This window comes from Tasmannia lanceolata, unplaced genomic scaffold, assembly GCF_043159265.1.
Source record: "Tasmannia lanceolata isolate RefF3 unplaced genomic scaffold, GAP_Taslan_0.1 ptg000003l, whole genome shotgun sequence".
Taxonomy (NCBI): Eukaryota; Viridiplantae; Streptophyta; class Magnoliopsida; order Canellales; family Winteraceae; genus Tasmannia; species Tasmannia lanceolata.
Window position 1 is genome coordinate 49360045 of NW_027518680.1, and position 60948 is coordinate 49420992.

The 60948-nt window shown below is 39.7% G+C and overlaps 2 protein-coding genes across 3 annotated transcripts; one reads left to right on the forward strand and one right to left on the reverse strand.

Moving 5' to 3' along the window:
* Positions 1 to 20770: 20770 nt before the first annotated feature.
* LOC143855531 (uncharacterized) lies at positions 20771 to 22933 on the forward strand. The gene is made up of 2 exons (XM_077365685.1): positions 20771 to 20926; positions 22134 to 22933. The coding sequence occupies exons 1-2, from the start codon at positions 20855 to 20857 to the stop codon at positions 22578 to 22580; spliced, it is 519 nt and encodes a 172-aa protein (XP_077221800.1). The 5' UTR covers positions 20771 to 20854; the 3' UTR covers positions 22581 to 22933.
* Positions 22934 to 24264: 1331 nt separating this feature from the next.
* On the reverse strand, positions 24265 to 60691 carry UPL5 (ubiquitin protein ligase 5). Of its 2 annotated transcripts, none has more exons than XM_077365686.1 (4): positions 60574 to 60691; positions 58540 to 60431; positions 49617 to 50206; positions 24265 to 24790 (listed from the first exon to the last, which is right to left on the reverse strand). In XM_077365686.1, the coding sequence occupies exons 1-4, from the start codon at positions 60603 to 60605 to the stop codon at positions 24527 to 24529; spliced, it is 2778 nt and encodes a 925-aa protein (XP_077221801.1). In that variant the 5' UTR covers positions 60606 to 60691; the 3' UTR covers positions 24265 to 24526. The 2 variants fall into 2 exon arrangements, with proteins under 2 accessions (XP_077221801.1, XP_077221806.1); XM_077365691.1 differs by having other exon boundaries at positions 58540 to 60413; positions 60574 to 60689.
* Positions 60692 to 60948: the final 257 nt, after the last annotated feature.

Here is a 60948-nt window from a genome sequence, read left to right on the forward strand (position 1 = left end):
TTCCTAAGGAAAACAAAGGGTGTACTAGCGTATCCTGCTCTAGTCATCACTCGGCGATGTGGATCTCCGACTGACCGGACGGAGGCGCTCCTATAACTCTAGGACAGACCCCTAACTCTAAAACAAGCACACAACAAGCAAGTAAACAAACAACCTATCAAAAGACACAACCTAACCCTAAAGGTTTTAAAGGTTGCTTATTCAAAAAGATTTAAAATACTATCTACAAAAAGTTTGGCTGGACTTGAGATATAAATCCCAAGCTGCACTACGTACCTCGGAAGAGGATCAAGCCAACGTAGTTCGAAACGAACTCTCCTAATAGTACCTAACAATCCAAAAGATTTAAGGTTTTTAAAGTTTTTCAAATGTTTTTGACATTTTTAAAGTTTTCAATGTTTTTGACATTTTTAACGTTTTCAAATGTTTTTGAGATTTTTAACGTTTTCAAATATTTTTGAGTTTCGAATTTCTGATGTTTTTTTGGATTTTAAAATATTCCAATGCTTTTTTATTCTTAAATGTTTTCACCCTTCAAGGGGACACGCCAGCATAACCACAAACTAGGGCAAAGCCCTAAATCAAAAGGGGAAACCCCGAACAAACAACAAGCGTCTCAAAGAGGCGAACCACAACACATAAAGAAGTGCCCCAAGAACAGAGAAAACGAATCTAAGATCTCAAACAAGCAAAGCTCTAATAAGACTGAGTTAGTCTCTAATCAAAGTATTCAATGACAACTCTAAAGGAGAAACTCCTAACTAATAACACTAAAGAGGAAATACAACTGAGACAGAGGCTCTCGAATAATACCAAGAAAAGATGAAGGAATCGAAGACTCTCCGATAATATCGCTAAAGAGACGAAAGCGTCAAAGACGAATGAGTCAAAGACTCTCTAATAATACCAACTAAAAGACGAAAGCGTCAAAAGACGAATGAGTCAAAGACTCTCTAATAATACCAACTAAAACAACTGAGCCAAAGACTTTCTAATAACACTATCTAAAAGACGAGTGAGTCAACGACTCTCTAAAAAAAAAAACCACTAACGAAAATCAATGAGCCAAAGGCTCTCTAATACTACAACTCAAAGGAGGAATGAATCAAAGACTCTCTAAAAGGAGCCGCTCTAAACAACGAGGCTTGCTACCAGAGGGGAGCTGCCTAGCAAGACAACCAATGTCTCTAAAAAGGAAAACACTAATGAGACCACTAGGGTCTTCTAAATAAGGGAAAAGATCTATCTAAGGGTGTCTAAAAGACTTGGCAAGCTTACTAAATAGCGAGGGGAACACTATTTGGACTAAGCAAATCCCACGAGGCTGGGTTAGCTCTATAGAGACCCAAATTGTCTCTCTAAAGGGGAGGCTCCGACTATCGCCAACATTGCCCTTTCCAGAGAAAGGGTCACCTAAGATTTAAAGGCTCCCGAGAGGAGAAGAAGAGAGAAGAGGGCATTACCACAACCAGGTAAGTCCCTCCAATGATGGGCTTGGGCTAACACCTTCATCGCCCCGAACAAAAAAATTTGCGGATCAGCTTCCTTGTCTAAAAGTCCTGAGGGAAAATAGAGTTTTCCTTGCCTCCCCGAAGAGCAACTTCTAACCTCAAAGGTTCTAGCGCCATCCATAGGCTGCTGACTGATTTCCGATTTCAAGCTAACATAAAGATCACATCTTCATAAATGCAAAGGTGATAAAATCCTTCTAGCCTCCTGGCCATTCTGGCAAATTCTAACGTCCCTTAATTGCTCCACTTCAACCTCCTTTCTCTCCAATGCTATTTCAAGTTTGAGATCTTATCTTTAAGCTCATTGATTTCATATGCTTCTCATTAAAGTAAGCTGCCCCAATCTCTATTGTGGCCACTCGCTCGACAAACTTAAGCATTAATAATCTTTCCAATAGAACAAATTTCAGGGTTTATAAGTATAAACATCAAGGCTTTAACTTGACCCTTTAATGAGTCCTGCAACACCCGAGTGAATTTACTGCTTCCATAAAGAATATATGCATTCTTCCGAGCAAGGCAGTAATAACATCTCCCAGTGCAGAAAGCGATCTGCTTATGTGCTATGCCTCCTTCAATCTTTCTCCAACAACTTCAAATTTATCTACTCTCCTACTTTCAGCTAGGTTCACCAGATGAAGGTATCTACAGAGGATAGACCCAGAGACTAATTCTCTTCCCTGCACCTAAACTGTTAACACACTATGAGAGCGGCTACTCAATTTGCTTAGCACAGTAGCTTCAACAGCATGATTTGTTTTTTAGTAGAGCCATCAGTGACTAAAAAAATCCCTTACTCGATCATTGAATACTTTCATCATCTGGACACTGATTTTATATGATATACCATCCATCCTTCATCTTAATAATGGGAACAGATCTCTCAAACCTCTGTAGTTCACACCCCACATTTCTTCTGCCATCAGATCCGAGCCAAACATTGCATGTCTTCCCAGGGCCTATTTGTCCAGATGCAAAAATGCAGACAATATAACCATTTAAAACAAATCCGATCCACGACTGTGTGTTGGAAAACACTTGAAACTTACAATTATAATGAAATGGAAACCAATTCAATGACAACTAGAAACAGGTAGTAGCTCAATGAGCTCAACTTTCTTAATTATTCCAACAGTGATAAAGCCTTCTCAAGCTGAATTTATTCGCAAGTATTAATCGTGATGCAATCTCAGAATATCTAAGCACAATCACAGCCATGACCGAAGACAATCGACTATCACAATACTACTTATAAACCTCATTGAAACCAATTCAGACAATAACACCATTCAATCTCAGAAAAATTGTAGCAAAGATCAACAATGAAAATGGATAAAAACAAAATTACCTGACCTTGCTTGATAACTCCTCATTTCCTCTATCTTTCATCTTCTTCTTTCTCCTTTTTTTAAAAAAATCCTGGGATGTTGAATCTGTGAGCTCCCCTTTCTTTCACCACTCGCTGGAATCCTCTGATGCTGTACTCAGAGAACGGATCAGATTCCAGAAAAATCAATTGGAGAAGATGGAATGCGGCTGGAGCTTTGCCGGAGCTCCGACGAAAATAACCGGAATTAGAGACGGCGATAAGAGGTAGATGATGATGATCTCGGTGTTGGATCTGATCTCAGGCGGGATCAATCGGAGAAAAGGAGAAAAGGAATTTGGGGATTTAGGGTTTAGGTGACGGGAAAGGGGTATAAGAAGATGTGAATCGAGGCAATAGATGAAGAAATAAAGGTGAAGAAGAAGGTGGAGTCGGCGGCGATGGGGTTACCGGAATTTTGAGCTGGACGGAGACGGAACTACTCTTTTCTTCCTCCCTCTCTCTCTCTCAAAATTTTTCCAACGAAAATGAATCCTCTAGCTGGAGATTGGCCGGAATCCGGTAAGAATCCCACCGGAGAAGATGACCGGCTGGATCTCTCTCTCTTTTTCTCTTTCTCTCGGATTTTTTTTTTTAAAGAAAAAATGAGCTCTCTTTCTCAATGCCTCTCTGCAAATCCTCTTTTCCCTCTCACTTCTCAGATCTGAGATATCAGATCTGAGATTTCTCCTTGGCGTAGCGATGATCTGTCGGAGCCTTGAGGTGGGAGAGATGGCGGTGCGGTCGGAGCTTGGGTCACCGGAATCAATGGTGTTTGCCGGGGTTAGGGTTTGGATCAAAAGAAAAATGGGTTTGCCAAACAGAGCCAGTAGATAAGGATCAAAAAAGGAGAAGTTTTAACAGAGTAATGGAGGCCGCGACGGTGGAAATCGGGGTTGGAACCGAGCTCTGGCAATGTTGCCGAAGAAATAGATCCAAAATCCCCAACTCTCTTTCTCTTTTACGTTCTCAATGTGCAGAAACCCTAAAAATCAAATCTCTCCCCCTTTCACGAGCTCTCTATCTGTTCAATATATAGGAAAATGAAAATTTTCGAACCTCTTTTCTCCTTTGGACCACCTTATTTCAGATGTTTCACCCCCCATTCGCATCACAAATGCTCATGATGAGCTTGTCTACTTCCAGACTTCGGAATCACCCCTCAACTCGGCTAACCTACCCCTCTTTCAGCATTAGACAAGGGAAATGATATCAGTTCAACCCAGCTTTGATAACGACACAAACTCGGCTTGCCTTTTCTGCCCATTTACGCTCATTTCACTTAAAATTTTGCGGGTACACTCTTGAGACCCCAACCCATCCTATGGCACAAATAGGGACTCTAAAACACTCATTGGATAAGATTTTTAACCACATAACCCTATTAAGGGTACGGTCAAAATGGGGTGTTTACAGATGCCCCTCTTTGGCAGAGCGTGTGTAACACACGAATTGCAAAGCTGAACAGACGACACATTTTGACTGACCCGAAAGTAAAACAAAGCAATTTTTTTTTCTAAGAACAGTATTTAAAAGGGTAAGACTTCACTAACAATAAGGAGATAGCCTCTCACCGACTCTTAACTCGGCAACTAAGACATCTCAAAGAGATAGTCTCTCTCTAACGCTCACGACTCAATTATCTAAACTAGCTAACAAAAAACGAACGAACGATTACAAAAACACAAACACTTTTTTTTTTATCAGGCTAAGTCAAAGTAAACATAACAATTGCTCAAAGAGCACAAACCAAACAAACAAACCAATCACTTCAATTACTCAAAGAGCTTTCATTTTTTTTTTAAACAACGTTGCAATTTGTCTAAGACAAGCACAAACTCAAGCACTCAAAGAGTTTTTCCTTTTTAGAAACCTGCAAAAATAGGCCAAAGACCAATGTATTGAAACTCGTCCAAAACAAGTTCAAAACCAAACACTCAAAGAGTTTTTTTTTTATATCATGCGGATCAGTCTAAGACTTGACCAATTATTAGGGTATTCGAATATTTGAGCTAAACTCAAACATCTAATACCAAAGGCGAGACTAAGTCTCAAGCCTAGCGATAGTTATACAGATCATTGCTGAAAATAAATCTGTTTAACTATCCGAGTAACTCTGACTCCTCTCTTTCAAGGTAGCGAATCACTCCGGGTCATGCGGTTCTGTTAAACAGTTCCACATAAACCCAAATTCGTATGTCCTGCTAAACAGTCCCATACAAACCTCTTCGCAGATACACATGACTCCTAACATGTTAGGAAGCTGCACATTGCGGAACTATGATTAGGTAAGTCACTACTTGACATTACAATACTAATCATCAGATCGGAAGAAGGAAGAAAAGACTAATCCGTGTAACACAGATCGGAAACTTCTATCTCTATTAAAATCTTTCAAAAAAAGACCAAACCATGTAACACGGGTTCGGTAATTTCCATCTCTATTAAAATCTTTCAAAAAGACCAAACCGTGTAACACAGGTTCGGTAATTTCTGTCTCTGTTAAAATCTTTCAAAAATGACCAAACCGTGTAACACAGGTTCGGTAATTTCTATCTCTGTTAAAACCTTTCAAAAAGACCAAATCGTGTAACACAGGTTCGGTAATTTCTAATTCTGTTAAAATCTTTCAAAAATGACCAAACCGTGCAACACAGGTTCGGTAATTTTCAATTCTGTTAAAATCTTTCAAAACGACCAAACCGTGTAACACAGGTTCGGTAATTTTCATCTCCATTAAAATCTTTCAAAAAAGACCAAACCGTGTAACACAGGTTCGGGAATTTCTAATTATGTTAAAATCTTTCAAAACGACCAAACCGTGTAACACAGGTTCGGTAATTTATCTTGTCAATCAGTCTAAAACTTACTCAACCACTTATTAGGGTACTCGAATATTCGAGCTAAACTCAAACTTCTAATACCCGAGGCGAGACTAAGTCTCAAGCCTAGCGATAGTTATACAGATCATTGCTGAAAATAAATCTGTTTAACTATCAGAGTAATTCTGACTCCTCTCTTTCAAGGTAGCGAATCACTCCGGATCACGCGGTTCTGCTAAACAGTTCCACATAAACCCAAATTCGTATGTCTTGCTAAACAGTCCCATACAAACCTCTTCGCAGATACGCATGACTCCTAACACGTTAGGAAGCTGCACATTACGGAACGATGATTAGGTAAGTCACTACTTGACATTACATTACTAATCATCTAGGTACTAAATACCCGGGAGAAAGAAGAAAAGACCAATCCGTGTAACACAGGATCGGCGATTTTTCCCCAATTAAAACCTTTCAAAAATGAACGAAGAAAAGACCAAACCGTGTAACACAGGTTCAGTGATTCCCCCTATTAAAACTTTTCAAAATGAACGAAGAAAAAGATCAAACCGTGTAACACAGGTTTGATGAATTTTCTTTATTAAAAACCCCCTTCAAAGCGAAGATCAAATAAACAACCAGATAGTGCAACACTAGATCCGGCGATTTCTTATCCTTATTAAAACCTTCAAAAAAATGAAGAGTTTACCATCTTTGATCAACTTCACTAATGGGTCAGTCATCTCTTACCGAGAATAACTAGGAGCGCATGATCTTTGCTGAAAACAAAACTCAAATAGATTGATGAAATTTTCATGTGCTGACTCTCTTTAACAGGTGAGAAGCATTCTGATGAGGTTTAAAGGATGCATGAGTAGATTCTATTCTCCACTGGGAATTGAAGTTTCTGAAACTGACTCCAAAAGAAACAATTTGATCAAGGAATTCAACTCAAAGAGTATGTTCAAGCTTCTCTGGTTTCTATTTGCTAAGAATAGATATCCCAGTTATCATTGTGCAATATCTTTTATGACGCAAGTCATAAAAGATGCCCCTAGTATGATGTGCTTCCATGACAAGGTCTTAAGAAAGCAGAACCAAGGTAAGTAGGAAAAATTTGAGTTTGTATGGGTTCTTTCTTGGGTATAGTGGTAAAACCAACTCTACAAAGGCTGAACATAAAAATTCTTCATTTTGCTCAGTGCTTGAGGCTTTGATGTTTCAGGCAGGTTTGAATCAAATGTTTCTTGCCCTTCTTTGATTCTTAAACCAGGATCTACTTTAGATTTTTCTTTACATTTCGGAAGAAGTACACCCATTCTCTCCAGTGCCAAACACTTTTGATTCTAAAAGAAAACAATGATAAACAAGGAACAGACTCCTGAGGACTCTTTCAAAGAAGACACAGATTATTCAAGGGACCTGACTCACTTTTGATTCACCCTTAGATAAAATGTATTATTTTGTTATGGTAAGGTTAAAAAATCATGTCAAGAGGCTCTAGTTTCCTCCATCGGGATTTCCGTCATGGTTATTACTCCCTTCAGATTGCTCAGTCTTAATGCCCCTAGTTTAAAATGATATCAAAGTAAGTCTTGTCGACACTACTCGGATTCCAGGATCCTGCCCTGTATAGAGGTTGCTTCTCCATCTCCTTAATTTCTCTTTTCGGAAGAAGTCAAAAATAATGTCTTCCAAGTTTTTCAGTCTAAAAGACCACTTATCTCAACTCTTGCTTTCCAAGCTTTCAGTCTAAAAGACTACCTATCTCAACTTTTGCTTTCCAAGCTTTCAGTCTAAAAGACTACTTATCTCAACTTTTGCTTTCCAAGCTTTCAGTCTAAAAGACTACCTATCTCAACTTTTACTTGCACTCAAACTTGGGAATTCTACGTAACTGAGGAACTCCTTCTGCTTCTATTCAACTCAACTTTTCATGGGAAGTCTTTGCCTCTGACTAGATTGCATCTTCAAGTTTTCAATCCAGCAGACCGTTACCCTTACTTTACATAAGCCAATCTCTTTGGTTATTGACTTAGCAAGAGAATGTCTTTATCTAGGCCGCCCTTTCGGGTTTTCAACCTAGTGGGTCTTCAGATTCTCGTTCTTTTTTCTGTTTTTCTTTTCATTCGCCTCGAACCTTTGCTTGTTTCACCAGAAGGACTTTCTAGGTGGGCTCGGGTTCAAAAGGGTTGAATACCTAAGGTTCTAAGGATTTGGACCGAATCTAGTCTAGCCAGACTACCTACGTACCCCAAAAATGGAGGATCAGATCCGCGTAGTTCGCTTAGGGATTTTTCAAAGAATGGTTTAGCATTTAGCTTCAAAATTTTGAAAAGGGATTTTATCCCAAGGTTTGACCGAACCTGAATTAATCAAGTTGCCTACGTACCCCTGAAGAAATGGGGATCAGGTCCGACGTAGTTCGGGTGCATAAATGCCCCGGGTTTATAATGTGTTTGAAAAGAAGTTGTTTTAATTTTGCTTTTGGCCCAAAGGGTTTACAAATGGATTTTAAAACATCAGGATTTTGGCTATAAAAGCTCAAACGATCAAGGATGGCCTCCTGATGTATTTGATGTACAAGCTCGTTTGCTTAAGATTCAAAGACTTAGAATTTATTTTTTTATCGAGGAGTCTGGCGGTTTTCTGGCAAAACTTCAACCACTGTGCTCCACTCCCTCTGAAAATCTTCTTTCAATATTTCATCAGCTCCACAGGATGTCTGATGTTTCCACTTTTTAAAATCTTCACTTTCAACTAAATGTTTAAATCCAATGGAGTCTTGCTCTGCTCAACGACAGGGTATTCTCCTGGTTTATCCTTATAGGATCAAGCAAGACTACCTCAAACCCCTCTAAACAGGTTTATCAATTCTTTGCGCTCCTCGGGAGATAAAGTTTTGCCACTCCATCTTTCCCGAGTTTCGGATTTCGATACCACTATCAATGGTTTCGATTTCTTCTTTAAGTGGCTATGCTCGACGCTCTTCCTTTCGTTTGACCATCTTTCAGGTCTCGAGGTGAATTTCGTCTGCATTCTCATCCGAGAAGGGGGGCTTTAGTTATTTAAACATAAGCTCTAAGAGTGAATCATAGAGTATCAAAGATTCGAAATCAACCATTTTATTGAATTGAAGACTGTAAGTACATTGATGATTTTTGACAAGTACATTGATGATTTTTGACACACCTCAATGGGCTCTTCATCAGTTCTGATAGAAAACAGAACGCTGACTCTATATAAGAAAGACTGACAGATATGACACTTCTCTCTTCTTCTTCTTTTTTACATCTACATAACTGAACTTTTTCAACTTAGAGAGAAGAAAGTTGATGTACACTCAATGAAAGACAAATCTAAAAACACAGGACACTTCTTCAAAGGTAGTAGATTGGCACTGAAAGTTTATAGATGATACACCTTTCCTTATGATAATAATAACTATAAAGTTCAATCCCGGAGTAGGAATCCCAGAAAACGCAACTCCACAATGTCTGGGTAAAATGGGGCAACAAAGGCTTATGCTGACAATGTGGGTAAAATAATAGACTACCTGGATCAAGTATGATGGGAAATGGTCAGTCTTTAGAAAGAATGGTCTTTCGCTAAACATAGACTCTTGACTTGGAAGCACACACACTAGATCAATAGTCATGGGATAAAGATTCTAAACAAATAGAGAAAAGAGTAATCTTGAAACACACCAAAGAGTATTTTATTCTGAAAATCAAAGAAATACTGTCTATGAAGGTTAAAGAAAAATAGACAGTGATAATACGACCTACATCAACAGGGTTTCAATGAATTCTCAATCCACACCTTTAAGTTTCATTTGAGTATAACTGCTCTTCTTTTGGGAATGAAAGAGTCAGGAACGATAAACATCCCTAATCAAAATAAGTTTTGATCTCAGCAATGATCATGCACTCAAAGAATACAGGTAAGATCAAACTTTCCCATCAATGATTTCGATATGATCCAAGGGTAAAAGATATATGATAGGTAAACATGGATCAATGAAAAATCAATAGTTCAGATAATAGACCACGGCCATAAGAATGACAGAAGTAGGGTCAAGGACCAGATCTAAAATTTGAATGATGGATATCAACAACTATACGATCAATATGATCAAAATGGTAGACCATGGTCATAAGGACAGCGAATGAGCTATCAGCCAGATCTCAAGACAAAACAGGTAGACTATATGGGAATCAAGACAAAGTAGACTGACTCCAAAGGATAGCAATCATGCTTAACATGTTTTGGATAAAATCCAGCAGCACAACGGCTATACATGGAGGTCAAGGTAAGGCAAACTCATGGTTTTCCTAATTCTAAGAAATAGCGGTTATGCTCAAAATGCTCTAGACCAAATCCGGCAGCATAACGGCGCTAAACAAGGAAGTAAGGTAAGGTAAACTCATGGTTCTCCTAACTCTAAGAGATAGCGGTCATGCTCAAAATATTCTGGATAAAATCCGGCAGCATAACAGCTATACAAGGGATACCCATAGCTCAATCGAAGGTATATGAATAATGGTTACCAGAGAAAGGTAATCAATTGATGAACTAACCAAAGGTGAGAATATACAACAACGGGTCAAACCCTATAATCTACAGATCAAGGACTAAACCTAGCCAAGGTAATGGCGGTCAAAAGTCACTGACTAGATCTAGATCTGAACAGAAAATGGATATAACCAAATGAAATGAATAAGGAACTCTAACTAAGAGGAGAACCGTAATATACATAATCAGTATATACACATACACACAAATCCTAACCAGGGGTACCAGCCCTAATTCTAATCTAGCTGAGTCAAGAAAATCTCGACTCAAGACAGACTGATAAGTGTAATAGGACCGTGCTGTAGCCATATAAAACGAGCTACTCTAGTCTACAAATGGGTCAAAGATCCTAACTCTAGGCTCCACATGTGTGAGCAACACATGTTCGACCCTATATGGATGCAATATACTTATATAAACACGGGTACTTCCTAGTTGGGTTTCACTAGGACAGTAAGTATATACATAATATATAAACAAAGTAGGGCCCCGGACTCAATCTATCGGGTACTATGCGTATGGAACATACTTAACATGTATAACACAAGTACACCTAGTGTTATACATAGTATGCTTCATTGCTCATCGGCTGCTGTAAACACAAGTACACCTAGTGTTTACGGCTGCAGCACTGGCGCATAGCTTGGAAATAGATACAACAACGCCATCAAGGTAATGACATCCCAGTCGGGCGCGCATTGTATCTATCCCGTGGAGCCAATAATAAAAAACAATGAAAGAAATAACAAATATGATAATGCATGATGTGTAGTGTGTAGTGTGTGAATCCCTTGTTTTAATTATGCACCAATCTGGTGCCCCTGGATTCTAACGATAGAGTTCCCATTTAAAATGATTTAATCCTAAATTTCTCCAAAGTTAGTAAAAATGGCATTTTTATAGAGTTAGGCAATGTTTTAAGAAGTCCCCAGCAGAGTCGCCAGCCTGTGGACCCCGATCCGAGATAGGCGGCGTGAGGGAAACTAGTCCCTACACCATCCTCTGGATCATCCACGTGTGTGGAGAGCCCTACCAAGGAACTCTCAAAACGGATGCCACCCTCATAGCATAGCACGAGTGGCGATATAAAAAGAAAGAGATATGTCTTGATCCGGAACCAGTGCTCGAAACCGAGACATACCTAAAATAAACTCAGAGTTGCCATCCATGGATATGCCATGGAATCCTAAAATCAAATCATCTGTGCAATAGATAACCAGAAATATATATGGGTTCGTGCCAGGTTACGAATGGGGAAGGTCTGAGAGCACCCCCGATTCGACCGAGTGCAAGCACTTGGTCTCTTATGCCATTTTTAGTAACTCCAAAGAAGTTTGAATAAAAATCATGTGAAATGGGAACAATCCTTAGGAGTCGTCTACCTAAGCATGCATTTCCTGAAGATAAAGATAATAAGCACACATAAAATAAAATGAAAGATGTGTCACCTAAGCATAGCTACAATATGAGTGACATGCCTAATGGGTGTCTAAGTTCTGATGTGCAAACACATGCAAGTTATAGCTAAAGGTATAGGATCAGTACAATAAAGTAAGAAAACACATCAAATCCTACAATAACAGCACAACAAATCCTAAGACTCTAAATGATTAGCCCGAGTCCTCGGATGGTCTGGTATTCATCCAAAGAAGCCTACGTATCACCGCCTCCATGAGAATCAAGGCAACGTAGTTCTTCGCGCCTATTCTAAGCTATGATGCCTAAGACACCTAGCCCCCTATCCTAGACTCGATCTAAAAGACCGGACTAGTTATTAAAGTTTCTTGTACGATTATTTAAATTCCAGTGAATTGTGGATTTTAGGACACTCTATATGCCCTAACTAAATGTAGATTAGCCCTAAGCTAATGCAGGTGGTTCCTACAACCTATGTGTAACTAGGCTGTATTTCCTAAGGAAAACAAAGGGTGTACTAGCGTATCCTGCTCTAGTCATCACTCGGCGATGTGGATCGCCGACTGACCGGACGGAGGCGCTCCTATAACTCTAGGACAGACCCCTAACTCTAAAACAAGCACACAACAAGCAAGCAAACAAACAACCTATCAAAAGACACAACCTAACCCTAAAACTCTCTATCTAGGAGAAACTCCTAACTCTAGAGGAAGATCTTTTGAAAATGAAGGTTTTAAAGGTTGCTTATTCGAAAAGATTTAAAATACTATCTACAACATATTTGGCTGGACTTGGGATATAAATCCCAAGCTGCACTACGTACCTCGGAAGAGGATCAACCCAACGTAGGTCGAAACGAACTCTCCTAATAGTACCTAACAATCCAAAAGATTTAAGGTTTTTAAAGTTTTTCAAATGTTTTTGACATTTTTAAAGTTTTCAATGTTTTTGACATTTTTAACGTTTTCAAATGTTTTTTAGATTTTTAACGTTTTCAAATATTTTTGAGTTTCGAATTTCTGATGTTTTTTTGGATTTTAAAATATTCCAATGCCTTTTTATTCTTAAATGTTTTCACCCTTCAAAGGGACACGCCAGCATAACCACAAACTAGGGCAAAGCCCTAAATCAAAAGGGGAAACCCCGAACAAACAACAAGCGTCTCAAAGAGACGAACCACAACACATAAAGAAGTGCCCCAAGAACAGAGAAAATGAATCTAAGATCTCAAACAAGCAAAGCTCTAATAAGACTGAGTTAGTCTCTAATCAAAGTATTCAATGACAACTCTAAAGGAGAAACTCCTAACTAATAACACTAAAGAGGGAATACAACTGAGACAGAAGCTCTCGAATAATACCAAGAAAAGATGAAGGAATCGAAGACTCTTCGATAATATCGCTAAAGAGACGAAAGCGTCAAAGACGAATGAGTCAAAGACTCTCTAATAATACCAACTAAAAGACGAAAGCGTCAAAAGACGAATGAGTCAAAGACTCTCTAATAATACCAACTAAAACAACTGAGCCAAAGACTTTCTAATAACACTATCTAAAAGACGAGTGAGTCAACGACTCTCTAAAAAAAAAAACCACTAACGAAAATCAATGAGCCAAAGGCTCTCTAATACTACAACTCAAAGGAGGAATGAATCAAAGACTCTCTAAAAGGAGCCGCTCTAAATAACGAGGCTTGCTACCAGAGGGGAGCTGCCTAGCAAGACAACCAATGTCTCTAAAAAGGAAAACACTAATGAGACCACTAGGGTCTTCTAAATGAGGGAAAAGATCTATCTAAGGGTGTCTAAAAGACTTGGAAAGCTTACTAAATAGCGAGGGGAACACTATTTGGACTAAGCAAATCCCACGAGGATGGGTTAGCTCTATAGAGACCCAAATTGTCTCTCTAAAGGGGAGGCTCCGACTATCGCCAACATTGCCCTTTCCAGAGAAAGGGTCACCTAAGATTTAAAGGCTCCCGAGAGGAGAAGAAGAGAGAAGAGGGCATTACCACAACCAGGTAAGTCCCTCCAATGATGGGCTTGGGCTAACACCTTCATCGCCCCGAACAAAAAAATTTGCGGATCAGCTTCCTTGTCTAAAAGTCCTGAGGGAAAATAGAGTTTTCCTTGCCTCCCCGAAGAGCAACTTCTAACCTCAAAGGTTCTAGCGCCATCCATAGGCTGCTGACTGATTTCCGATTTCAAGCTAACATAAAGATCACATCTTCATAAATGCAAAGGTGATAAAATCCTTCTAGCCTCCTGGCCATTCTGGCAAATTCTAACGTCCCTTAATTGCTCCACTTCAACCTCCTTTCTCTCCAATGCTATTTCAAGTTTGAGATCTTATCTTTAAGCTCTTTGATTTCATATGCTTCTCATTAAAGTAAGCTGCCCCAATCTCTATTGTGGCCACTCGCTCGACAAACTTAAGCATTAATAATCTTTCCAATAGAACAAATTTCAGGGTTTATAAGTATAAACATCAAGGCTTTAACTTGACTCTTTAATGAGTCCTGCAACACCCGAGTGAATTTACTGCTTCCATAAAGAATATATGCATTCTTCCGAGCAAGGCAGTAATAACATCTCCTAGTGCAGAAAGCGATCTGCTTATGTGCTATGCCTCCTTCAATCTTTCTCCAACAACTTCAAATTTATCTACTCTCCTACTTTCAGCTAGGTTCACCAGATGAAGGTATCTACAGAGGATAGACCCAGAGACTAATTCTCTTCCCTGCACCTAAACTGTTAACACACTATGAGAGCGGCTACTCAATTTGCTTAGCACAACAGCACGATTTTTTTTTTAGTAGAGCAATCAGTGACTAAAAAAATCCCTTACTCGATCATTGAATACTTTTATCATCTGGACACTGATTTTATATGATATAGCATCCATCCTTCATCTTAATAATGGGAACGGATCTCTCAAACCTCTGTAGTTCACACCCCACATTTCTTCTGCCATCAGATCCGAGCCAAACATTGCATGTCTTCCCAGGGCCTATTTGTCCAGATGCAAAAATGCAGACAATATAACCATTTAAAACAAATCTGATCCACGACTGTGTGTTGGAAAACACTTGAAACTCACAATTATAATGAAATGGAAACCAATTCAATGACAACTAGAAACAGGTAGTAGCTCAATGAGCTCAACTTTCTTAATTATTCCAACAGTGATAAAGCCTTCTCAAGCTGAATTTATTCGCAAGTATTAATCGTGATGCAATCTCAGAATATCTAAGCACAATCACAGCCATGACCGAAGACAATCGACTATCACAATACTACTTATAAACCTCATTGAAACCAATTCAGACAATAACACCATTCAATCTCAGAAAAATTGTAGCAAAGATCAACAATGAAAATGGATAAAAACAAAATTACCTGACCTTGCTTGATAACTCCTCATTTCCTCTATCTTTCATCTTCTTCTTTCTCCTTTTTTTAAAAAAATCCTGGGATGTTGAATCTGTGAGCTCCCCTTTCTTTCACCACTCGCTGGAATCCTCTGATGCTGTACTCAGAGAACGGATCAGATTCCAGAAAAATCAATTGGAGAAGATGGAATGCGGCTGGAGCTTTGCCGGAGCTCCGACGAAAATAACCGGAATTAGAGACGGCGATAAGAGGTAGATGATGATGATCTCGGTGTTGGATCTGATCTCAGGCGGGATCAATCGGAGAAAAGGAGAAAAGGAATTTGGGGATTTAGGGTTTAGGTGACGGGAAAGGGGTATAAGAAGATGTGAATCGAGGCAATAGATGAAGAAATAAAGGTGAAGAAGAAGGTGGAGTCGGCGGCGATGGGGTTACCGGAATTTTGAGCTGGACGGAGACGGAACTACTCTTTTCTTCCTCCCTCTCTCTCTCTCAAAATTTTTCCAACGAAAATGAATCCTCTAGCTGGAGATTGGCCGGAATCCGGTAAGAATCCCACCGGAGAAGATGACCGGCTGGATCTCTCTCTCTTTTTCTCTTTCTCTCGGATTTTTTTTTTTAAAGAAAAAATGAGCTCTCTTTCTCAATGCCTCTCTGCAAATCCTCTTTTCCCTCTCACTTCTCAGATCTGAGATATCAGATCTGAGATTTCTCCTTGGCGTAGCGATGATCTGTCGGAGCCTTGAGGTGGGAGAGATGGCGGTGCGGTCGGAGCTTGGGTCACCGGAATCAATGGTGTTTGCCGGGGTTAGGGTTTGGATCAAAAGAAAAATGGGTTTGCCAAACAGGGCCAGTAGATAAGGATCAAAAAAGGAGAAGTTTTAACAGAGTAATGGAGGCCGCGGCGATGGAAATCGGGGTTGGAACCGAGCTCTGGCAATGTTGCCGAAGAAATAGATCCAAAATCCCCAACTCTCTTTCTCTTTTACGTTCTCAATGTGCAGAAACCCTAAAAATCAAATCTCTCCCCCTTTCACGAGCTCTCTATCTGTTCAATATATAGGAAAATGAAAATTTTCGAACCTCTTTTCCCCTTTGGACCACCTTATTTCAGATGTTTCACCCCCCATTCGCATCACAAATGCTCATGATGAGCTTGTCTACTTCCAGACTTCGGAATCACCCCTCAACTCGGCTAACCTACCCCTCTTTCAGCATTAGACAAGGGAAATGATATCAGTTCAACCCAGCTTTGATAACGACACAAACTCGGCTTGCCTTTTCTGCCCATTTTCGCTCATTTCACTTAAAATTTTGCGGGTACACTCTTGAGACCCCAACCCATCCTATGGCACAAATAGGGACTCTAAAACACTCATTTGATAAGATTTTTAACCACATAACCCTATTAAGGGTACGGTCAAAATGGGGTGTCTACACAACTCATCGTATATGCACACATCGGAGCTTTCGTTACTGGCCCTGTCCCCCTCCGTCGCCTCCCTCAACCCGAACCTGGAAGGGATGCAGTATTTGTCCCTAATCACCGCCATCGTAGACTCATCCAGGTAATTCTCTTCGTTGAGAGCCTGTATGTTATACTTAGGATTCGCCTCCATCCGGGCCCTCGCCACTACCTCAACGGCCCGGCCCGGGATAAACGTTGTGGACGCATCTCCGGCATCACTACCAACGCTCCCCCCCACTGGGGCGTAGCTATCCGTCGGAAGCGGAGTGGTGTTCAAGTCCAATATCGCTTCCTCCTTCACTTCCTCCTCACTACCCGCGATATCCACGATGTCCACACTGACGTTGGGACTTGCCATTTTCAGGGCCGGCGACCAGGTAGGCCTATCCTCGGTTCTAATCGACGATCTAGACCCTGAACTACTAGAAGACGACTCCCCGGAGCCGGACTCAGAACTAGAGCTACTACTCGACATGAAAACATGAAAAGAAACGAAGGAGGCGCGCTGAAGAAAATTACCCGTCTGAACTGAAATCTCCCGGGGTCGAACTAAGAGCTCCCGAATCCGCCGCCGCCCACAACGACAGACTACAATAGCCGAACTGGCCTTCGCCGAACTGAGAGAGAAGAAAAGAGGAGAAGATAAAAAGTGAAAAGTGAAAAATGAGAGGTGAAAACCTCCTTTTATAACTTTTGAAAGGCGGTGGGGCATTGAATGCGAAGCACACACCTCGAGGGCGCTCAAATGGTGCCACGTGTCCCTTATTAATTACGGACACATTCTCCTAGATAAAGATCTGATCAAGAACGCGCGTATGAACACGCGCGTATGCAAGCACATCTCCAAAGGACAACCGGACTGGATTTCCGTACTCCAGGCTGGATCTCCGCACTCCGGACTGGATATGACGCGTTTCTACAAAACGACAAAAAACAGTCCGGCCCAAGCTGGACTGCTCCAATATCCGGACCGCTTCAATATCCGGACTGTTTGAAAATCCGGACTACTCCAATATCCGAACTGTTCGAAAATCCGGACTGTTCCAGACTCCGGACTGCTCCAATATCCGGACTGTTTGAAAATCCAGACTCCTTCAAAATCCGGACTGTCAGAAAATCCGGACTCCTTCAAAATCCGGACTGTTCTCCAAAATCCGGACTGTTCCAGATTCCGGACTGCTCCAATTTTCGGACTGCCTCACAGGCCGGACCTCGACCACCATCAATCAGAGATGTACCCTATCACATTTCCCCAAGTCATCCTAATAACTCGGAGAACTGGGTGGCAACTGATGGGGTGTAAAAACGCAGCAGCCTGTTAGCTGCCGACACGTGGCTAGAGGAGGGCCCACCGCAGAGCAGCCTATTAACTGCCGACATGTGTCTCGAGGGGGCCCACCGCAGACCCCACGCAAGCAGGGGTAATTTGGTAATTACCACAAAGTAGGTGAGCCTGAGCCAATAGCTGGCCGACACCTGTCGGGGAGCATTAACTCCCCAACTCTTCCCTATAAAAAGGCCTTCAAAACTCATAAATCAGGGTAATGAATTCTCACCCACCACTCTAAAAACTCCCTCTTCACTCCGGCTCATACTGACTTGAGTGTCGAAGGGCCTGTCCGGAGTACACTCCGGGTCGGTCATTCTGACCTCGTTTGCTTCTGTGCAGAACACAGTTCATCCGGACTCTATTTCCTTCACTTCAGCTCCTCGGACCTTCCAGCTCGGCTCTTACGTCACTGTCATATCTGTTAACCGATTTCGGGCCTAACAGGTTGCATCTCGGTTTGGGTTAGGGTTGGCCCCAACCCGATCCAACCTGACCCGAGTCCGTAGCTGTTAGAACCTCCCGTCGCGTTTTGTAGCAGCTCTCAAAGCAAACCTCAACACAAGTGACAAGAAGGTTATTTTCGTCATTTTATTCTTTTTCCGTTTAAACAACGCTCTTTTAAGAGAAGGGCATTTCTGTTCTTCGCGTTATAGATCGAGTCGGGATGCTGGATAGTCGAAGTTAATGGACATCACGACGACAGAGCTGATGTGGCAGCACGTGCTTGGGTTCTCAATTGTACAACCTGGCGAATCGAACGGCCAAAAATGGGCCCCGCGTCACGAGCGTCCTACCTGTCGAGCATACGAATGTGGGACCCATTCAACTTTATTTTTTGGGCGGCTCTTTCGGCGAGATGTGAAATTTTGAAATTTAATCCTCAAAAGGGTACGCCACGTCAGTGTTTTCTTTTCTTTTCTTTGTAAGAGACTAATGATAGAATTTGGTGGCAGTGGGACCCAACAACACCGGCCTAACATTTGGTATAAGTCCATGTCGTAAGTATGGTCAAAAGTCAAATAATCAAAAGGGTAAATAAAAAGAGGTACTTTAGAAAGGCACTTGAATTTGCCTAAAATTACGGAAATTTAGTAAAATTTCTTACAAGAGTAGGGCCCCACACTAGATTCAAAATTCTGGAAGAAGAAAATAAAAGGCCCTCTTGGATTACCGGAATCGGAATCGGAATCGGAATCAAAATTGACATCCTATTCTGATTTGGAAATGGAATGCAGAAAATTGAATTGAAAAAACATTAATTCAAAAAAATAAGAAAAAATTTCAGTCCAACCAGGGCGGAATCAGATTACCACTTCTTAGGGCAGGACCTAGACTCTAGCATTTTCCCCTTTAAATTGACTTTCCCTCGAAATAGGATACCAATTCCAACCCAGATTCCAGCAATCCAAATGCACCAAAAGAACATACATAGTTGCGTAGGCCCATTAAATATGTAGATGGGGTCCATAATTTGGTGAACTAATTGTGGATCCTCTCCATTCTTTTGGTAGATTTTCTTCATTGATTGTGAACTATTTGCAACCTTATTTAACTGCCTATTTTCTTTTGATCAATTGGACGGCTTGGATCGACTGATGAAACTAGTCGTAATTTTATTTAACTGCATGTTTTCTTTGATCAATCGGACGGTTTGGATCGACCGATGTGGGAGATTTCGAGGAATTTTTAGATCTATAATAGCTAAAATTGGTCCCACCTACACTGTTGGCTGAGCATGTTATGAGTCTAATGAGACGCTAACAATAGCATTCTAATCTAATCCAAGGTCTGCAATTAGAGATGCATGATTTCACTGTTTCGAGTTCTTTTGGTTGAGAGCCTTTACCTTGTAATTGGTCTGGTCTGCATTGAATCCGATTCATTTTTGCAGCAAAAGCTCAATCCAAATTTACCCAAGTTGGAATCAATAATTTAGGTGTGTTTGGATTTCCATAATCAGGAATCAAAATCAGCAACCTATTATGATTTTTAATTGATTTCTCTGTAAATAGAATAAACAAATTCTAAAAAAAGTTTTATTTCAACTTGGACGGAATTAGAATACCACCTCTTGGGTGAAAATTTATGCCTTGATTTGAATTCGGCACACTGATTCCGTTCATTTCTTTGAACCAAACATGGGTATCAGGTGGAATTTGAATAAGATCCTGATCCTATCTTGATTTTGGCAATCCAAACACACTCTCGAACCAGATGATGAGTGGGTGAAAACGAAAGGAGGGTGAAGATGAGTTTAGGGAGAGAGTATGATAGCCAAATAAATAAGAAATTTATCTTCTTGAAAAACAAAGTAACATGTATAAGAAAGTTTTCTCCTTCCTTATTTTTAGCTTAAAGTTTTATTTCAGAATTTTAAAATCCTCATTAAATTAGGTGACCAAACTTTGGATTTTTCATTTATAAGAAGAAAAAAATTCCAAGAAAAATATTGCTAGATTTAAACATGCCCTTAAGGTCATTAGGCATAATTCACCCCTAGACTATTTAGGGTATTTTGGTCATTTAATCAAGCCTAATTTTAGAGATGCTCTCATTAAATCAACCCCTCAAAATGATAAATCGACTCCCCATGTGTCTATCTCTATCATCTTTCTCTCTCTCTAATCCAGAGGAGAGAGAAAGACACATGAGGGAGTCGATTTATCACTCCCCAAACTTTTGAACTTTAAGGTATAATTGCTAGTTACCTTTATGCCATACTGCACAGAGCACAAAGTGAAACATCTCTCAAAGAGGTGATGGGTGATGTGAAAACCACGACCCCACCACTTAGCTTTCCTAGCAAAAGTAAAGCAATAAACAACCCCTCTAATTCATTCTTTAGCATTTGGGGCAGGCCTTGATGTCAGTGACATGAGATGTCAATTACCAGTGTCTTTCAGTGCCCACTCCTCTGTCACCTCCCTCTTCCCACTTGAAACCCTTTAACCCTCTATATATACTCCTCTCTAAACATGGTCTCTCATTCACCTCTCTCTCTCTCTCTCTCTCTCTCTCTCTCTCTCTCTCCAATGGCCGCTGTTGAGGTAAACCCAACTCAAATTAGCTTGGTTTCCTATTATTTATGTTTTGATTAAACATCAAATTGATCAGAAACCCCTTTAAATTTTATGTTTGATTGATCATGAAGCTGATCAGAAACCCCCTCAAATCTAGCAAATTTGGTAAATTAATCCAGCCTTCCAGGCGGTTGTATCGGCTAACACAATCCTTTGATACTAATCGTACGCATCGGATTGGTTACTTGATTATTTAGCTTGCTACATTTCAAGTATTGATCAGCATGATCGATCAATACTAATGCAAAAAGTTAACAACATCCAACGATGGAAACCGAATTGGGTAATTGATGAACTTTGTTATATACTGGTGACAAATGCCCCCTTCCTCTCCCGGTTTCAAACATGGCCACCTTTTCTTTTTGTGACATTTTTCCATAGTTATGAAACCACTAGGAGGGGTGACCCTCATAAAAAAAAAGGTGAATCCATTATTTTCCCTTGCTAAATTTCAATTATTGATCAGCACGATCGATCGGTACATGGCCACCTTTCTTTTTAGTGTTTTTGTGACATTTTTCCATAGTATGAAACCACTAGGAGGTGTGACCCTCATAAATAAAAGGGCGAATCCATTATTTTCCCTTGCTAAATTTCAATTATTGATCAGCACGATCGATCGGTACATTGTACCATTTTCCTATGTTGAGAATCGAATTGGGTAGGTGATGGTGTGGAGGATAATATCAACATAAAAGATCATGATTTATGTTAACTATATTCTTGTTATTTGCTTTGCATTCATCTACAAGAGTTCCTATCTTGCATTGGATTGATTAGCCATTATGTGTGTCACTAGTGATCTTGGACTTTTATTTTAAATTTTTTTTTTAGAAAATATTACTATATTCAAAACAAAAGATTAAGTTTACAAGTTCACATCAATGGGGAGAGAGGACCCATCCGTAGTAAATGGAGTCTCTCAATGCCCCAGTCATCTGCTACATCATTCGCACTCCTAGGAATATGAACAAAAGAGAGGAAGCTATCGTTAATCATAGAACGTAATCTTACCCAAAAAATTTAGCTAATCTTCATGGACCAATTCTCGTGCCTTGAACCCAAGAAATGTCTTGGGAGTAACTGATTTAATTTTCTTATAGAACTTGGTTATATATATTAAGTTGCGACATTTTTTTTTTTATTCTATTATGAATCAATCATGGTTTTGTAGACTCAATCAGCAACAACGGCATTGCCGGAGACTACCCCGACTGAAGAAGTAGAAGTGGAGGCACCCGCGGCGGAGACGGCGGCTGAAGCGCCAAAGGAAACAACGGCCGATGTTACCATTACCGAGGAAGAGACCAGGGCACTGGAAGTTGAAGCTCCTGTTGAGAGTGAGACTAAAGAGATGGTAGAAGGGGCAAAACCAGAAATAGAAGAACCAGTAGTAGAAAAGACTGAAGAAGAGACCCCTGAGCCAACCGTCGAGGCGGAGACCCCTGAGCCAACCATCGAGGAGGAGACCCCTGAGCTAACCGTCAAAGAGACTGTGGTGGAAACTCAGGATTTGGTCGAGGTGCCGGAGGCAATTCCAGTGGCGGAGACAACAGGTGAAGAAGAGAAACCATCTGAAGAAGTTAGCAAGGAAGTCCCAGTTGAGAAGGTTGAAGAATAGATTGTGTGAAGGTTGCCTCTGGTTTGTGGTAGCAAGGTTTATGTAGGGGGTGTTTTAAGATTGGATTTTAAATTGTTATGTTTGATTAGTTATCATGGATATGAGATGGAGAGGAATTTTTGAAGTTAGAAATAGAATTTAACCACTTGGACCCACCAAAGACAGGATGCCACTTGGCAGAAAATTATTGGCAGTGAAGATGTAAAATGTATTTATCTGTCTCTATGTGCATTGGGAGATGGCTATAACTAGTGGCTTGTGCTTTGGGTGTGTTGGTTCAGAGGGGTTGAATTTGGTATGTTGCATTTGCTTGTAAGATAGGGATGGATGGTAATAAACAAAGTTTTTCTCTCTCTCTCTCTCTCTCTCTCTCTCTCTCTCTCTCTCTCTCTCTCTCTCTCTCTCTCAATTTTATTTTATTTATTAACTCTCCACTTGCTAGTCACATGATATGAACATGATGGGAATGGGCAAAAGGAAATGATATCAGCACTGCCATGTTTTGATATTTCTGCGGAAGCTTCTTGTCTCTTAGTTTCTGAAGGGCTGTCAAGAGGTTATTACAGTTTACAAGAAGCTCTGAAAAGCAAATTAAAAAAGAAAATACAAGCTAGGACCGCGGAAATATCAAAACATGGCAGTGCTGATATCATTTCAAGTGGCTACAAATTTGCAACCTAATGAGGCTGCAGGGGTGTGTATCTTGAGAATAAATGGTGTAAATAATGAGGTATGGTTACCACTTACCAATTTATAATCTAACGGGCAGGTTATTTTGGGAACAAATGGTATACTAAGAATTTGAAGTAGAAAAATGATTTATAAATTTGCAACCTAATGATTTTGGGGGGAGGGGATATTTTGAGAATAATGGTGTAAACAATGAGGTATGGTTACCAATATATAATCAAACAAGAGGGATATTTTGGGAGCAAATGATATATGAAGCACTTGAAGTGGGGTTACATTGGAAGAAAATTGAAGAGAGAGGGAATGGATTTGGATTTGGATTTAGATGATAGCGTATTAGATATTTGAAGAGAATTAACTTTACCTGAAATCATGGGTCACAAAGAACTGACATTTACACAGACTATGTCCCATTGCAACATAAAAAATATGATGCAACTGACATTTACAAATTGACTGATTTGAATTTTTCTTCTACGTGGACCCCATCATAACATCATGACAAAGTGGGAAGCTTCCATCTCTTCTAAATCCTGCATTCATGCTTTAAGAAAGCATATATGATGAATTTTGAGTCCAATAATCAGGTTTGGAGTCAATTGATTATCAAAATATAAAAGGAATACGGCCTTAATTTTGAGTCCCATAATCAGTTTTGGGCTAACAATCGGTTCTAAAAATCCAAAACAAACAGGACCTATGAGAACCATGCCCATGTGGGATTATCACATGATGTTCTACAAGATCAAGGGTCTTGATCTCACATATATGCTCCACATGCTACCTTTGGGACCCAAAAAGTTCCATTTACCATTGATCTTTCTGCACAGCCATTCTCTTGAAATTTTTAGCTACCAAGACAAGATACAGGCTCAGATTGATAAAATAAATAGAGTTTCACAGCCACAAACTTTATTGAAACAGCAAAGACAACTGCCTGGTAATCTATGCTTTCTGCATTTCCTTTGTGCAATACAAGACTTACCAAAAAACAAGAACGAAAGAAAGCCCCTGCTCTACTTTTCATAGCACAATCACAAAATACATATACCTACAGAGAAGCCTTTTCAAATTGACACTCTTCCTTTCTTGGTGATCAGAGAACCAGCAAACATTGCCTTTGTTTCAGAATAAGTACACAGAGAAAACAGCCACAACTTATTTACCCCTTAATATAGAAATAAGTTTAGGATTCAAACAAAAAACTGTACAAAAAAATAAAAAAGTTCTTATGTACCCAAACCAGTAATGGGAATTCACCAAGTGCCAAAGCTGGAACTCACATGATCTTGGGTGATGAAACAGAGACGATCCTGCATTACGGCCTGAGATGAATACCGAGGAAGACACAGGCGATAGAAGCACGTGCGCGAGGAAGGGAGACGGTCTTCGGAGTCCAATTCCTTAAAAATGTATAACTTTGAAGCCAAGCCAGAAAAACCATCTACCGGTAAGTGATTCACAGAAGTCCAGAAAAAGAGAAGTTTCCTTTGCTGCTCTGCTGACATACCCTCCAATACCTACAACATGTTACACAATAACTGATTATGTAACTGAATGTGAACGAGAACGTTTGAAATTGTTTATCAAGTATGAAAAAATGGACTTATCTACTAATTACTAAGCAAGATTTTGCTTATGCAGTTGGTGTGATTAGTCACTTTATGTAGTTCATTGGGCTTCTCACATCAAGACTGTGAGAAGAATTCTTAGAGATCTCCAGGTCGTGTCCTCACCGTGTCCTTGCCAAAGCAGAAGTGATAAAAAAAATTCTGCCAATCCTTCGTGGTCACATACATATTAAAGCCAATTCCAACACAGTTTTAGAAATGCTTTTCATTTTTATTTTTTCAACAGTAACAAAGAGGGATGCATCAATGATTGAACATGCATAAATGTGGGTCGAGCAGGCGTATGGTACAAAGGAAATAAAAATAGGAAAAACTACAAAAACAGTGCCACGAGAATTACACTGATGGAAAATCATTGCATCTAACTAGACTTGGCATTGAAACTAGCACTCGACACTAGCACAAACTACGACTAGAACTTCTACTTACTATTAGAATCACTCACTCTAGCATGCCACTGCATGGGAGTGGAAGCTAGAGAAGCAGGGTCTTAGATAGTAAAGCCTTGGACAATAATAAAAAGAAGTAAGAAAAGAAGCGAAGCACAGTCCCAGAGGCACATTAGATGGAAAATCATTGCATCTAACTAGACTTAGCATTGAAACTAGCACTCGACACTAGCACAAACTACGACTAGAACTTCCACTTACTATTAGAATCACTCACTCTAGCATGCCACTGCATGGGAGTGGAAGCTAGAGAAGCACTGTCTTAGATAGTAAAGCCTTGGACAATAATAAAAAGAAGTAAGAAAAGAAGCGAAGCACAGTCCCAGAGGCACATTAGATGGAAAATCATTGCATCTAACTAGACTTAGCATTGAAACTAGCACTCGACACTAGCACAAACTACGACTAGAACTTCCACTTACTATTAGAATCACTCACTCTAGCATGCCACTGCATGGGAGTGGAAGCTAGAGAAGCACTGTCTTAGATAGTAAAGCCTTGGACAATAATAAAAAGAAGTAAGAAAAGAAGCGAAGCACAGTCCCAGAGGCACATTAGATGGAAAATCATTGCATCTAACTAGACTTAGCATTGAAACTAGCACTCGACACTAGCACAAACTACGACTAGAACTTCTACTTACTATTAGAATCACTCACTCTAGCATGCCACTGCATGGGAGTGGAAGCTAGAGAAGCAGGGTCTTAGATAGTAAAGCCTTGGACAATAATAAAAAGACGTAAGAAAAGAAGCGAAGCACAGTCCCAGAGGCACATTAGATGGAAAATCATTGCATCTAACTAGACTTAGCATTGAAACTAGCACTCGACACTAGCACAAACTACGACTAGAACTTCTACTTACTATTAGAATCACTCACTCTAGCATGCCACTGCATGGGAGTGGAAGCTAGAGAAGCAGGGTCTTAGATAGTAAAGCCTTGGACAATAATAAAAAGAAGTAAGAAAAGAAGCGAAGCACAGTCCCAGAGGCACATTAGATGGAAAATCATTGCATCTAACTAGACTTAGCATTGAAACTAGCACTCGACACTAGCACAAACTACGACTAGAACTTCCACTTACTATTAGAATCACTCACTCTAGCATGCCACTGCATGGGAGTGGAAGCTAGAGAAGCACTGTCTTAGATAGTAAAGCCTTGGACAATAATAAAAAGAAGTAAGAAAAGAAGCGAAGCACAGTCCCAGAGGCACATTAGATGGAAAATCATTGCATCTAACTAGACTTAGCATTGAAACTAGCACTCGACACTAGCACAAACTACGACTAGAACTTCTACTTACTATTAGAATCACTCACTCTAGCATGCCACTGCATGGGAGTGGAAGCTAGAGAAGCAGGGTCTTAGATAGTAAAGCCTTGGACAATAATAAAAAGACGTAAGAAAAGAAGCGAAGCACAGTCCCAGAGGCACATTAGATGGAAAATCATTGCATCTAACTAGACTTAGCATTGAAACTAGCACTCGACACTAGCACAAACTACGACTAGAACTTCTACTTACTATTAGAATCACTCACTCTAGCATGCCACTGCATGGGAGTGGAAGCTAGAGAAGCAGTGTCTTAGATAGTAAAGCCTTGGACAATAATAAAAAGAAGTAAGAAAAGAAGCGAAGCACAGTCCCAGAGGCACATTAGATGGAAAATCATTGCATCTAACTAGACTTAGCATTGAAACTAGCACTCGACACTAGCACAAACTACGACTAGAACTTCTACTTACTATTAGAATCACTCACTCTAGCATGCCACTGCATGGGAGTGGAAGCTAGAGAAGCAGGGTCTTAGATAGTAAAGAAGTATGAAAAGAAGCAAAGAACAGTCCCAGAGGCACATTAGATAAGGAAACTAAGGAATAGTTAGAGAAAATAAAATTATAATCATGAAAATAAATGAGAATGTCGAAACATTCATTGATTCTACTATTAAAAAAACCTGGTCTTTGCTATTTGATATATGAGAAATGAGAAATGATAAATATGAAATAAAGAAGACAAACATTCATTGTTTAGCACATGACATGAGTCACGGAATCATCCTTAACATCAAACATCCTATAAAGCTAGAAGCATAATTCATAATTCATAAATCATTATATTCAATGTAGTTCTTCAATTCCCAGTCGACTCACTTGAAATGCACGACATGATTTTTCCATCAATAATTACTAAAGAAAAATCGAATAAAAATAGGGAAGTGATATTTACTCCCCTTTTCATCACCAGGGACACCTAGCGTCAGTGTATCAATGGCAAAAAGGGGGCTCATGTACTTTATGTCAGAAAAATCCAGAGGCTTTGATTGCAAAGTACACTGGCAAATGGGTGTCCCTGTGATAAAAGGGGCATAAAAAATATAGAAAACATCTCTAATGTGTTACATGGATCCATCTACTTTTTGTATTTTTGTCGCGCCAACACTTGTGGACACTCCTCAATGCGACATGACATGACATCCCTACTACCTAGATAATATGTATGGGTGAATTGTCTTTGGTGACATATTACGAAAGTACTGTGTCGACACAGTAAAATGAATCGATTATTTCTTAATTGGTAATGATTAGAATTATATAGATACGTTCAAACATTTGGTTTTTCTTTATTATTTTCTGTTAAAGATAATAAACTTTTTTATATTCTTTATTAGAATCTATCAAAAAAAAGAGTTTATTAGCCTATATGGAGTGTCCGTGTGTCTTGAATTTTGAAGTTAGCCATCTCAGACACTTGAGGACACTTCAAAACTTGCCACACTTCAACACTTGGCACCCGTATCATGTGTCTACGTAACACTGCTAATATAGCTCACAGTTCTCTTGTTCTAAATGGAGAATATTAGAAATCTGAAACTTCTGACATTAGATGAGAGAACTTGACAAGGTGATGAATAGTTGTGTCTAACACGTGCAGCTCAGGATTCTTCCCTGGGAGTGGGGAACCTCGATTCCCCAGTTCTCGAATCCGAAACGGGAATCTTCTCGAATCCCCAAAAACTGGGAATCCCGGTTCGGATTTGCCGGAAACCCGATTCTCACGTTTGGGAATCGCGATTTATGATTCCCCGAAAATGCGATTCCCACTTTTGGGAACCGCGGTTGATTATTATGTGAAACATGATTTTCTGGCGATTCCCAGAAGATTCCTTGGCGATTCCCAACTCCCCAACGATTCCCGGCGATTCCCAGGCGACTCCCCGGCGAATCTCCTTTGACTCTCTGGTGACTCTCCAGCGACTTCATGATTCCCGCTTCCGACGATTCTTGGGGCCTTCGATTCCCGCTTTCGATTCCCGCTTTTGATTCTTGCTCTGGCAACCTTGGTAAATCTTCATTATATTAGCGAAAGCAATTCAATTGGGTGATTAAAACAAAATAAACCACTTTGATGTTTTAGTTGCCACTACCTCTAGCTGAATTCTTTACTACCTTGATGAAATCTACAGAGCTAGACATAAATCATAAATCATAATACTGAACAAAAGCAGAAAAAGTTAAGTTCAAACAACACATTGTGTCCCTGCTACATTTCTAAAATAGGAAATATGAAGCTTAAACATTCAATGAGGCGTAAGCCACACATTTTTCGCACTTTATGTAAGCCATTAGGCATTGCAGTATAAACCTCATAATGCAAAAGATTATATCCAGTGTAGTTACATTCAAACATTTGGTTTTTCTTTATTATTTTCTGTTAAAGATAATAAACTCTTTTATATTCTTTATTAGAATCTATAAAAATTAAAAAAAAAGAGTTTATTAGTCTATATGGAGTGTCCGTGTGTCTTGAATTTGAAGTTAGCCATGTCAGACACTTGAGGACACTTCAACACTTGGCACACTTCAACACTTGGCACCCGTATCATGTGTCTACGTAACACTACTAATATAGCTCACAGTTCTCTTATTCTAAATGGAGAATATTAGAAATCTAAAACTTCTGGCATTAGATAAGAGAAATTGACAAGGTGATGAATAGTTGTGTCTAACAGGTGCAGCTCTAACAGTGTAAATCTTCATTATATTAGCGAAAGCAATTCAATTGGGTGATTAAAACAAAATAAACCACTTTGATGTTTTAGTTTCCACTACCTCTAGATGAATTCTTTACTACCTCGATGAAATTTACAAAGCTAGACATTCATAAATCGTAAATCATAATACTGAACAAAAGCAAAAAAAGTTAAGTTCGAACAACACATTGTGTCCCTGCCGCATTTCTAAAATAGGAAATCATGAAGCTTAAACATTCAATGAGGCGTAAGCCACACACTTTTCGCACTTTATGTAAGCTATTAGCCATTGCAGCATAAACCTCATAATGCAAAAGATTATATCCAGTGTAGTTGATCATGAAGCTTAAACATTCAATGAGCCGTAAGCCACACATTTTTCGCACTTTATGTAAGCCATTAGGCATTGCAGCATATACCTCATAATGCAACAGATTATATCTTTCTTTGAGGAAATTGATGATATAGTTCTTGACTCTTCTATAATGTTTAAGCATGTGAGGAGATCTGCTAATTCAGATGCAGACTCCCTAGCAAGGGGTGGTGTTTTTAGGTCTAATTTGATTATCTCCCACCTTGATTTTGTATTTTCGTTTTTTCTCTCTCTGTAATTTGCTTGAACCATCTCGGTTCGTCTTTTAATATATTCTCATTTTTCCGTCTAAAAAACAACCATCTCGGTTCTTCAATTCCCATTTGATTTAATTTTCCACTTAAAACACATGACATGAAATTTCAGGTAATTACTCAAGAAAAATCAAGTACAACTTTAGAAAAATGCTTTAAAGGGTTACATAAATACTTATAGTATTTGTCTTTTTTTCGGTGCCAACAATTGGGGACATTTGGACACTCCTCGACACAACATGACACAACTAGATCAAGTATGCATGAATTGTTTGAGTGACATTTTTTTTAAAAGAAAACAATCGTCTTAGTGACACCCTTCTTCAATTTTTTTATTATTAGTTTGAGCAAAAGAGAGGGTGTCAATAAAAACAAGATTATAAAGTTTCCATTTTGATATCTACACGGACCGTAGTCACCCTACATGTTCTCCTAAGTAATAAAAAATAACGACACTCTCCGTCCCTGAAAATCCTCCATGACTGCCTCCAATCCTCCCTGAAAATTCTCCAATGCCTCTTACTGCTGGCAGCTGCTAAACCTCCTCATATATATTAGAGTGGGGCAATCATAAGAACAATGAAGTGAAAAGCATGTCTTCAACTTGGAATAAAACCTTGAATCCACAAAGGCGAAATCAATAAAATGAATTGCATTCGGAGAGAAAATTAAACACGTTTTGGTTAAAATGCAACACTTATAAATGACTCCCAAAACCCTAATGGCTCGAAATAAGAATGTTAAACATGTTAAAACAAGCAATTAAGGGTATTTTAGTCAATGTACACAACACACATATATAAATTAATTTTCGTGTGGAGAGAACCCCAACACTCACGCACGCTTCTCTCTAACTCTCTCTTCACTGTCTCTATTTCTTCTTCTCTTCGACCCTTAATCTCTTTAAACCATGTAATCATCTAACATGGCATTAGAGCAAAAAGTTGAAGTGTTCATCCCTCATTAAAAAGGTACTACGAATCTTTTCTCTGTCTTCTTCATCTTCTTTTTGTTCTCTTTTCTTTATTTCAATCCTAATCCCCAAACCCATCCCCCAAACTCAATTCCCAAACCCAAATCCTTTCCGTCCCATAACCACCACCATTAGAAGTGACCTCCATCAAAACACCTCAAAATCCTTCCCTAATCCCTTGCCTAACCCTAACCGCACAAATCTAAGCCATTTTTATGGGTTTTTATTTCCTAGCCTCTTCTCTCCACCCATATTTAACCCTAGTCGAACCCTATCCTTACCCCAGGAAAAATTTTCGCCCCCCCCCCCCCCCCTTGGGACCCATTTTGTCCTATTCTAATCCTAAACCCTAACCCTTTTTCTCAACCCTAGTCCTAGTTTCTATATGTGATCTTTTGTGAAGAGTATCACCTAGGTTAGTGATTCCATCATATCCTAACCTTATTTTGTTTTCAAATCAGCAACCTACTTGCATCTATTCATGATCTAGATTCTACTCTTCTTGCTTACTTCTTTTTGTTCGTGGTTCCAAGTGTTTGGTTCTTATTGCTAATGTTGTCGGATATTCGTTGTGGTGATTTTTAGTTGTTGGTGATTTTTTATTGGTGATTCTAAGTGTCGGTTGGGATTATTGATGTGGATTGAATCGTATCTGGAGTGGTTTTGTGGTTGTTGGTGATTTATTGGTTGTTGTTGTTGGTAATGGTTGTTGCTGGAGCAGCTTGGGGTGATTGTGGACTATTGTGAGTGGTGGTTGTTGGCTACTTGATAGTGGGTGATTGTTGATGGACAGGTTGATTATTAGTGGTGATTGTGGGTTGTTCACTAATTGTGGTGTTGATTATGTTTCTGTGACCTTTGTGGTAGTGGTGTTATTTCTCTTGGGTTGGTGATTGACCCGGTATGTTATTTGTGGTTATTGGATGTGTTATAACATTCTAGTTGTTAGTTGATTGCTCTTTGGGTTCGTCGTGGTGTTTTTGTGTGGTGTTTTTGTGTGTATTGGAGATTGCTTTTTCTTTGTTGGTGCTATGGATCCAGTTGATTTATCTTCACAGCAACTCGGATCCATGAAAGTTGATGAGGTCCCTGCTTCATCTACGGTTCACTCTACTCACTATTCTCATGCGGAGGCCCCCATAGAGGCTCCTATCCAGATGACATCTATCAAACTTAATGGAAATAATTATCTGGCATGGAAGAGGGATGTTCGTATATATCTTCTGGGCGGGGAAAGGTTCGTTTTCTTGAGCAGTATTGATGTGATCCAGGGGGAGGGGGGAATAGAAGATAGAGTTGAAAAGAGAAGAAGGGGAAGAGAATAAGAGTAAAAGAAGGGAAGTGTAGGAGATTAGAAAAAAGAAGAGGGAAGACAAGCAATTAGAGGGGAAAATAGGAGAAGAAGAATAAGAAAAGAAGAGAGGGAAGAAGAAGAGGGATATGGGAGAATCTCAGTTCTCAATTCATTCATTCATCATCAAAATCTAAAAACTCTAATACATGAGGCCTATATATAGGCAATTAAAATAACCTGGAAATAAAATAACATGAAAAATAAAATTCCTAAAAACTAAAACATGGAAAGAAAAATCATAGAAGCTAAATGACATGGAAAATAAAATCCTAAAAGTTCTAATGGGCAAAGATGCCACTTATTGGGCCTACAATACGCATCATTCTCCCCTTGTTGAAAAGAACTCGCCTCGAGTTCTAGTCCACCTGGATCAAATATATAAATGACCCACTCTCGCAACATGAGTAGAAGGCCGTTGAAGTCACATCTGATATAGGCCATCAAAAGCGGTCCATCCAAGTGCAACAAACTGGAAAAGTGGCCATCTGGCTGAGGCCAATCATAGACTATAAATGGTGACTCGGAGTAACTGCATAAAAGATATCGACCCTGTCAAATGTAAAATCCACAGGCATCACCATATCCACATGAACAACGTCTGCCAAAACCTCCTCTGTAACAGTGTGACCATCAGCAACATCGGTATCCCCATGCACCTCACCTGTATCTATATGTGTCAAGCCATCACCTGCATCCTCATGATGATCGTCCATAAGGTCATCATCTGCTGGTATCTCATGTGGCTCTATGATGTTAGGCTGACAATCCTCATGATGATCGTCATATGCACTGAAATCCTCGGTTTCATACTCCACAATCATCTCGATCGGAGCATTAACTGTAGAGTCAATACTGTCACTGTGCTCATCTACTATAGAATCGGCATCCTCAGTAACAATGCTCATCATGACCTCAGTGTCTGCAATCTCTGCAAAAGGCTCAGACTCCGTTCGCTCAGCAGCTGGATCATCAGTGCCAGCCTCATCACCAAGAACATCCGACCCATCGCTAGCATCAACTGTGTCTGAAATGTCGTGGGAGTCGATAACATCGGTCGTGCCATCTTCCTCCCCTTCGCGAGATGTAGCCTCATCAAAAAGAGAAGACAGAGACGGGTAGGCTGAGCATGAATTCCTGGTAGTCGTGGCCTCCCTGGGAGCCTTAAGCCCAAGATGCTTGTTAATGCCCTTCAAGGTTACCTTCATATTGGTTATCATGTCTAAGTGCTGATCCAAAGTCGCTTTAGTGGGTTGTTCCCAGGCCCCTCGAGGTTGGGCTTGTCTCGGGGTTGGACTTGTCTTTGCCTCTAATGATATCGATAATAAGCCTTTCGAGCATAGACCTTCGGGAACTCATCACGAACATCTTGCCATCAACTAAAACAAGGCATGCCTAAATCACTGTGCTCTCGCAAGATGTGTCTCCATTTCACCTTGGCATCTCTGAAAACTATATCCCTAACTCGATAAATGGTCATTTGATGATCATAACCATAGTACCTAAGGTATACATTAAGAGCCTTGATCCATTTTAGACACGCAACATCGTAATCTCTATAGGGATAGTAGTAGGCATCAGAACCATAGAAATATGGAACCTGTGGTGCAGTCATTGTGGGGCGAATCAATGTTGCATGGCCCCCCAAATTGAATATGTGTAAATCAGCCGTCAGATCTATCCGTGATGTAGAAAGAAACAAAATGCCTTTCATGGATCTCGGATCGGACTCCCGAATAGTCTAGATCAGCGGTCGGGCCAAAATCGACAGATTATGAAGATTGGCTGAAACCGTGGACTGCGGAGAATGGATGTCACGTCGTTCCGAACAACTCGTCACGGACAAATTCTTACCCGAAAAAGACCGGTGAAGAGAGAGTAACGATAAAGATTCTCTCTTGATTTGAACGAACGGCCGAGATCGATCCTCGATCTAAGGGTGGCTCAAACGATCTGAATTGGAGACTTTTTCTCTTCCGTGGTGTGTTCTGGTAGTAGTGATCTGATTGCCACGTACAATTTGATGTGTATGGTTCAATCCAAATAGATCAGACCATCAGGACCCCTAGATCCAAATGTATGGCCCAGATCAGCCCAATTTCTAACCTCGGGCTAGTGTTGAATAATTCAGATTCAATGCAGAAGACTTGGCATATAAATTTGCAGAAGACATCGGTGCAAAATTCCCATTAGAATAGTCTCTTTTAATCACCTTTAGTCTCAATACTATCGTATTGTTGGGTGGCTCTCAACCTATGCAAAACTAGATAGAAACTTACTCCACAAATTACTTACTGCACAAGTCACTGACAACAACTTTTCTCCTGTTTTTTTTTTAAAAAACTTGTTACCTACTGCTGTAGGTTACCAAATAACATAAAAGGCTATTGCAAACTCGGAGGCACAAATAACTTGTTACCTATTGTAACTTGCTACCTACTGCAGTAGGTTACCACTTTGATGCAAACCCGGAGGCTCACGGATAATTCCAAGGAACTTAGGAGCTCAATGGGAACAAACTCTCACAGTCACATAGACATATACAATCCATAACAAATTAACAAACAGTGAATAATTAATCTCAGCATAAAGATTCATTTAAATTAACTTCTAAAGAGAACCCACTAATGGAAATTATTCTAATCCAAGCAACAATGCAAATAACAACCTAAACAACTCAAAAAGAAGGAATTATGAGGCTCAAATAATTGCATTTATTCACTGTTTTATTGCTGTCCATGACATAAAATAGAAATCTAAGGCCCGAAAAATACTAAAAGGGTGATAAAATCTCTAAACTAGGGTAGGATAATTGAGTAAGAAGGTTCCTCCAAGGATTTAAAGGGTTTAAAGGTTAAGGTAAGGGCGGAAGTAAAGAGAGATCTCACCAATTGGTGTAGCAGTCCTTTCACCATGTTATCTTCGCAATAGAGGGCCCAAGAGAGTGAGGGAACGATGCATGAGCGTGACAATAAATGCCGGGCAGCAGCAACTCTTCCAAATCAGTGGTCTCAATGTGAAAGAAAAAGATAGACAAAGAGAGATGGAGCGAGAGATAGAGAGAAGGCAGCGAGGGGGATAGAGGGTTGAGAGAAAGAGAGAGAGAACTGAGAGAAAGGGCTGAGAGAGAGAGAGAGAACTGAGAGAGAGGGCTGAGAGAGAGACAGAGAGAGAGAGAGAGAGAGAGAGAGAGGGAGAGGGAGAGGGAGACCTACCTCATGGAGGAAGAGTGGGAGATGCCCATGGCATGTAGAAGGGAGGCGCACGGCTCCTCTTGTTTTGACTTCACAATCGGTTCTAAAAAACTAGGGTTTCTCTCTCCCTTTCTCCCTTTCTCCCTTTATATGAGTTGTAGCTTGTGGTGGGCCCTCTTGTGCTACCAATAACTTTATGTCACTTAAGTGACTTAATTAAATGTGAAAGGACCACTTTGCCCTTAAGCTGCAAAGTGTGTAAACAAATAAGTGAGGGCAACAACGAAAACTCTGAACTGTTCGGTTTCTTTCCTTCCTTCTTATTGTGTTTTTCAGGATCTGAAAATTGGGGCGAGGATTAGTTTAGGTCATGAGATGGGTGGCTTGTACTATCTCAATTCTACTCCTGCTGGTGTTGTGCTTCACACCTCTATTAATGCTTATCAGTGGCACTGTCGTTTGGGCCATCCTCCTGCTAATAGTCTTAGGAAATCTCATTTTATTACTAAACCTGTTGAGTCTTTTATCTGATTTGCCTATTGCCTCTCGGCACATCCCATTTCCCAGTTTGTTTCATATGAACATCTATCACTAGGGGTGTTCATTATTCGGTTATAACCGAACCGAATTGGTTTGGTCGGTTCGATTCAGTTTTTTTTCTTTTCGGTTCGGTTTCGGATTTTCTTTTTTTTTTGGAAATTCGATTATTCGGGTTTGGTTTCGGTTGTCTCAAGAAAAAAATTCGGTTAACCGAATAACCGAAATTATGGATAAAATCATTATTTTTCCAAAAAAAATTGCTATATGGTCACTCCGTAGGATGATCAAAAGTTCAAAACCATCCATTTGATTTATCACAACTTAATTAGGTTGTGCTCAAAAACTCATTTCGATACGATGATCCTAGCCCTCCGATCCAAATCAAGATTTTGTTTTTTTCCCTCTTTTTCTCCCACTATTCGGTTATAACCGAATAATCGAATATTTAATCAGTTCGGCTTCGGTTATCGAAATTTGATAACCGAAATTATTTCGGTTATCAAATTTCAGTCTATTCGATTCGGTTATAACCGAACGAACACCCCTATCTATCACCTTTCTTTCGTTCATTTGTTTCTAGTGCATCTTCTGTTTCTTTGCCTAAGTTTGTTTCAGATGCTCTTGCTCATCCTGGTTGGTGGACGGCTATGGATGCCGAAATGGCTGCTTTGCATTCAAATAATACGTGGCGACCGGGCAACTGGTTTCTCTGCCTTCTGGTGCAAAGACTGTTGGGTGTCGATGGGTCTTTGCAATTAAGTACCTCCCTGATGGAACCATTGAACGGCCCAAAGCTCGACTTGTGGCTAAAGGTTACACTACTCAGACATTTGGGGTTGATTATCAGGAAACATTCTCACCTGTGGCCAAGATACCGTTTGTTCGAGTTTTGATTTCTATTGCCGTTAACCGTGGATGGCCGCTATATCAACTAAATGTTAAAAATGCATTTCTTCATGGTGATCTCAGTGAGGAAGTGTATATGGAGCAACCTCCTGGGTATGTTGCTCAGGGGGAGATGTGTTCATTAGTCTGTCGATTTCATAAAGCAATCTATGGTCTCAAGCAATTCTTGAGAGCATGGTTTGGGAGGTTCAGTGAAGCAGTTATTAGATTTGGTATGAAACAGTGTGTTGTTGATCACTCCATCCTCAGCTATCCGTCCACTACTGGCTACATCTTCTTGATAGTATATGTGGATGATATTGTAATCACAGGAGATTACAATATCAGAGAATTAGTTTGGCTTCATGCCCGGACGATCGACTATGGAAGCTATCTTCTTGATTAGGCGGTTAATGGAGAGATTTAGAGAAGATAAAAATGACCTTCATATGGTTTTCATTGATTTGGAGAAAGCGTATGATAGGGTTCCCAGGAGTGTTATGTGGTGGGTCCTTGAAAAGAAAAAAGTGCCTACTAAATATGTTGATGTGATTAAGGATACGTATGATAGAGCAGTAACTAGTGTCAGAACCACGAATGGCACATCTAGTGAGTTTCTAGTTACAATAGAACTGCACCAAGGATCAGCTCTACGCCCTTATCTTTTTATGCTAGTTATGGATGAGCTTACAGAGGGTATCCAGGATGAGGTATCGTGGTGTATGTTATTTGCAGATGACATACTATTAATAAACGAAACCAAAGCCGGAGTAAATACTAAAGTTAGAGTTATGGAGAACTACTTTGGAATCCAAAGGTTTTAGACTGAGTAGGACTAAGACAGAGTATATGGAGTGCAACTTTAGTAATGTAAGGAGGCAGGACGAGGATGTGGTAAATATGACTGGACAGGAGGTACCTAAGAGGGATATCTTTCACTATCTTGGTTCAATTCTACATAAGGAAGGAGAGATTGAAGTGGATGTTAACCATAGAATAAGAGCAGGTTGGTTGAAGTGGAAGCTTGCCTCAGGAGTTCTGTGTGACCGTGAAATCCCTACCAAGTTGAAGGGAAAGTTTTATAAGACAGTTGTGAGGCCAGCCATGCTGTACAGCTCAGAATATTGGGCCACCAAGAAGCAGCATGTGCATAAGATGAGTGAAGCGGAGATGCAAATGCTTAAATGGATGTGCCGCCACACAAGGTTAGATAGAATTAAAAATGAAGACATTCGTAAAAAGGTGGGGGTGGCACCAGTTGAGGACAAGAAGAGAGAGAGCACCGCTTAAGATAGTTCGGACATATCCAACGTAGACCTTTGGATGCTTCGGTGAGAAAAGGCGACTCGTGCCAAATTGATGGAGTAAAAAGAGGAAGGGGTAGACCGAAAACAACTTGCGTAGAAGCAGTGAGGAAAGACTTGATAGCTAGGAACATAATAGAGAACATGGCCTTGGATAGGATAGAATGGAAGAAAATGATACACGTAGAAGAACCCAACTAGAGCCAGGATTAGAGCCGGGTAGATTCCTTTCACCTTCTTCATGAAATTTTTCTAAAGGATTCATTTAGCCGACCCCAACTAGTTTGGGAGAAAGGCTTTGTTGAGTTGAGTTTTGTATTGTAATCACAGGAGATGACAAACTTGGCGTACGAAGATTGAAACCTTTTCTTCAAGAAGAGTTTTCCACTAAAGATCTAGGATTCCTCGGATATTTCCTTGGCATTGAAGTGGCTCATTCTAAGTGGACTGTCTTTATCACAAAGAAAGTACACCTTGGATATTTTAGAGGAGACATGTTCTATGGGCGTAAAGCCAGCATCCACACCTACGGATCCAAATGTTAAACTCATTCCAGAAGAAGGGGACTTGTTAGATGATCCAGGACGATACAGGAGGTTAGTTGGAAAATTGGTTTATTTGACAGTTACTCGTCCTGATATTTCTTTTGTTGTAGGGGTAGTTAGTCAATTTATGAATTCTCCTCGGACTTCCCATTGTGTAGCAGTAATACACATAATCAGGTACTTGAAGGGTACCCCAGGAAGAGGATTGTGTTTCAAGAATAATGGTCATGAAAGGGTAGAGGGATTCACTGATACCGATTGGGCAAGATCTCTAGCTGACAGGAGATCCACGACTGGTTATTGCACTTTGCTGGAGGTAATATGGTATCATGGAGGAGTAAGAAGCAAGACATTGTATTCAAAACAAGTGCAGAAGCAGAGTACAGGGCTATGTCTTATACTAGTAGAGAAATGATCTGGTTACGTTCCTTTCTATCAGAGATTGATCTCTCATCTTCAAGCCCAGATCGATTGTATTGTGATAACAAGTCTGCAATTCATATTGCCACTAATCCCGTCTTTCATGAAAGGACCAAGCACATTGAAGTTGACTACCATTTCATCCACCAAAGGATTCAGAGGCAAAATAAGTACCTTGTTCACACGATCAACAGATCAACTTGCATATGTATTTGCTGTGCATAAGCAGAGTACAGGAATATGTCTTATACTAGTGGAGAACTGATTTGGTTATGTTCCTTCCTATCAGAGATTGGTCTCTCATCTTCAGGCCAAATCGATTGAATTGTGATAACAAGTCTGCAATTCATATTGCCACTAATCCCGTTTTTCATGAAAGGACCAAGCACATTGAAGTTTACCACCATTTCATCCGCTAGAGGATTCAGAGAGGCGAAATAAGTACCATGTTCACTCGATCAGCAGATCAACTTGCAGATGTATTTGCTAAATCCTTAGGGCCTGCTAAGTTAAAAGATGCTTGTAAGAAGCTCAAACTGTATGATATATACACTCCGGCTTGAGGGGGAGTGTTAAACATGTTAAAACAAGCACTTAAGGGTATTTTGGTCAATGTACACAACACATATATGAAATAATTTTCGTGTGGAGAGAACCCCAACTCTCTCACGCACGCTTCTCTCTAACTCTCTCTTCACTGTCTCACTTTCTTCTTCTCTTCGATCCTTGATCTCTTTAAACCATGTAATCATCTAACAAGGAAATTCTACAAAAAAATTGAGAGAAATCCTAAATTAATCAAAACTCCTCATTTGACTCCTAATCCTTAAACAAGACTTACTAAAAAGTACAAACTGAAAAGCCTCAAAATTGGCTAAGATATAAACTAATTAAAAATTGTAAAATCAATTCGAAAACCTGAAATTTTACTATCTTTCCAACCTTTTTCGTGATGATTCGGGAGCAATCAGTTTGTCCCCTTGTACAGCTCTTCGTGACAATTCGAGTGGGCATATTTATAAGCCTCAATCTAACACTCATATAAAAAATTATGGTCGTTTGAAGTTTTGACCCTCTGAATGGCTTTCTTTTAATTCTGGCTACTGAAAAATTCATTGGCAGCTTGTTCTACGTCTGTCTTCCCCACTTGAAGAAAACCCGACCTCAGAGTTAATTTCTCAAAATTGGTGGGCTAGTCGAACAGGTCAGCAACATTGAACGTCAGTGAAATAGCCATATCTGTAGGACGTTCGATGACATAAGTGTTGTCATTGATTTTAAGGTCCGTACTTCTGTTTCTTCAATTTGTCATAAGTACCAACTGGGAATCGTTCTTTACATGGGTAACCATCACCAGGTCGACCTCCTAGAACACCTTGAGTCTCTTCGCTTGTCTGTGTCATGTATTTGACATTAGATTCCTCAAGCAGTTTCATATCATTGGCACATATAGCTTGGATCCTATCAGCCATGTTCTATGCTGCAACGCTCATACTCAGAAGCTTTGGTAAATCCACAAAATCTAGTACATGCCACAGCATGAGTCCATACACGATCTCAAATAGAGACTTTCCCATAGACCAGTTCACTGTATTGTTGAAAGAAAAATTGGCCTGAAGCAATGAATCCAACTACTTGTGTTTAACACTAGCGATGCATATTATAAGAGTTACAAGCATTTTACCAACTACTGTCTGCGAATGATATGCATTGACGTACTTTAAGGATCCATCAAATCTCATCTACAACGTCCTCTAGAAGTAACTAAGGAACTTCGTGTCACAATCTTAAGTAATGGTTGGATTGTTTCTTGTCTCATTGAAAACCTTGAGATTGCCCCAACGGACACTTAGCCCAAGTGTCTTTGAAATCTTCGTCTTCCGCATATAGCTCCTTTAGACAAGGTTTTAAAAGTTCGTTTCGGTATACATGTCGATTGCCAAGAAAATGAAAACATGTCGTTACCTGTCGTAGATTTCGGTGAAATTTTTTGTAAAATCACAACTTTATGTGAATGCATGTAAATCATAGAAGTTTAAGATAAAACTTTAGAAAATTCTAGAATAAGCACACAAACTTAGAAATCATCACATAAGCAAGACAACCACCCATACATATGGTTCAAATAATCAATATGAAAGAAAAAAAAGCCACTTAATCGTTCATTTCAAAAATTAATAAAGAAAACAATACAATGATGAAAATTTAAAACATTTTCTAACAAAAAATAAAATAAAGAAAATTTCTAAAATAGAACTCGGATAAGCTTTTGTAAGAAATATTGCTTTACTCTATGTTTAAAGGATTTTCTAATTAAAAACATAAAATAATTAATTTTTAAAATGAAAAATCTAACTCTGTCAATCAGCGGATCAGGTAATTAAGAGTGCAATAACTAGTTGAGATATTTGCACCATAATTGAAGAAATAAGACAATAAATATAAAATAAGCATTTACCAAGCGAAAATGTGAAAACCAAGCTTCTTTGTGCACTCTAGTGAAGATTTCGACACATTGACCGAAATTCTGTAATCTACATACTGAAGTGGAAATGTTTCAGTAGACATGAACGAAATGTTACTGAAATAAATACATGTCAAACGAAGGATTTTGTATTGGTGGGGATGGAAATGAAAACATGTATGTAGTTTCGTGTCAATTTCAGCAAATTCCTCTGGACACTCAAAGCCCATAACCTCATTAACCATGGTGCCTAACAGAGTCATCGTCCTACTCTAACAAATCAGCCACTTTATTTTCTTGGCCTGACTTATGCTTCAACACAAGGTAAATTCTGACAAGAAGTTCATCTCGCACACTTTTGATTTACATTAGTTTCACCATGAATAAATTTGAAAGCTTGATGGTGAGTATAACTATAAAGAACAAACTCTCTCCAGATCAGATCCATGTTCCTAGTGCTGCAAAGCTTGAAACATAGCATAGATCTCTAGCTCATTAGTCGTACTTCTAGCCATGGATTTAAATTTCGGTTTCGGTTTCAACCTTGGTCGAAACCGAAATTTCGGCATAAATACAGTAAAAAAAAGTATTATTTTATTATTTCCGAAATTCTGGTAATTTCGGAATAATACGATATTCTAAAAAAATGAAATTTCGGCAGAAATTACGATATTCTAAAAAAATGAAATTTCGGCAGAAATTTCGGCCAAATTTTCAGAAAAATCTGAAATTTCAGATTTCGAGAAATTTCAGTTTCGGTCCCAACTGAAATTTAAAACCATGCTTCTAGCGACATCGCTCAACTTCTCGCTATAGAAGACGCCTGGTTTGTTCTCTCGGGATAACACAATTCATATGCAGACATATGAAGCATCATATTCCGTCATAAAAAACTTCTCAAAGCTTTACAATGCAAAGACAATGGCAGAGGAAAAGTTCTTTATGATGACTACAAGGCTCTTCTCAGCCTCCTCTAATCAACAGAATTTCTTTTCTTCATGCACTATATAATAGGCGCTATTATAGAGCTGAAATTTCGACCAAAACTCTTGTAGAAGGTATTCAATCCATGGGAACTCCTCACCTAGCTAATTGTCCTAGGTGTTGGCCACTCTCTGATGGTCCTCACTTTCTCCAAATCAAACTGAATACTTCAGTGCATAGAACACAGCCCGAAAACACGCGGCTATCTATCACAGAACTACACTTTTTCAGGTTTATGAAAAGTTTCATTTCACACAACATTGTAAGCACCTCTCTCAGTAGACTAACATGTTCCTCTTCATTAGCCAATCGTACAACCCTTGTTTCCTTTTAAAGGTTTTTTTTCCACTTATCTCTCAGACTAATCCTGACTTGGTGATACCCACTCAGATCGATTTTAGAGAACCTCTTGGATTCCCCCAACATGTCTAACATGTCGTCTATAGAGGTATAGTAAATCCATGCTTCATTGTAATTTTATTTATTACCCTACAACACAAGCTCATACTCTTCCTAATCACCCCTTTTTTGGATCAACTCTTGTACCTTGCCTAACAAGATCACATTCTCCTTTGGGCTCATACGATAATGTGGGAGATTAGGGAAACTAGCACCCAGGACGAGACCAATATGGCGTTGGATATCCATAGTGGGAGGTAATCCATCAGGAACATCTTTTAACATGGTCTCCTCAAAGTCTCTCATCAACAGATTTAGTTTGTCAAGCACCCCCATGGCCACCAGATCATCACCTCTAGGCACTAATGCATAAATTACTCTCATCTCCTTTTATTCTTTTGATAAAATTACCAATGATTAGGAAGGATACTTTTTCCCCCATCTTTAACAGTGGAGTATGCATTAGTCCTACCCTTATAAGTGACATCTAACGCGTACTGCCAAGGTATCCCAAGTAGCAGTAGTATGCGTCCATGTCGAACACATCACTATAGTATTTTCCAATACAAAAACTGTTAGAAATGTAGTCTAGGGTTAGAAGAGAGGAACAAGAAGAGGAGTGGAGCAGGAGTCTCCGGAGCTCCTCATGTAAATGATGTATATATAAGCCCAAATAGGACATCCAATGTACAATGACTACAATACCCCTAATGTTACAAGTAATGACTAAACTATCCTAACACACTACTCAACACTCCCCCTCAAGCTAGAGTGTATATGCTATGGAACTCCAGCTTGGTACAAAGAAAATAACAACAACTACTACAAATAACAACAACTACTACAAATAACAAAAGTACATAATCTCATACACACATCCAGATTGGTATAACACTCCTCAAGCTGATGTGGTAAATACATGATGAAAAGCATAAACAAAAGACAACGGCCACCATGAACAGCATCGAGATCAATGGCCATCAAAAAAGAACAGCTCCCCTTGAAGTAGAATGACGGCAAGAGCGATAAAAAACAGGGCCTCCCCATGAATGAGAGCCCGACAAATACATCTGCAAACCATGAAGGATCGAGCAGTGACACTTAGGCAAGAAAATAGCAGCGATCCATCAAGCAAAATAGGCAAACCACAGGTGCGCACATGATCAGCGACGAAGCACCACGAGCGGGAACAGCGACTAAGTAGCACAACACCAAGAGAAGATAACCACCGATGGAGAAACCATCGGAGACAAGGTTGACGGGAAAACCATCGTATGGTGACAAGGTCGATGGAATGAACATCGTCGCCTGAAGATAGGAAGAAAATAGAGAAGATGATCAACCAACTCAGGGGGAGACCATCGCCTGGAGACAAGGTCAACGGCATGAACATCGTCGCCTAAAAAGAGCCGACCAACGATGGGGATACTATCATCACCTAGAAAAGGTCGACCGAAAAACGAAACTGTCGCCTGTAAAAGAGCCGACCAACAATGGGGATACCATCGCCCGGAAAAAGAGAGGTCGACGGGAAAATGAAATTGTCGCATGAAGGAGAGCCGACCAACAATGGGGAAACCATCGCTCGGAAAAGAGAGATCGACGAAAAAATGAAGCCTTCGCCCGTAAGAGAGTCGACCAACGATCGTGAGACCATCGCCCGAAAAAGAGAGGTCGATAAGAAAAAGAGGCCATCGCTAGTAAGAGAGCCGACCAATGATGGGGAAACCATCGCCCAGAAAAGAGAGGTCGACAAGAAAAAGAAGCCGTCACCTGTAAAAGAGCCGACCAATGATGGGGACACCATCGCCCAGAAAGAAAGATAAGGCATAAAGCCGGACAAGACTGCGTAAAACTACGCCAAGAACACGGAAAGGAAACAACGAACATGGCAAAGAGCATAAGGAGAACACAACAACACTCCCCTCGAGCGAGACTACATGATCCCGGAGATGAAAACACAAGAAAAGTCGACTAGAAGACAAGAAGATAACAAGACAAGTCGACACGAAGACAACACTAACACTCCCCCCCAAGAAAGGACAACAAAGAGGACAACACTCCCTCAAGAAGACAATACTAAGAAGAAGACAACACTCCCCCTAGAAGACAATACGAAGAAAAAGACAACATCCAGAAAAAGAACAACACTCCCCCTAAAGAGAAGACAATACTTAAAAAAAGAACAACTCCAAGAAAAACATGACAACACTCCCCCTCAAGTTGAAGGTTCGACCTTCAACTTGCAACGAAAAAGGAAGACAAACGAGGCACCACACTTCTCTAGGACATTTCATCGAACACTTGGTGTGCACCTTGAAGAAGAAGACAAATAAACAAAGATAAACAAGGCACCTCACCTCTCTTAGACATTTGAGCAAACACTTGGTGTGTGCCTTGAAGAACAACCCAAAGGCCATGAAAGCCAAGAACACACAGAAGAAAGACAAAGAACAACCCAAAGGCATCCTCTTAGGGAATTGATTAGACGTATGCCTAGGTTCTCTGCACTTGTGTCACCAAGGTTTTAAATTTCGGTTTCGGTTTGAAATGTTTCGGTTTCGGGTCGAAATTTCGGCCGAAATCATGTAAAAATATGATTATGATTTCATTTTTATTTTTAATTTCGACTGAAATTTTGGCGATTTCAGTGGAAATTTTGGCTATTTCGGCGAATATTTCATAAATTTCGGTGGGAATTATAACATTTCGGTGGATTTTTTTAAAATTTCGGTGGATCTATTTAAAATTTCAGTGGAAATTTTGTAAAAAAAAGGCTAAAAATGAAATTTCAACCGAAATTTAAAACCATGTGTGCCACTTGCTTGGTTGAGGCGAAGCATAAATTCTTTCGTGGATGGCATCCTTCCAACTTGCTTAACAAAACCAATTCCCGAATCTCAGTTTGTGGGTGCCATGGATTCAGATAGGTCCCTCATGGGAGTGTTCCCTTGTGATGAATGGTTCAAGTAAAATCCACGTTGCCATCAGATACTTGACCCCTTGTATTGGGCCTTTTCAACTGTGTTTATAACCTAGTTGCCATATTGAAAGCGTCGGACAGGGTCTGGTTTCATCATCATAAATTGATCCTAAATGGCCTAGTGGAACCCGCCACCTGTTGCGGTTTAGTTTCTGTTAGATCATCATGCGAGGAAAATTGATAAAATTTCTCAGCATCTCTCTCACGTATCGACAACCTCTTTTGCAATTTGGTATTTTGGAAGAATACATGATCTTATTTAGGTGGTAAGAATCCTCCATGCATGGATGTTTCATCCTTTGCCAACCTCGAATGGGTGCCTCAAGCGAATTCTAGAGAATTGGAGTTGCTCCCACTGCGTTGAAACTCCACCCACAAGCTTATATGCTAAAAGGTTAACCTTCTTCCCCTACTTGATCTCCATGTAATTGAAAATTTGTTTAACCTCCAAAAGCTAGTCAAGAAAATCCTCGATGTGGAGTTGGCCATTGAAGTTTGGAACATCCACTTTCATATTGTATTTTCATTACTCCGAGTCTTCATTAACATATCCTAGCCCTCCGAGAATAATCTCTTCGAGCTCTTCATTATTGGACTCTCCTTTGTAGATTTGCAGCCATTACTACGAGAAGGAAGACCATGAGCCTCTTCATTGATGCGGGGCCTGCCATCATCACAAATAAGGGTGTGCCCCATGGCTTCCACGGTCCACCCAATCGCACAATTGTTCCTTGTATCCAAGGTTTAGAGTTTCGGTATGCATTTTGATTGTGATGGAAATAATAACATGCCGGTTTTGAATGTAAATTTCAGTGGTTATCTTATAAAATTACAATAACATATGCAAATAATGGAATTTAAGATAAAACTTCTGGAAGTGCTAAAATAAGCATAAATGCACACTAAAAACTATTTCATAGGCAAAAAAACTACCCATAATGGTTTTACAACATCGAACACCTGGTGATGTGCTGTCGCATATATCTAATAATGTAATGCATACCACATTTCACATATACTTTATATATATATTTATACATAATACATTCACACGAAATTCATATAAATATAATCATATAACAAAGACTGGTATAGTATAACATTAATGCAGTATGTTTGGTTGCACAAAAGTAGAGGAGGCATAGGGATTTTGTTGGTATTTGGGTGCCACGTCAGCAAAATTCCCCATTTGGTTGCCAAAACAGCATTGAACTCCCTAGAGACTTCTGGGGATGTCTCTTGGGTAGTTATTACATGTCTGCTTGTGTGGCATTCTTGTCCCCTACTTCTAGCATCCAATACAAAATCGACAAAAAAGAGGAATTTTGCTTGAAATTTCTTGGGAATGGGTTTCTTCACTCTTCTTCTCTCTCTTCCCTCTCTCTTCTCTCTATATATTGGTAATGACATCCCTACTTATTCCCCTACTCTCTGAGTATATGTTGCACAACCAAACACTACTTACCACTATTCGCTGAGGTAATTCCAGGTAAATCCAACGCTTGTCTCCTCCCTGTTGACTACTTATTCCACTACTCTCCAAGTCCATACAGCCAAACCAAACAGACCCTTACAATTTTGATTTCGGTATACGTTTTAATTTCAGTACGTGTTTAAGTGGCGATGGAAACAGAAACATTTCGATCATTTAGTATCAGTTTCGGTGGAAATTTAAAACCATGCTTAGATCTCCTGCATTGACTATTGATTCTCACGTTGAAAAGCCTCAAACGCTGCTGTTGTCATGGGTTGATCTCTGTGAACATCATTGGCAGAGTTATAGTGATTCGGCTCATTATTTGCCATCGAATCAGGGAAAGCCTCACTTTGATACCAAATAGTGCAGCAAAAATCACAAGAACAATGAAGTGAAGATCACATCTTCATCCTCGAGATAAAACTTGAATCCACAAGGAGGAATTGGGCAAATCAGAGTGTATCCATTGAGAAAATTGATTTCATTTTGTTTACAATTCAATATATATTGCATTGTAATTTTGACAAAAAAATAGAAAGAAATCCTAACTCAATCAAAAATCCTCATTTCACTCTAACCCTTAAACAAGACTTCCTAAAATAGAAGAAACCCAAAAGCCTGAAAATTGGCTAAGATCGAAAATTACTAAGAACAGTAAAATAAACTGAAATTTTACCATATTCCTGGCCTTTTTGCAATGATCTGACATCATAAGTTCAGCCATTTGTAGAGCTTGTCAAGATGATTCTAACGACATATTATAAGGCTTAATCCAACGGTTGGATCAAAAGTTATGGTTGTTCGAAGTTTTGTCCCCCCAAATGGCCATGTAAAAATTGTTCGGTAACTTACTCTACGTCATATATTTTCGCGAGAAAAAAAAAAACAACCATTGTTTCAAACCGAGCTTGTCGAGATGACTTCAACAACATCACAATCCTTGATCCAATGGTCAGATCAAAAGTTATGAATGTTTGAAGTTTCAACCCTCCAAATGGTTTCTTATGATAGAAGAAAGCTTTACCACTCTCTTCAGTATGTGGCTTCTAGGATTTCATTCAATATGGCTTTCTTGAATGAAATCGTAGAAGCCACATATTCAAACTTTTCCAAGTGAAACTGGAAAAGTAAGATATCTTCGAAAATAATTGTTTCATAGAAGATAATAATACTAATACAAGTTATTCTTAATGTAAAACTGCTAAATGATTTTTATCAACCTTAGTAGTTTTTGATAAGTGGGAATCAATAGCTCCAAAACTGCTAAATTATTTTGTCATTCAGTTCTTGTTTAATTGTTCAAGAGCAAGACAAAATGACATTTTTTTTAATGGCATGCATTAGAGAAATGCTTGGTATAATTAGAGCTGGCTACAGAACCATGATGAGAGTTTGATCATAATAATACTTGAGAGCAATTGACAGATTTAAGTTTTATTATCTCACACAATGTTTAGAAACTCATACTCAGTCAAGAACACACCCAAGGTAAAACTGAGTCAACTCTGGAGAGTCAACGATTACACCAACTAATTTTCCATTAGTCAGAGGAAGGTAAAATGAGTTTCCTTGAATAACTCAGCAGCAGTAAGACTAGGCAACTCATGTGAGTCGATGATTGATTATTTTTTGGTGTTTCACAACAAGTTCTTCAAAACTTAAAACGCAAACCAACTGTGAAAATGAAATGTGCTTATAAATATTAGGATAAAGAATGTGACGCCAACACCAGTTTACAAAATTGAGGCTTTTAATTCAACAGAAGAGTTCCCATGCATGAAAGAAGGTCATGCTACTTAAGATGGAGATGCAAGACCAAGCAAGCACCTAAGGAGGATAAATATAGAACAGTAACTTGTAGAAGTAATAGACACAGACATTGTTTTAAATTTCGGATGAAATCCAAATTTTTGGTCCAAAATTTCGGATCTTGGTTCGGTTGGGATCGAAATCTGAATTTTTTGGATTTCGGATTGGATTTCAGCCGAAATTTGGTTGTCATGGTCGGCCGAAATTACCGAAATTTGAAAAAAAAAATCTGTTTCGGACCATAATTTAAATCCATGGACCCAGATCATGCGTACCTTCCAAAACCAGCAGATTTGATGATCAGTCTCCTCGTAGCCATTGTACTCGGTATGTGCTTTCCAGTCCTTCACACAAATAGCTCTATCGCTTCCGTACACTACACGATCAAAATCTTCCAGTTCCAAACTTTGAAAAAAGAATTTCTGGAGGTTTGGACTACGAAGAATATCAGCAAAACCTTGAGCAAAATGGTTAACCTGTTGGGAGATGGATGTGACAAAGCGATACCGAATAAGAAGGTGTACGTATTCCTCTCTGTTCCTGCTATTCACAACAATGCCCTTCCCTCCGGGACAGAGCTCCACAACTCTTCGAGCTCCCAATTCCTCAATTTCTATGATAAACGTGAGTCCTAAAGCATCAGAATCCAAAAGTTTATCATCAATCTCCAAAATCTTCTTGCAGCTCATATAAAAGCATGGATCTGCATTTCGAATATCTTCCAAAGAAACAATATTCCCAGCTAATTGCAAGAAAAACACACGGTCAAATACAATGCCTACTTGCACTTTATGCATTAGTGCTAAAGCAATCACCCGTCCACAGAAGCCAAAATAGTCAAGGTGCAAAGGATTCGCTCCGGATGCTGTAATTAAGACAAAGGAATTGGAAACTGATAAATATATGCTTTGCAAATAGAAAAGAAAGTAATTTTCAATACTGCAATTTGCTTGCAGAAGAATTACAGTACATGAGTGACTACAACACTTTCTAGGAAATAATTTGAACAATAACTCATCCCTTTAACAAATTCATTTCATTTTCTGCAATCATTTATATACTAAATACGTGAAGAAGATGAGCGAGCACCACGTAAGATGGTTTGGGCATATCCAACGTAGGCCTTTGGATGCTCCAGTGAGAAGAAGTGACTCGTGCCAAGTTGATGGAGTAAAAGGAGGTAGGGTCATACCGAAAACAACTTGGGTAGAAACAGTGAGGAAAGACTTGAGGGCTAGGATTATATAAGAGAGAGAATGGAAGAAAATGATCCATGCACACGAACCCAACTAGTGTCAGGATTAGACTTAGTCAATTTGAGCCAGGTAGATCCTTTCACCTTCTTCATGAAAATTTTCTAAAAGATTCATTAGCCGACCCCAACTAGTTTGGTACAAAGGCTTAGTTGAGTTGAGTTGAGTGTATTTATATACTAAATACGTAAAGATATGACAACTTTAGTAACCCCGAAACATCTGACTAATACGTAAAGATATCGCTATATTGCAAAAGGATACTATGTACTTATTCAGCTCATATATGTACGGATTTTTAATGATAAAAAAATGGAAAGAAATTGCAACTTCAGAAATAACACCAAGAATAAGGAAAGAGAGGCGGGGTATAAAATGAGGTTTCTTGTCAGATATCTGTTTTTAAATAACCTTTCAAGTGGAATTCCTTGTCAAAAAGCCAGTTACGATATTTTTTTCTGTCTACATACGTATTTATATATCTACTTTTACATACTGAGGCCCAACAGTGTTCTTTAACTGTATGGATTTGTCAGCATGTCAGGTTAGTACCATCAGAATGTCAAACTGCTCATTTCCATGTATGGAAGTGATATATGCAATGGTGTGCCCAAGTTGTGTAGAAACCATCCAACCCGCACCTGATAGACATTCCTATTAGAGATTTCATTAGATATGACCTAAGGGCATTTTACTCATTGATATAGATAGAAGTCAGGTAAGATCTTACTTTGAGTACTGTATTGAATATAGAATACCCCGTGAATGTCCTTCCCTTCTCCTTCATTCTCTTTTCCTTCAACAAATTACTTTTTTGAGAAGTGTGCCAAATCCCATTTTATTGAGCATAAAATCAATAATTGTCCAGCCAATGTGAGCTTAGGCCTTCTGTACATCAACTTTGTATAGGATTCCTTCTATCTTAGCTCCGCAAAGAGTGTTGATGCATTCCAGTGTTACTACAACTCCATCAAAAAATTTGTCTCCCCTCTGTGAAATGATTTTATAGAGACTATTCATCATGCTAATAGGTCTGAAATCTCTTGGCTCAAAGCTTCCTTTTTGGGGGATGAGTATAATGAACGTGGCACTCACCGGTTTACTGATGTGGCCTTAGAGTGCAACCTTCAAAAATTTCCAGCAGCTCCTCCTTAAGTAAAATCCCATAAGGCTTGATAGAAGGCCATCGGCAACCTATCTGGCCCAGAAGCTTTGTCATTCTCCTTGCTTAATATCGCCTCATTTATCTTCTCTTCTTCAAATCATCTTTCCAAAACCGAAGCCTCGTCATCAGAAATTGTGTTGAGTAATATTCCTTCCAATCTTGGTCTCTAACAAATCTCGGTAGAATAAAGCAAAGAGAAATAAGAAACGAGAACCCATTCAATACCATTAGCAATGTCCAACCAGTTTGAGCCTCCAAACGAGAACCCCGATGCCCGTGTGGCTGAAAAATGGAGTATGGGATGATGAACGAGTGACTTTTGTTACCTTTATACTTGAAGGTGAAGCGGAATATTGGCGCGGTAATTGAAAGGAAATGGGAGCATAATGGAACCCCACGCAAGTGAGCAATATTCTGGAAGGATTCAATGATAATTACTTCCCAAAAAGTGTTTGAGATCAAAAGGAAGCTAAGTTTCTCGCTTTAGAGCAAGGGAACCAAATAATTGGGCAATACAAAGCGAAGTTCACCGAATTGGCAAAGTTTGTGCCTCGTATGTAGAAGGGGAAGAGAAAAAGAGGAGAAAAGAACAGACGAGGGAGAAGAGAAGAAAATGTGGGAGAGAAAGAGAAGAGAAAGGTACAGAGAGGAAGAGAGAGAGAGAGGAGAGAAGAAAAAATAGATTTTTTTTTAAGTTTGAAACTTGATTTGAGTAAGGTTTTTACATTGTTTGATGAATTTATATGTTGCATATCTGGATATGTGTGTGTTAGGCGGGGGGGACCTTGAGGAGAAGATGAGAGATCACCGCTTAAGATGGTTTGGGCATATCCAATGTAGGCCTTTGGATGCTCCAGTGAGAAGAAGTGACTCGTGCCAAGTTGATGGAGTAAAAAGTGGTAGGGGCAGACCGAAAAACAACTTGGGTAGAAACAGTGAGGAAAGACTTGAGGGCTAGGAACATAACAGAGAACATGACCTTGGATAGGATAGAGTGGAAGAAAATGATCCATGTAGACGAACCCAACTAGTGCAGGATTAAACTTAGTCAATTTGAGCCGGGTAGATCCTTTCACCTTCTTCATGAAAATTTTCTGAAGGATTCATTAGCTGACCCCGGCTAGTTTGGGACAAAGGCTTAGTTGAGTTGTGTGTGTGTGTGTGTGTGTACTTGCTTCTCTCTGAAGAGTCCAAATAGCACTCACACCCGCTGTATTATCTGCTGAGGGGCGACCAACTAGTAATAGCTATCCCCCTATCTTCACACACACCTGTTAAGGTTGAGGAGCTCCTGTTTGCTTCGAGCCTAATCGATCAGTAGGGAAATAATCAGCGGTAGGAGATGACATCCACTCGTCAAGCACTAATCTCTCGCCAACTCCGATTTCGGTATAAGAAGAGGCTATTTCCAGATAGCAGTCTCAACGACCGGTGTCAGGGAGGTGAATGGATACTATCTTGCTAAGGATAGGGTTGTGGAGTAAGGAATAGACGGATTGGGATCAGTAGCATCCAACATTTCTTTCTTCACCGGCAGATCCATCCTCTGATGTAGGCTATCTGATCCACCCAAGAATCCCCTTATATCTTTCTTTCACGAACGACCACGGTGCCGTCTCACTTCGAGTTCCTTCCTTCTTAGTAAAAGATGATGATACGCCTCGGCTTCAGCTGCCTGCTAGGTGATTGAAATCGCTCAAGTCAGTGAGAACTCACTCACCCACCTACTCCTTATCTATCTAATAGATATCTTTCTTCTATCTATTGAATTCAAAAGGCCATCCAATTACTCTTTCTCAAGCCAGCAGACCATTAAAAGAGTGAAAACCCTTTGTATGACTAGGTTTACCTAACAAAAACAGCCTTTACAACTTCAGTAGGGAGTATATCTTAACCGCTCGCTACCGATATAAGTTAATTTACAGGCCTCGAAGACAAACTAAGACATCAATTCATTCTGAACTGCACCGCTGCCGTGTACCTTATTAGTAAGTAACTCTCCGCTCTGTCACAACCAATTGGTAATCCATAGTAGTCAATTCCCAAGTATTCTTGTCTGGGAAAGGCAGGTCATCGAAGATATCAAGGGCGGCTGGCTGTGGCGGATATAGCTGGGAACCTGGTTCAGCTAGAATAACGTTAGTAAGCTCCCATGGTTTCCAAGATGCTCTTCTTACGATCGATCCCAATCCATTTGTCCATTTCAGGGCCACGACCAATGCGATCTGTCCATAGTGAATCTGCACACAGAACCTAGTGCTGCTACCCTCGTTTTCACTACCACATTGTGCTTACCACAACTCTAACAAGTGCCTCTTGTGCTGCTTATCGACTTTCATTGAATGCTGGAGCAAGAACTAGAGGATTCGAACCCAACAATTCCTTTGGAGAGAAAGTCCTCCTAAGGGAAGACAGCATCTATGTACTAGCACTTCCACTCGCTGATTCGATCGGTCTTCACTTCGCTACTGCCCCAGGAGTCCAATACCTTCGCTACTGGTTTCACTCTGGTTCGTTTCACCCTACCGGCGCCTTTCTCCTCCGCTACCGGTTTCCCTTTCTATTCTAAGGGGAACGAGCAGAAATCAGGCCCTTCGGGTGCAACCGAACTTGGTGATATAGTGAAGGGAAATTCCGGGAGCAACCCTAGTGGTGGTAATTTTTTGAGGCTGGCAAACATATTTTGACTCACGAGCTCCTTACCTTCACCAACCCGACAGTGAGAAAGCACCACCACCCTGTCATGGCACTCACCGACAGCAGCTATGCGCCCGACTGCGTTGACACACTTTTTGATCTCCCCCCATGTAGCCAGCACCCAAACCATGTGACATAAGCAACAGGCAGTCTCAACTCCAAAAATTCAAATAAACTGGAAAGGTGCATGCGCGCGGGCGTGTGCGTGTGTGTGTGTGTGATATATTGGTTCCAATTTTTCTTTCGCATGTTTCAAACGAAATGGGAATGGGTTAGAAGAAATTTTGAAGCTTGATTTGGGTAAGGGTTTTACATTGTTTGATGGATTTATATGTTGCAAATCTTATATATATATATATATATATATATATATATATATATATATATATATATATATATATATATATATATATGTGTGTGTGTGTGTGTGTGTGTGTGTGAACGCGCGCGCGTGTGTGTGTGTGTGTGTGTGTGTGTGTGTGATATATTGGTTCCAATTTTTCTTTCGCATGTTTCAAAGGAAATGGGAATGGATTAGATGATTTTTTCTTGAATTTGTCAAATCTAGGCAAATTTTTGGGTCATCTTTGAATGGATATAACTTGCTCATTTCGAAACAAAATCTAGAAAATTTGTGTCAAAATTGAAGCCCGGAAGTCTAGTTTCTAACCAAAAAAAATTAATAAAAAATTTACAATTGTCTGAAAGTTATGAGCAAAATGGAAAAACATGTCTGTTCAGGAAGTCAGAAAAATCTGCTCTGTACTAGAGTTTTGGGTCGTCTTTGAACACACATAACTTAGTCATTTCTGAACCAAATCTAGTGAAATTTGTACCTAAATTGAAGCTCCAGAAGTCTAGTTTCCAACAAAATAAACCTCAGTCAAAACTTTATAGACTGCTAGAAAGTAATGACCAAAATGATGAAATCTATCTGTTGAGGTCAACCGTCGTTTGAAAGTTCTTTGCAAAATTGTAAAACCCATTTGTTCAGGAAGTCAGGTAAATATGGTATGTTCTAGACTTTTGAGTCATCTTTGAACAGACATAACTTAAGTCATTTCTGAACCAAATCTAGTGAGATTTGCACCCAAATTGAAGCTCCAAGAGTCTAGTTTCCAACAAAATAAACCTCACACAAAACTTTACAGTATGTTGAAAGTTATGACCAAAATGATGAAACCTGTCTGTTCAGGACATCAAATCAGGGTATATTTTTAGGTCATCATTGAATGAACAGAACTTGGTCATTTCTTAACCAAATCTAGCGAAATTGTATCCAAATTGAAGCACCATAAATCTAATTTCTAATAAAATAAACCTCACTCAAAACTTTACAATAGTTGACAGTTATGAGCAAAATGGTGAAACCTATCTGCTCAAGAAATCAGGTAACGACCACCTCTGTTCTAAATTTTGTATTGCACTGTCTAAATGTTGAATTAGACTGAATTTTTTATATGATGTAGTTCTATGAGTGTACAATAATCATGTAAAATTTTATATTAATTGGATGAGTAACGGCTTAATCTTCCAGCCTAAAGCTTACCGATTTTAATTGGAAAAAAAAAGTCCCAGAATTTACAAAGCGAATTATATAGGGCGTGTTCGGCAAGGCTTCTCATTCTCACCCTGTTAAACGGGCGAAAAACAGATTGATGAGAATCCTAGAAATGACTATTAGTCACTCCAAAGAATCCTTGCTTTCAGCCTAAAAAGAAGGCAAAAGTTTAAAAACGGGCTTAGCGGGCCGGATTGCCGAACAAGACTTTTTGAGATACTTTTGCGTTTTTCCTTCTTGATGGCTAAAAAGAGGAGAATGCGGTTATTTAATGGTTGCCTAACACGCCCTTAATGTTATGTTGTAAGACTTGCATCTTTTTTATGTGGGTAATATGTTATAATTGCTATGAGTGAGCCGACCTATTCAACTGCGTAAAAGAGAAGTGGAATACAATGTGAAATGTGATGGCAGGTGTAAAATTATTATATTGTATAAATGTTGTGACAATATGAAATTGTGAAATATCATCGCATTGCAGATTATACGAAGTGTTATATTGAAGTGTATCATCGATATTGAATTTCTAAAGTGGGGCAATGTATCATCGACGATCGAGCATTCTTTCTTGAGTGATTAGTTGGCTAGGTTAAAGAGATGGGACAATGCCCAATTACATCCAATTATATTGTATTGTATTGTTTAGAGTGCTTGGTGGCACCGGGCAGATGGCGTATGGATGGACATATATTGAAGTATTATTGCATTTAAATGATCGAACGATTGTTCAAGTGATCGACTGAAAGATTGATTGATTGTGATATTGGCTGTGTCATTAATTGGTATTGTGAGTCCATGAGAGCCATGTTTTGGGAAAGAGCAGGGACGTGGAGTGAAGCAGCAGTAGGTTTTGATTTTGTGACTTATGTACCTATGATGATGTAATAGCTTGGGCCTAGTACGGTGGTTTGTAAATATTAAAATGTTAGTGACCACCACTCTGTTTTGTGAGAGAATGTCACTTTTGTACGGTTTAAGTTTATATATGTAAATATAGGTGGAAGCTTGGCTGTTGTAAGTTAATTGGGTAATTGGTTAACTAAATCAAGTAAATGCCGAAGGAGCATCACAATTTGGTATTAGAGCATTGTTTAGCTTCACTAGGATAGGGTCTTTGGCAGTCAAATATAGAATTAGAGCAATGTTTAGAGATTAAATAGGCCTTAGATTGTATCTAACTAATATTTGCGTCCAGGTCATGCTACATAATGGACCCAGAGAGGAAAGAGAAACCGAGGAAAGATGAGAGATGTGTTTGCCGCCTTGAATAGAATGGCAGCTGTCATGGAACAACAAGTATAGAATAACCTACTGGCAAGGCAACCAGAGCATTACAACAATTGTAACGCCCTCAAGAAATTTAAGAAACATGGACAGCCATTTCTTTCAGGGATCCCCGATGTAGGTGTAGCTAAAAATTGGACTATGCAACTAGAGAAAATCTTCAACTTCATGGGCCGAGATGATAAACAACGAGTGACTTTTGCTACCTTTATAATTGAAGATGAAGCGGAGTATTGGTGGGAGGTAATTGAAAGGAAATGGGAGCAGAATGGAACCCCATGCAATAAGCACTTCCCAGAAAGCGTCTAAGATTAAAATGAAGCTGAGTTTCTTGCGTTCGAGAAAGGGAACCAAACAATTGCGCAATACGAAGCAAAGTTCACCGAATTGGCAAGGTTTGCACCTCATTATATAGAAGGGGAAGAGAGAAAAGCTAAAAAAATTCAAAAGGGATTGAAACCGGATCTCCAAGAGAAGATAAGTGCCATCGAGGTTGAGGACCTTCATAGAGATGGTAGAAAGGGCAATGAAAATTGAGAAAAATATGGAGGAACTAAAATTGAAAAGGGGAAAATCGAGTAATACACGACCTGCAACATCTAATTGATAAAGTGGGGTACCTTTCAAAAAAAATGGCAAAGTGGGAGTAACACGGAAAGTATTAACAAAGCATCGTGTTTTGATAAGGTGGGGAATTAATTGGACAAAGGAATTAACGAGGGAAGGTTAACAATTGATATAAAATGTTATTACGTGAGTGTATGCTTCTCTTGAACCGTAAGCTATGCAAACAGAACAGATATGAGGAAACGCTATGTACTTGTAGCACTTTGGCCTCAAGATAGGTGGCCACAAAAACAACCAGGATGTGCCACGATTCATATCAGTAAGGTATCATATCCTTTAGGAAAAAAGACCAGACAGCTGGTAACTACCCCTTTTAACCTTGTTAAATCTCAATAATATGAGAACACTATTTCTAGAGATGAATTCCTGCCCTTATTTATTGGTTATTTGGATTTCTCAAAAATTCTATGGTCTAGGTCATGACTCCATCTAATTGTGTATTTAGGAAATTTAAGTGGACCAAAACCAGCCCATCCCGTCCTTCTAGACCAAAATCATAAAGTATTGGACAGAATAATCTCAATATTAAATTTTCCTCATGCAAGGCATCAATTTTCACTAGAATCAGTAAGAACAAGAGAAGTATGCACAGTAAATAGTAAAAAGCGCACCAGGATTAGGGTAGAATCTTCTACAGTCATTTGGGCTTGATAGGAAAAGGGCATTTTGAGGATTGAAGATTGCTTGGCATACCAAACAAAACCATTCCCGCAAGACGCCTGGACCCGTAGCTTCCTCATTTTTGAATTCCATGAAAAGGCCACCACGCAAGGACTCAGGTTCCGCATGACCTATATATTCAAATGATTCTGCCAGTAATTGTGACCTGTCTATAAGCATCTCGTGTACATCCTCATACTCATCTCTCATTTCAGGGAACATCATCATCACCAAATGCCTCCTCGACTCAAAATCAGTTACATCCTTATGGGTGAGAATCCAAAGATGATCGTCGCTTCGCTTCGAATGCCTGATAAGAAAATTCAACGAAAACCGCCACGACCTCAGAACAGAGCTAAGTCTCTCTTCTCCACCTTCATAAAGTTTAGAAACACTATTCAACTCCTTTAGAATAGCAAGATATTGAGACCACTCAGTCCACCGACTGTCACTCTCTGATGTTCCTTTCGTAGTCAAAAAGTGTTCCACCTTCTTTAGACACTGATCGATCTTTTTTAGCAACTCCAAGAAATGGCCATGAAGAAAGACAACCTCATCCTCATAACGGTTGCATTTATTACCCCCTTCATATAAAGGAATCGCAATGGGACCCTCACTACCTATCCGGTCTTCAATTGCGCTACATAATGGCTGCAAGAAAGCAGAAAACTCACGGACATCGGCAACCAGCATTGTCGTAGAAGTGGGTGAAGCCATCATACGTTCCAAACCTACAGACAAATCGTCTGCCAGCTCGCTCACAAATGGGAAAAAGTCCCGGATCACAGTCGTGGCCTTTGCATAATCGAAATATCTCGATCCATGAGCAACTCCAATTGATTCCAATAATGTAGCAAGAGCATTCCGACACGAAATGTACAGTGTATGACCATGAGCAGTTAAATTAAGTAACTTACAAAACTCTAACACTATTGACGCACATTGTTTATGTATGGATTGTGGCAAGAAATCAAGATTCGAAGTGAGGAATAACTGAATTGACTCCTCGGCACAACCACGGTTACCTTCAATTGGGGAGAGAAAGAGCATGATAAGTGCAGATGGCGCCCCGGCAAGGTTGAACACTCGAAGATGCCCTAACGCCATCTCACAATTATCTCTCGCCATCTCACAATTATCTCTTACAATATTATCTCTTGCAATATCCCTTGGTGTCATCCGAAGAAACTCTTTCACACGAGACTTAACATTGCGAGGTGATGGTAAGTTAGGGTCACCACGGCAGAGGCGGCAGATGTAAGAGACCATGTCATTGACAACTTGCCATGATCGAGGGTACTCTGTGCTTCGCATTCGGCCGACAAGCTGTAGACCAGCATCATTCTGAACAGCACACTCGGCGAGTGATCGGTCAGTCTGGAGCTGCTTCCCGCGGTAAATAAGCCTTTGCTCAATGATCGGAATTCCAGTAATTTTTTGGATTTGTTCATGGACAGATTCAACTGAATCATCAGAATTAGCATGAATTACGAGCGTATTGCCGCCAGAGATCATCCGAACAAAGAAATGAACAGTAGAGATTGATCTTTCCATCTCTTCGGCACCACTCAACCACGACACAGGATGAGAAACTTTAGAAGATGATGCAAAATCCAATTTTGTTTGTATGAAATCTTCAGAATAATCAATTTTGTCTGTGTTGTCAGTTCCGTCTTTACGTATCCGAACCGAAACTAAATCTGAGCAATCATCGGTGGGGCCATAATCATCCAGTTTTCGCTTAGGAGAGATCCGATCAAGGTTAGCTGTTGGATTTATACATGGGGCTTCGCGGCCAAGAGACATGGCAGGACAGAAGAAAAACCTAAGAAGATTCAAGAACCTGAATCCGAGAAATATTCCATGCCAATCTAAGTCACAAATGCTATAGAGACAAAAAAAAAACCCTAGAATTCGAGATGAGGACCGAACTGGACTGACATAGTAAAAGAGAAGAGAACAGACCGAGTGATAAGGAGTCTTACCGGGTTCGTAGAGCTATATGAGGTTTAGGCATAGCAGGGAGAGAAAAAAGGATAGAGCTTTTCACTTCTCCTTTTTGTGTTTTCTCAGCGTTCTCGCGCGAGTTTGGTAGTGTTTTTCTACTGGTAACCTTCCCCATATAATTGACGAGTAGGTTTTTATCAGTCGTCGTAGTCTTCAGCATCTAATTGATCTGGATCGTCTATTTATCATGACAGATCTTGAATGGCTATATTCTATAATTTGATGTCAGATCGGACGGTTAAGATTTCTCGGATCGTTTTGGGTCATTAGATATGAAGGAGAGCATTGGTGAAGAGCTCGTGGGTGCACTTGAATTGGTGATTATGTGCCATGAAGGATCTCATAGATTAATC

What these genes read in the sequence shown, in the direction of transcription:
- LOC143855531 (XM_077365685.1), top strand. Translation starts at nt 20,855, where the DNA reads ATGGTCTCTCATTCACCTCTCTCTCTCTCTCTCTCTCTCTCTCTCTCT. An exon ending in CTCCAATGGCCGCTGTTGAG is followed by an intron (nt 20,927 to 22,133) that starts GTAAACCCAACT and finishes ATGGTTTTGTAG; the next exon opens with ACTCAATCAGCAACAACGGC.
- UPL5 (XM_077365686.1), bottom strand. Translation starts at nt 60,605, where the DNA reads ATGCCTAAACCTCATATAGCTCTACGAACCCG. An exon ending in AAGATTCTACCCTAATCCTG is followed by an intron (nt 50,207 to 58,539) that starts GTGCGCTTTTTA and finishes TCTTAATTACAG; the next exon opens with CATCCGGAGCGAATCCTTTG. An exon ending in AAATCTGCTGGTTTTGGAAG is followed by an intron (nt 24,791 to 49,616) that starts GTACGCATGATC and finishes AACATGTTGTAG; the next exon opens with GTATTGGAGGGTATGTCAGC.